Here is a 72,089-nt window from a genome sequence, read left to right as displayed (position 1 = left end):
TAATGTAAGTGTGTCTTGTCATTTTTTGAAAACCTCAATAAAAGGTAATTAAGACCGTTAATTTGATACCTAATTTGACTTGATTTAGTCTAAAGACATATTACTCATTTAGTAGGTGTTAAGTTCAAGTCTCCACTTTCTCTATAAAAGAAATACGATTAATTTGATGATTGAGAATGATCATTCTATGATGCTTTGCTCATTGATTAAGCTAGAATATATATATTTTTATTAGAGTTCTAATATTTTTCTACTGAATATATACATTTCTCAAACATTGTATTTGGATGAGATAAAAACCCTATAAATTTGATATAAAATTTAAGCTTGAGTAAGCTTATAGTGGATGGAAGCAAGGACACTTGTTCTATTATATACTAAGCAAATTCTTTCTTTCTTCGCCCACATGTGCTTTTATGTAGTGCTGAAACGTTAGAGCTTGAAAACAATCCTGCGCGCTCTGTATATATACACACACACACAAGAGTACTGTTAACAACTGTCTCATAAATAATTTTACATCTTTAATGCATTTTTAAAAGTGAATGTCCATTAAATTTAAGGTGTGAATAAGCACAAATGATTGGTTTAATTGAGAGGCTCTACTCAATCTAAAAATTTATATTTATAAATAAAAATTCTAAAAATAATTTTATATTTGTAATTAACATATACATGTGCGTATGAGCGTTTTAGTGTATCACTACCACTATTTTAAGTCAAGATGAATTAATTATAATTACAATCATTTGAATAGTATGTGTGATAATTGTTTTTCTTTTTAAGAAAATAAAAGATAGAGTTTTCATTAAATGGATATAAAATACAATTTTAAAGTATAAAATTTAATACTATTATAATTTTAATAAAAAAATTTAAGATAAACTATTTATAAAAAATATAATAGTAATTATTTTAATTTGAATGACTTGATTATGTTGATAGAGCATTTGATTTGGCCATATGGTGAGAATCACGCTTCATATATGGTGGTAATCTACAATTATTTGATTCCACGATATTTCTACAAACTCGATCTGAATACTATCAAGCATTTATATACTCATGAAGAGAGAATTTGTACTTCTTATCTTATCATTACACTGCTATCCAAATATCAAAACAAAACACCTCTATGATAAAAAAGAAAAAGCAGATCCCACAATGGAGGAAACAACAAATTCTTATAAGAGAGAAGATATCAAATCTTCTCAAAAAAGATAACAAAACTTAGATCTATCAATAAAAATATATTGAAGTCAAACATCAACAAGTTTCAAAAGGATATAGATGTGTAGATTATGGGGAAAAACATTAAAAAAAGTATAAGAAAAAGGAAAAAGAATAACTACTAGTAAAAATATTCATTAATGACCACTCAAAAAACTCATAAGAAAAAAATAAATATTTGTTAGTGAACACTCAAAAAACTCACAAGAAAAAAAAAAAAAAAAAAGAGGGAGAGAGTTTAAAGAAGGATGCGGCTAGATATGTGTGATCTTTGTTAGACTTGGGTGTAGTAAATTAATCTTAATCTTAACACTCAAGCGATATATTCGTAGACAACAGTCCGTAAATCTTAATTAATTGATTAATTCAACCATGGTCAGCTACTCAAAAAGTATATGGCGGCTAACGATCCTGACGTTTGAAACAAATTAATTTTTCTGAACCTTGAGTCGGCCTAACTATCCACCTGCTTCTTCATATACTCATCAGTACTGAGGAGTTTTCACCTATAATAATTCAAATCTTCCATATAATTTAAGTGTCTTCTCCATTTCGAGTTCCTTTGTAGGACTTAAATGAACACAATTCATAATGTACTAAGTCAGACCTCAAGCTTGATATTCTAATTCTGGCATATAAAAATACACGTAGCTTGTGATGATGATATTTGATGCACATATTAATTTTCAAAGTCCAGCTGCTCATGCTGTTGACAAGGCAATGGGAAACGCTTTTGTTCATAGTTAACTAATTTGGTCTGAGAAAAACTTTCTTGTAAACAACGACTGAAAGCATTTTTTTTAGCTCATGAGCATGCGACATATCATTAAGCACCCTCACATTTAATTCTTATAATTGGTGAATGCGTGGGCATAACTTTTAGACACTTTAATTTTATTATATATACTTTTATAAAATTCAATGAGTTAGACTCCGTTTATTTCATAGAAAATATTTTCCTTAAAAATATTTTATGTATTTTTGGGTGTTTGGGAGTATCCAGTAAAATTAGTCAACAGAAAATACTTTCTTGGTGAAAAAAAAAAAGTCATTTTTAAAAAAAATTACTTTTATTTTTTTAAAAAGGAAGTTATTTTCTGTTATATAAACTTTAAAAATTTTATTAAAATGTTAATATATTTATATATATAAAAAATGAATAAATATCTTTAATTTAATATTACAATTAAACAACGAAAAATATTTTTGTCAAAAAAAATATTTTCTATAAAAAATATTTTTTATATACAAGTCATTTTTCTTGAAACAAACGGAACTTTAATAATTATAATCTTTCCTTACAAAGGTCAGGAACCAAAAAATGCTTTCAGATTTATAATAATTTTGAAGTCTATATGCAATAGGTGGGGTTTAAATTTATTATTATGTACACTTAAATAGAGTTTGTTTTCTCAAGAATGAGTACCTGATGAAAATTACTCCATAATTAGTTTGTAATTTATTGTTCAACGTCTCTTTCTTATATACTATTTTTACTTAAATTTAGTTTATCATAGATTTAAAACATACTATATATGATGAGATTGATACACATATTAATTAATTATTTATATCGGTTATAAAAAGCACGTAATTTTAAGGTATATACACAAAACTCACGATCACACAGTGAAGAATAGAGAAGAAGAATAATGTGGGATTTAACGTGATTCGACCATAAAGTCTACGTACACGTCCACGGACAAGACGAAAGAAAAGATTTCACTATAATAATACAATCACTTAGAACTCTCAAATCCTAACCTCAGTGTATTTTTAAATATCTCACAAGTCTGTTGCAAATGATAGAATATTATAATATTTATATTGGTCCATACCTATCGTACCCTTCGCTATCACTACAGATCTAACTTTTTTATCCCAATCGGGTCGCAGCGCAAAACTTTTAAATCCAATCATAATTCAAGTCCATGAAACATATCTAAAATTCTAAGTCACATAAAAATAATAATATCTTTAGTCTATCATCAACAAGGCCTAAGTAATTTTTTTGTTTTAATGGAGATGTGGGTTTGTATCTTTGGATAGTATGATGAATCTGTAAGTGTAATCCATGTATAGTAGATAAATCTTAATCATATTCGGTTTCAATCAATATCAGAAATTAACTTTTCACTGGCCATCTAACTTACATTGCACCCATCATTTTCATTTAGACTTGTATACACATGTTTCGCGCTTCTCGACATGGACTCCCTTATTCGCGTGTTTCAGCCATTCTCTTCAAGGATTGGCTGTTTTCTTTTTTATTTAATTGCCATTAATTCTATATGCAAGAAATTTATAGTACATATAATATAAGCTCACGTTTATATTAAAATAAATTTAATAATTATTAAATTAAATATTTAAATTTATATATATATATATTCTTTATATATGTTAATTTAAATATTTAATTAAATGATTATTAAATTTATTTTATATGAATTCAAGCTTACAGTTACCGTATTTATTATTTTTTTCTTCTTATAAATGTATGTAGACCCGCACATGTACTGTCCAGATTAAATGGTCTGGATATAATTGAAATTGACTCATTAAAATCAAGATAGGCATTGATTAATGTTTCTAAGTTTAATTTGGATTGAAGTTAAGAATTGAGACCCTCATTCTTTCTAGCTCTTAAATCGAATTAAAGGCCATTTATTTATTTATTGACAATTCACTTTTGATGAATTTTCCAATAACTCTCATTTAACTCAAGAAAGTGAACATATTGACTTAGATGAGTGGAAAAACAAATCTTTTAACTCAAATGGACTAAGAAAGATTCACTACACTCAGGATATATTTTACTAAATTTCTTCTAAATAATGAAGTAAAAATACCCAACTAATCAAATTAGCCAATTTGATTCTTCAAAATCCTCCGAAGTCTTCAAATTCTAATCAAAGTATGAAAGGAAAACTTGCTAGGTAAATATCGGTTGAAGACTTATCTTTTTACTTGGAAAAATTACAATTTTAAAATTTTACCAAAATTCCTGAAAAATGAGTTCCAAGAAATATCCTGAAAGGAATAATTTTTACAATTTTGAAATCAAATGATTCTTATTTATTCTTTTTATCTTTTATTTCAAATTGGTGATTAGCTTGCCTTTTGGGAAGGTCAAAGAAGTGTTATTATATAATCTCTTGGGCGAGTACAAGTAGTTGTTTACAGTTGTGAGATTTTACTTTTGTAGATCAAAACAATGCATAATATATATTTATGTTGACAAAGAGTGCTGTTTGGTAAGCCAAATGGTCATTATTTGTTAGAATTAGTTGACAATATTTGAAACTGAGAAGCTGTTTTTGTCAAGCTATTCAAAACTCTGGCCCCCCATCAACTCCATTAGCAGGAAATCAATACTTAAGAGTGATTAAACTTATGGGAAAAAGGCATGCTGCAATGTCATTAAGTTGACTTATGTATCATCATATGGTTTTTAATTTGCTTTATTATATTTTGTACTTAGTTTCATAATGGTGGCATGGAAGATGTTTTCTGTGATGGCCGTTGAACAAATAATACTCGCTCACTTTGAGTAAAATTAGTCCTTTTAACTTGGTGAAATTGGAGTTGTTTTCGGGTTGTGAGATCTTAAATTTGAGCCCCGGCTAAAGCCAATTATATTAAAAGAAAAAATTATCGGTTATCCATGCATGCCTAAGATTGTTGTATGATATCCTTTTTTGAAGAGAAATAGAGAGTTGTTTCTATCACACACACATATATGAATAAGTATTTGACCATTGAATTATTAACTCAAACAGATTTTCTTCAAAAGTCATGAATCATCATATATAGATTCCCTTACAGATCAAAACCCTAATTTGAGTGAGAATTTGTTTGATTAAGCTCTGTTATGGCCCTAGCTACAAGGGAACAAACGAATAAGAGCACCAGAATCTAATAATAATTTCAGCATAATATAAGAAATTGAAGGGGCAAATTACCAGGAGGGCGCAAATAAAAATTTTAAATACCAAAAGGGGGCAAGGTACAAAATATTTACCAAAAGGGGTGAATGCTGATGAGGTGAAGGAGAGAGGGAAGAGGACTCATCTATGACTAGTGTTTAGGGGTCAATGTGCAATTTAAAATTTTTTTATGGACTGAAGTGTAAAAAAAAAAATTAAACAACATGCTGGACGCTATATAAACAACCGACCAACGTCTCGTCAAAAATCTTTGCAATAGTAAAAAAAAATTGTTGTAGCTGGGTGCTACCCATAGTAGTACCTAGCTGCTTAGTCATGTCAGACAGCAGCCAGACGCTATTTATTGTAGCATCCAGCTTGTATGGTCTTCTCCACCAAACGCAGTCCCACACAGTCTCGCAACAGTCCTTTCACATTGTACTGCAGCAGTCAGTTCAAACAGCATTTTGACAGGTGACTATATTTATAATAGCGTCTAATGACACTATATAAATGAAAATTTCAATGCCATTTTAGATAATCGGACCAGTTTATATATGAGAGCAAACTAAAAATATATTTTTCTTTTTGATTAAACCAATCGAACCAATAAGCTCAATAACATAAAATTTTAATCTTATTATTTGCAATAAATTTTTTTGGGTTCACATATATATAAATTAACGATTAACTATATAATAAATATAAATCAATTATAAAATATAACTGATTACTAATCTTTTTTTTTTCCCATAAATGAGAATCAATTGCAATATTTTCAAATTCAAATGTCTCTTAAATCCAGGTACTTGACTTCTGCCAAAATAAATTTACATGTACACATAAAATATTATATTATTTCTCTTCATATTAGTATCTTCAATTGAATATTATCAATTTAAATTTAAATTATCAAAATTTTATGAATAAACAAAAATTTTAATTACAATTACTAACAATATATTGTTTACACATAAAAAATTATCATACATACATATTTTTCCTATTTTTCTAAATCAAATAATATATTCACAATTAAAGTACAGAATATTTTTTTATAATAATATAAATTTACATATTTTAAATATAAGACATATAGCAAAAAAAAAAAATCATTTCAATTTACATTTTTACTAATACAAACTTTTTACCATACTAATAAATTTATTATAAATAAAAAATAATACACATGTAGATTTTATCCTATTTTCCTAAATCTAATAATATATTGAGAATTATACTACATAATAAATTTTTTTTAATAATATCAATTTACCTCATTTATTTTAAATAATCTATAAAAATTTATATTTTTTTCTTATAAAATATGTAATATATTATCTATATTTTACCTAAGCAGTTTTGCCAAAAAATATAATGCATTTAAAAAAAAATTAACCTCCGCATTTTTTTCAACTTTTTATACTGTTAATATTTTTCCATTATATATAAATAAAAAAGTACATTTTATATTAATTTCACCTAATTTTTTTCCCTTAAAAAATTTCTGAATATATATTCAAACTAATATTAATATTTTTTACTTTTTTAACTATTTTATTACCTTCTTTACACATAAAATTATATTCTATAACTAATCATTTTTCTAATTAAATTTTATAATACAATATTTAAATTTTAATAATACAAATTATTAACTACACTATTACAATTATTATATCATATTTTATTTCATTATTAATTTTTAAAATTATTTTATTAGTTATATAAAATTATACTTTATTAGTGTGTGCATATATATATATATATATATATATATATATATATATATACACACACACACACTTTACTTCATGTCATTTAAAAAAATATGCATATACACACACACCCCTTACTGCATATCAATTAAAAAAAATGTATGTAAACACACATACCTTAAAATGTTGGAATGTTGGAGAGAGCTGGTGCATAAGATAAAATGGAGTAGGGTTTATATAGTGTCATTAGACGCTATTATAAATATAATCTACTTGCCAAGATGCTATTTGAACTAACTGCTGCGGCACTGTATGATGTGAAGGGACTGTTGTGGGACTGCACATGGTGGAGAAGACCATACACGCTGGAAGCTACCCTGAGTAGCGTCTAGCTGCTTTCTGACATGATTAGGCAGTTATGCGCAACTATGGGTAGCACCCAGCTGCAACAATTTTTTTTTTTTTTTTACTGTTGTAGCGATTCTGTGCAGAGAATCTCGACGAGATGTTGGTCGCTTGTTTACATAGCGTCCAGTATACTGTTTAATTTTTTTTTTTACACTTCAATCCATAAAAAGATTTTAAATTGTACATTAACCCCTAGACGCTAGTAATAGATGAGTCTCATTTTCTCTCTCCTCCATCTCAATAGCATTCACCCTAAATATTTTGTACCTCGGCCCCTTTTGGTTTTTAAAATTTTTATTTGCCGAAATTGAGGGCCTATCTTTCGCTATATATTCTTGCCAAAGAACAGGCATTTCAATACATAGATTAGGGAGCTCTGAAGCTTCAATCTTCAATTTCTTTTTAAAATATTTTTTGTTCTTTATTCCAAGCGTGGCAGCTTCATCTTCACATAAGACTCCCAGAATCCATATGGGTTACTGATTTGCAGCCATGAGCAAAGAGTATATTTAGCCACCGTACATAGCCAACACGTCACAGTCCCAATGCATAGTCACATATAACTTTAATTCCAGCATATATACCCTAATATCTTCCTACTTGCTAATATTTAATGAAAAGTGACAGACAATTTTTGTACAGCTTAATATATATAAACACTGGCACTGGAAAAAGTAGTGATTTTTCTTCCTGTAAAGCTAAAAAGGAATATCCCTCACCAAGAAGATACGTAGCAGAAAAAGCCCTAAGCAAAAAACCAAGAGAATTTTCAAATTTGATTTAATTGAAGACCATAAATAACGCCAAAAGTATCCTGTGATTAAGGCTAATGGCAAGAAGCAACCCTAGACGTGACAAAAGCCACACGACGGCGGGAATTAATTAAGTGTCGTCACTTGCTTTTAATTTTATTAGACCTTCCAATATTAAATGTTTGTTTATAGAAATGATAATGACACTCACTAACATGATAATTCTGGTAGATTTGTCCTACTGATAGACCTCATCGTCTTGTTTTTATTATAACTTGCATAATAATAATAATAATAATAATAATAATAATAATAATAATAATAATAATAATAATAATAATAATAATAATAATAATAATAATAATAATAATAATAAATATGTTTATGCTGTTTCCAAGCAGGAGAAGATAGCCACCGTCGGAGGAATTTCATTTCCATTCTCAAAAGTGGGATGAGGAGATGATGATAGTTGCTATAATTATGCACTTTCTTTTTGCTCATCAAGCATATATATATAAAATAAAAAAATGGATTTAAATGGTTTTCTATATAAATGCAAATTTTGAAATTAAATATAAATTTTTGTTGAATCTATTATGCAATAAACTTTTTGAATTTAATCCATATGTAAAATCATTAATTTGATATATAAGTATATTTCCTTTCCTATGTATAAAAATAATTAACTATTAGCAATTTTATTAAAAAATAAAAATTTATATTTTAGTTAAAAAAATAGTTTTTGTTATTATAAAGGGAAAAAAAATATTTTGAGTATGAATCTGATGGCCTATCTGTACAGAACCAGGCCCAGGCCCAGGCCCAGGACCAGGACCAAGTCCAAACCATTTGGGTTTTTCAGCAAAGTAATGGCCCACAAACAAGCACTAATTCCTGTGTGCAACAAAATGACTAATATGCGCATGGGGGTTTATCATCAGAATAATTCAAAAATAAAAACTATTTTCAATCTAACGTAAAATATAAATTATTTATAAAGGTGGGTAGGACAATGGAAAACGTTATTTTAATTTGTTTTCTAATGCTTGTGCCTTAGCAACAATCATCATTTTATCTGATATACATATTTTTCATTTTGTAATAAATTTACATCTTGCAGTAATAGAAATTTTTTTGATGCAGTGAAGAATAGTTTTAATTAACTCCGCCTAAGTAGTTTGCGCTTAGCCGGTCCCAAGCCCGGATAAAGGAGGAGGGTTGCGGTAGGTGACAACCAGCGTAAAAATTTCGTCACACCCTATGATATGGATTCAAATGATATAAACGTTGGGGCGTCCTCTACTAACGACGCGCTACATCGGAGCCCGGGTGTAGTGATAAATATGCAAGGGTGTAGGGCGTTCACCGAAAGCGACGCGCCATGCCAGTTCCCGGGTGTGGTGTTAAGTGAGCAAGGGTTCCCACATCATGGACGGGTGTGGGTAAAGAAGTTAGTCCATAGGACAGATAATAGAACAAATAGTGGAACAGAACACAAGATAGACATAGAAAATAATAGAAGATATCATAGAAGGAGACCAATTAGGAAGGAGCAGGATAGGAGGAGGATCAGGGTTGGTACTTGGAATGTTGGATCACTTACAGGAAAATTAATGGAGCTTGTGGATACCTTGGAAAGGAGAAGGGTGAATATTGCTTGCATTCAGGAGACTAAATGGGTAGGAGAGAAAAGTAAGGAAGTGGGTAATTCAGGGTACAAATTGTGGTTTACAGGAAAGGAGAAAAACAAGAACGGAGTGGGTATAATCATAGACAGGACATTGAAAGACGCAGTAGTAGCTGTGAAAAGAGTAGGAGATAGAATTATACTAGTAAAGCTAGTACTTGACGGAGAAACAATAAATATAGTTAGTGCTTATGCCTCACAAATAGGACTAGACAGTGAGAGTAAACAAAGGTTTTGGGAAGATATGGATGATTTAATGCAAAGCATACCGAATGAAGAAAATGTTTTCATTGGTGGAGATTTGAATGGACATATAGGAAGTGATAGGCAAGGTTATGAGAATGTTCATGGAGGTTTTGGTTTTGGCAGTCGAAATGAGGAGGGAAAAAGCATCCTGGATTTTGCTATGGCATACGACCTAATACTAGCAAATACCTACTTTATAAAAAGAGAGTCACATTTAGTGACTTTCAAAAGTGGGCAACATAGAAGCCAAATCGACTTCCTCTTAACCAGGAAGACAAATAGAGCTCTATGCAAGGATTGCAAGGTCATTCCAGAAGAGGCTTTAACAAGTCAACATAGGTTGGTGGTCTTGGATGTCAAGTTTAGGAACAATTCAAGTAAAGTCAGAAGAAATAGTGTAGCTCGAACAAAGTGGTGGGAGTTCAAAGGAGTAAAGCAAGTGAAGTTCAAAAATGAGCTTCTTGAGTCCGAAGTATGGAAGCTAGATATGGAGGCCAATGATATGTGGATACAGATGGCATCAAAGATTAGAGAAGTAGCTAGAAAAGTACTTGGGGAGTCTAAAGGACATGGACCACCCTCAAAAGAGAGATGGTGGTGGAATGAGGAAGTACAAAAGGCAGTGAAGAGAAAAAGGGAATGGTATAAGAAATTACCTAAATGTGATAATAATGAGGCATATGAACAGTACAAGATAGCAAAGAAAGAGGCAAAAAGGCGATTAGCCAAGCAAGAGCACGTGCCTTTGAAAAGTTATATGAGAAACTTGGAACTAAAGAAGGGAGAAAGATATTTATAGATTAGCAAGGAGTAGAGAAAGGAAATGTCAAGATCTCAATCAAGTTAGGTGCATTAAGGATAAAGAAGGAAAAGTGTTGGTGAAAGATGAGGACATTAAAGAAAGATGGAGAAATTATTTTAATGATCTCTTTAATAATAGTCAAAATGGAAATTGCGTGAATATAGATTATAGAACAATAGAAAAGAATGTAAATTATACTAGAAGGATTAGATCTTTAGAAGTAAAGGAAGCACTTAAGAGAATGAAAGTAGGTAAAGCCTGTGGACCCGATGAAATACCAATTGAAGTGTGGAAGTATTTGGGAGATATGGGAGTGGCATGGTTAACTAAATTATTTAATAAGATTCTAAACTCAAAGAAAATGCCTGATGAATGGAGGAAGAGTATTTTAGTACCTATTTTTAAAAATAAGGGAGACATACAGAGTTGTTCAAACTATAGGGGAATTAAACTCATGAGCCATACTATGAAGTTGTGGGAGAGAGTTGCGGAGCATCGACTACGTCATGATACTTCTATCTCTCTCAATCACTTGGGTTTCCTGCCAGCTCGGTCAACTATGGAAGCGATCTTTCTCATTAGAAGCTTGATGGAGAAATATAGAGATGGGAAGAAAGATCTACACATGGTTTTTATTGATTTGGAGAAGGCTTATGATAGTGTTCCAAGAGAGGTCTTATGGAATGCGTTAGAACAAAAGAGGGTATCTATTAGGTACATACAAGTATTGAAAGATATGTATGAAGGAGCAACTACTATTGTGCGCACAGTGGGAGGGGACACAAGAGATTTTCCGATTTCAATTGGATTACACCAAGGATCAGCCATAAGCCCTTACCTTTTTACATTAGTTTTAGATGAACTGACGAAACATATACAAGAGAGTATTCCTTGGTGCATGATGTTTGCGGATGATATTGTTCTGATAGATGAGACACGAGAAGGAGTCAATAGGAAGCTAGAACTTTGGAGAAGTACTCTAGAGTCAAAGGGTTTTAAGTTAAGTAGAACGAAGACAGAATACATACATTGCAAGTTCAGTGAAGGCCAAACTGGTGATAGGAAAGGAGTTAGTTTGAATGGAGTGGCACTGTCCCAAAGTAATCACTTTAAATATCTAGGCTCAGTCCTTCAAGTAGATGGGGGATGTGAGGAGGATGTTAGTCATAGGATTAAAGCCGGATGGTTGAAGTGGAGACGTGCCACGGGAGTTCTATGTGATCGTAAGATTCCCAATAAATTAAAAGGAAAATTTTACCGCATGACCATAATGACCGGCTATGCTATATGGTAGTGAGTGTTGGGCACTGAAAGAGTCGTATGCATCTAAGATAAGAGTTGCAGAGATGAGAATGTTAAGGTGGATGAGTGGCCATACTAGGCTAGATAAAGTCCGTAATGAAAGTATTAGAGAAAAGGTAGGAGTGGTGCCAATTGAAGATAAGTTGAGAGAAGGGAGATTGAGGTGGTTTGGTCATGTGAAGCGTAGACATACGGAGGCTCCAGTTAGACAAGTAGAGCACATTAGGCTAGAGGATAGAAAGAAAAAAAGGGGTAGACCTAAATTGACTTGGAGGAGAGTAGTACAGCATGACTTAGAAACATTACACATTTCTGAGGATTTAACTCAAAATCGTTCAGAGTGGAAAAAGCGAATCCATATAGCCGACCCCAAATTTTTGGGATAAAGGCTTAGTTGAGTTGAGTTGAGTTGAAGAATAGTTTTAATTACTCGTTGTTCAAGAATTTTTGTTTAGGCAAACTAAAAGTCAATTTAAGTGTCTCAAATGAATTGAAAAAGCTAATTGAAGTAATATTTTCAATTAGGTCCACAGACACATTGAAAAAAGCCATTTGAAGTGGCATTTTCAATGACAACAAACTGAAGGGTAAGAAATAAGTCCCCTTTTATTTTTCATCGCTTGATGGAACAAGTTGTTAGAAAATGCTAATTGAAATAACATTTTCTAGCTTTTTTTTTCCCCACACTTAACATATAACTTGCTAGAAAATATCATTTGAATCAACGTTTTCTAGCATGTCTTCTTTTTCTCTCCCCTATTTTTCATGCCTGACAAAGGGACGTATACTAATAAAACGCCATTTCAATTGATATTTTTCAATGCCCCATATCACCTTTTATATAGTTCATTTTTTTCATTATTGTTTTTGTTTTCACATTATTCAAATAAATAACCAAGTAAAAGGAAGATAAAACAATTGGAAAACAGAAAGCCCAATGGTTTCTTCAATTGTGTCTTGTCTATTTACTCCAAAATTTCAGGTCTGCTTTGGTTTTCTACTAGGAGATTTTGTTTCAATTAAATTGAAACTCCGCTTAAATTTAGAACTTTAAATTCAAAATCTGTTACTTATTGTTGCTCAACGAATTTGGTTAGAGAAATCAGCAAAAAAAAAACAAGGATTTGTTTAGCTTCTAAACTAGGTGGTAAAAATTTTAGCATAAAAGATGGAAAAATAGTTTGTGCAGAAGTAAGTTCAATATTCTATAATGTAAAAGCTAGTCCTCCACATCCAAGGCATTGTGTATTATTTTTTCATGGTTGAATAATCACTTTTTGAGATATTATGCTATGTTATTCATGTGCCTTTTGTTGTTGTTATACTTTGGGCGGTTTGGTATAGACTTTCAGGGGGGAGAAAAAAGAAAAGCTTTTTAACAAAAGCAGTATTTTTAAATGCTATTATAAAACCACTTTGAAAAAAAATATTTTATTATTTTGGTATTCTTATGACTAAAAAATGTAAAATTTAATTTTAAATTAATTTTTAATATTCTTTAACTAACATACTTAAGTAATGTTTTCTTCAACAACAATTTAAATAGTAATGCTAAATAGACCTTTAGTTGGGTGCCTATCTTTAACTTTTAGAGAAAGTTTACAATAATTTGTAATTTTAGTCTTGTTTAAATTTGTATATATATTCCGCAATCAGCCTTGTAATTTTTTTCCCGTCAATTAGCCACATAAATAACACTTGCCACCTTAGTTTCATGCATCAAACACTAAAAGCTAATCCTTTGTACTCTAATTTCATTTCATAAGTCATGAATTTTCTATCTTAAATATGTCCATTATAAATGGAAGTGCTTATCTTGGTTTCTTGAATTAAATTGCTTGTCCATTACTTGAATCAAATGGCACAATATCCATAAAAATTTTGTACATCAAATTATATTTTGCCCTTCATGTAAATAAAAATGTTCAAAATCAACCTGAGCAACTCCACAGATGGCCATTTTTAAGTGCACATTCCAACTCTCTCCCAAATGATTCATGAGAACAATAAATGCCAAATTTAGGAAAAAAAATATGGTCAAGTGACAATTGAGTATTGCTAAGGAAAGGTTGTGGGAGGCCACCGTTGAGCCTATAAAAGAGTTCCTTTGGAGGTAGGGTATGTGCTAATAAAGCAATTATTGTTTATTGGACAGACAACACTGAAATGGTCCCTTGCAACACTTTTCATTCTTAGCTCTATATCAGATGTCATATTTTCCATCTCTAGGAACCATCTGTTGATGATTCCCATTGGTCATCTTATCTGTTGTTTGATAACTGACTATTTAAAAAAGATATTATAGAAAATGTACCAAATTATAGAGGAAAGTTCTACTTATTTGTTCTTGCCATGTGTTTCTTAGCTTTGTGGCAAGAATGTATAAATTTGCGTTGTTTTATGGTGTAGTTTGCTTTTGTTGAATAAGACAAGTGATTAAACTTACCTCTTACTAGTATCAGTTGCTTCTTGGTTCCTATTAAGGTCATCCCTCCATATTTTGCAATAGGCACACAAGTATTTCTTTTAAGTGTTACAAATGATAGGTTTCTGTAACTTTTATGGCTGTAAAGACATCTATTGAAAGAAAATGATGAACAAAACAAAGGCAAATATCGTCACTAGAGGCCAAGGTTCCTCATTAGCTGTAGATGCTAAGGAATAAAGCCAATACAACCTATTGCTTATGTACATTGAACATCTCAGTAATTGCATCTAATGTTGAACTATAAAAGGATGCCTCTTGGGAAGAAAATTTTTTTATTACTGCTTAGTTTATAGAGTCCTCACTTTCTTGGTGATAAGAAAAGGAGGCCTTATTGTTACACACTATAGGAAGAAGTGTAAGAATATGAGGGAAAATACTAGCGAGAAAGGAAGTTAAGTAGACACTTTCTCAAGAAACACTAGGAATTGATCCTCTTGCAAGGCGGTAACTCAGTAATTGGAGTACACCTTCCTTAAGCTTTTTCTTCAATAAAGATATGTGAAAAATAGGGTGGATAGCAGAAGAAGAAGGCAAAGCCAGTCTGCATGCCACCTTTCAACCTTTGCACCATTTTGAAAAGGCCATAATACTTAGCAGACAACTTCATAGTCTTCCTTAAGGCCACTGAAGTTTGCTTATAAGGTTGTAACTTCAAATATACCTAATCCCCCATAAAAAATTCCCTTTTAGACCTAACCTTATCTGCTTGTTATTTCATTCTATTTTGAGCTTGTTGCAAATTTTGTTTAAGTAAAATAGTGAGTTGTTACTTGCCATTGCACCTACTTGAGCATCTCCGGTAGGCCCCATAGGCAAAAAATGGGTGAGGAATTTGTTACATAGCAGAGTTCCTAAGACCTAAACCTGTAAAAGAAGAAGAAAGAGAAGGGAAGAAAAATAAAGGAAGAAGTATAATAAAGGGAGAATATCGAGAAAAAAGGGGAGATCGGGGGAGAGAGAAAGAAGTAGAGAGAGAAAGATAAATAGAAAGAGAAGTATTTATTGTATTATTGTATTCTTGACTAATTTCTCAGTTATAGTGCTATTCCTATTTGTACCATATATTCTCCTATACATTCTCATATCTCTTATTCTACTTGTTAGTCATAACATGCCCCATTTCTTAAGATCATTCTTATCCCTATGAATAAGTTAAGAAAACTAACAATACATCATTTTGCATATTAAGAATCCCAAAGCAATTTGGCCAACTCTAATGTGAATTTGCTTGCTAAGATTACTCTGCCCAAACTTCTTTAGTAAGTGATATGATAACAATGGAAATCTCACGAATGTCAATAAGTCATTGAGCGACTAAAACCTCTCTTGAAGAATGAGGTTAAGAGTTAAATTTGCTAGTAACTCATGCATCGTTTCCCATCTACACAACTCCTTAACTCCCTTGCACCTTATCAAAGTTTCATTGAGGAAATTCAATGAACCCACAAGCAAGATTGGACATAGTAAGTCCTCTGAGAGTCATTCCAAAAGTGTCCTACTGCACTCCTAATGAAAAAGAGTGATCCCAAACTTGTCATGCTAATAAAAGCAATTGAAGTAACAATTTTCAAAGTTGAAGTAACAAATTTCCAAAATCCTTGTTATCTTTTAAACTAATTTCCCCATTTACATGAAGTCAAGCACAATCTTGAATGCTTTTGGTGAGACAACACTTAAAGAAACCGATGAGGACTTATTCTCACTTTTTTTTGATAGGCGACTTATTCTCACTTATGTCACTTGTAAACATCCCCATTGCTCTCTTTTTCAAGTGAAAGACAACAACATTTATTGCCATATTAATTCCAACATATAAATCCATCACAATTACACCAATAGCTACAAAATTGCAAGAATGGAACAGAAATTGAATTTTCTGCCTTTATCTCCTCCAGATTTCAAATTTATTCTCCTTAAGTATCATATGACTAAAACTTTCTACAAAATAGGTAATTAGTTTCTTTCTCTCTCTTTTTGATATCTCCCATTCATCTTTTATGAGAATTATGGGATCACAAAAATAGAACTGACAATCATGGTTGATAATGAAAGAATCCTCTTTATAAAGACCACATAAACTCAACCCAAATATACTATTACTAAAATCTCAATAATTTTTTTTTTTTTACATTTTTCTTCTTCATAAAATGCCAGGTCTTCTGCTTTTATTGAAACATTATCAACAATAAGAACACCTTTTTTACTTCTAAAAAATTTAATAAACTTGTGGCCAAGAAAAATACCACCATTGCTAAAGACTTTAACATTCTAAATAGTATTGATGATACCTATCTCATCTTGAATTCCAAACTCAGTCAAAGGTAATTTACATGATCAATTTCTAAATTGTTCCCAAGCTCCAAATCTTCCTCTAAATCTTGAACAATTCTTAGACATTCTCAAAATTCTAATGTTCTTCCACGTATTTATCTCCACCACCATGAAAAGCTACTTTTTCAATAAGAGAGACAATCTCCTCCCTAGCCTCATTGTCCTTGTAACACCCCTATTTACATAGCCTGGTATATTTCACTATTCCGGTGATCGGTGTCGGTCCGGATAACTAAGGGGATTAAAACCAAACTTATGATAACTAGATAAGCCCTGAACACAAATAATTAGTAATTGTCAATTTGTTAAGTATAAATAAGAAAAACAGAACATAAGAAGTTAAATGAGCCGAGAGTCACAGCGATGGGTGACCTTCTTGGGAAGGACTGCGAAGTCGATTTAAACTCAAATTTCGAACCGTAAAATGTGACGCTGCGGTCCTTAGGACTATTGCAAACACAGTGGAAAAGAGAAGATCATGAAAAAGAATTGTTAAGCTAGTCAAATAATTAGGTCAGAGATCCGAAAGAAATATTGAATTATTTACAAACCGGATCGAACCAACGAGGGGCAATTTGGTCAATTGACTCTGAGAGCTGACTCCTGACCTAACTGTCAAATAAAATCAGAGAAAAGAAAATTTCAGAATCAGGAATTAAATTAAAAAACTAATGAAAAAATAAATAGAAAAAAAAAAGAAAATGAAAAAGTGAAAAGAGATAACATCATGCATGATGCCATAAATATTATAATTAAAAATTTATTTAATTTAATTTGTGGTCTTCCTAATACACATAAAAGAAAAGAAAAAAAAAAATCATTTATCTTCATCTCGTTGCCGTCCCTCTCCCTTAGCTCTCTCTCTCTCTCATTTTTCTTTCTTCAAACCACCATGGGAGCTCACCTCAAGCTCTCATAAACCCTAAATTCAGCCACAAATTCCCTAACCCCCTTAAGCAAACCTTGCAAGTGGACGTTGATATGAAGCTTGGATGCCATTAAAACCAAGACAGTGAGGAGAATTGAAGATTAAAATTCTGCACTAAGGTTAGTGATCCAACTTGAATTTTTTTTGTTTGATTCTAGTGTTTGTGATTGAATGAACTTGAAAATAAACTTAAAATGAAATGAAAATAAGTATTGGGGGACAAAGTTAAATTTAGGCCAGCTTGTTAGGGTGTTGGATTTGATAGTGTTTAGTTAAACTAAACATGAATTAGAGCTTAAATAATGTTGAATATGTGATTAGTATAATGATTTGATTAGGAATTAATCAATGGCATGAATTAGGGTTTTGGCATCTAGGGTTTTGAAAGACAAAAATGTGAGAAATTGTTAAATGATGTGTTGGACTTGGTTTGAGGTGAGAAATGGTCATTTGTGACTAATTGGAGTATGTTAGAAGTATTGGAACCAAATACAAATTCAGATTGCTTAGGGTCATGCTGCAGGCAGCAAGACCAAGGTCCCTTTCAGGGACCAAAACTGAAAATTTACAAGTCCAATTGGTGTGAGGCCAATTGGGACTGAAAATAGACAAAAAATGGAACATTTTTCATTAGGAATCATGCCCAAAAAGTGACCAAACCCTAGTGAACAAATTGACCAAATTCAGACTTAGACAATCTGACTTGTACAAAAATGACCATATGAACAGTGTTTGTTTATTTGGCCATAACTTGGGCTAGACAGGTCTAAATGACCTGAAATTTTACCAGTGGAAAGCTGAGATATAGACCTAAAACTTTCATGAAGAACACAAAACAAAATTATGCCTTTAACCAAGTCATTTGGCCACCCAAAATTGGTGACCTAAAACTGCCAAAACTAGTTTGGTGCCCAGAAATCTAGGTTAAGTCCAATCCGGTAGCCATGATTCAAATAGCTATAACTTGAGCTACAAAACTCCAAATGGAGTGATTCAAAAAGGAGAATAAAGTTAAGACATTAAGAGACAATTTCTATGAAGAAAACTTATCCCAATTCTAACAGCAAAATGACCAATAGAACAGTGCAACATAAGATACCAAAACTGAAAATTTACAATTTTGCCTAAAAGACCTAAGTTTTGAGAAAACAACCAAAACCAACAAAATTGGTGACCAAAATGTGGTATGTGAGTATAGTTGGAGTTCCCATACATTTTAAGTATAAGAAAGTCAATATTTTGACTTGAATAATACCATGAATAGTAACCTCAATATGAAATTTGTAAGAATGTAAGTTTAAACTTTAGAATTAGTTATTGGAATTGTTATAAAGTAAAGATACTGAGACACTATAAATTTTGTGTTTCAGCTGAAAAAGACTCGGAAAGTCTGAGAGACTGAGTCAAGGCCTAGGGTAACTCACGTCAGGTTTGTGCACAATAAACCCTATTTCAGCATTTTATCCTTGAAAAATTGATTTAGGACCCATTATGAGTTTAAGCACTTTTGTGTTGCCACTTTGTGGTGAAGTTGTAACTTTGAAAATTGATTTGATTTTTGTATGCAATATTTGAATAAAATGATTGAAATGGATTTCTGATTCACACTTAGCATGACAGTGCCTTATTATTCCTCCTCCATTTATGGGGTTGAGATTGATTATTTTCCTCCCTCTTTGGGTTACCAGTTGAGGTTGTAGATCGGATGAGTACTCATTAGCTAGCTAGCCACATCCCTCATTGATTTTGATTAGTGGGGTTGTAGATTGCTTTGTCGTGGTGTACAACGCGGCATTGATCGGAAATTTTGTGTCATGGCTTAAGTTGTGTATGAATTGGCAACACTGTGTTTATTAAATTATTTGACCCAAAATTTTGCTATAATGAGTTTTGATAATTTGTGAAATATAATTATGCAATATTTAAATTGTGTTTTGTCAATGAATGATTTATGTATTATATTTCAAATTTTTATTGTGCACCACTGAGTATTTTTATACTCAGCGATAGCTTATTTTGCTGTCGCAGATAAGGGCAAGGAGAAAATAATAGAGTGAGCTGCAACTGAGATAGTGGACTTTACTGATCCTTTTTGTACTGGTATTTATTTATACCCTTGTAAATTATTTGATGTAAACATTGTAGTGTTCTATGTATCAACGTAAAGTTGAACAGTTATACAATAAATTATAATAATGTTATTTTGGATTTTCTTTTTGTGAATTTCATACTATATGCATTGTGAATGAAGTTATGAAATATTTTAAGTTGATAAATTTTTGGTTGAATTGTGGAATGAATTGAATTGTGTAAACTTGAGATTATTTGGAGGTTGGGAGTTGTGGAAAATTTATTGGAAGTGTTTTTCTCAGGTATTTGAAGAACTGTTTTCTCAAAATACAGACGGCACTCTACCAAAATTTTTATAAAATTTGAGAAAAAATAAAATGGACAAAAAATTTTACTAATTTTGAAACTTCAATTAAATGTTTTTAACTCCTACTAAAACGCTCACCACTTCCAAAATGTAAGAAAATGGTTTTAAAATCCCTTGTAGTATACTTAATGAATTATCGGTAGGTGAAGTTTGGTAGTTTATTAGGTATTCTACGGGATCATGTTATGCCTTACAGAGGGATAAGGTGTAACAGTCCTCAGTTTTTCTCAATCTTGCCATCACTACAAGAGATCTTAGTTCCATGGGTTTTAGCTTTTGCATCCTGGATTGGTATTCCTAATTCACTAATATTACTTAATGAATCTTTAGATATATAGATGTTGGGTTTTAAAGCTAGAACATATTACCCATTTGCTCTAGAACCAACCTATTAAATTTTTTCCATTTTCAAAATCCCTTCCAGCAATTGGTCTTTACTTTTCATGGATATATCCAAATGTTTAAATGTACCCAAAAGAATATCTTATCATTAAGGTTGTATTTTCAAGGTCTAATGGGAGAAGGGCTAGGGTATGGGTTATGATCTAAATAAAAGGGAAAGATTTATTTCCAAGAAAATTCAGTAAAAGAGTTGAAGGAAAAGAATAGAAACTCATAAATAGATTTGAAATAGACCTAAAACAAAGAATAGATACGAGAAAGAAACACTAATTTCAAGGTTCTTAGTAAAAGGAGATAAATTAAGGAAAAGAGAAAAAAGATATTGCAGAGAATTAAAGAAGGAAGAAAGAAAGATATAGAGAGAAAAAAATTTGGATTTCAAGAAAGGAAGGAAGAAGAAGAAAATTCAAGAAAGAAGGAGAATGAGAAAGCAGAAGGGAGAATGTGAGAGAGAAAAGGAATAAGAAAGAAATTAAAGAAGAAGAAGAATGAAGGGAAGAGAGACTTTGGTGAGAAAGTTTCAAAAAGGACAGAAGAAGCAAAAGAAGAAGAAGAAGAAAAAGAAGAACCAAAGAAGAAATTTGGAATTTGGGAAGGTAGCATTTAATAAAACTTGTTTGCAACTCTAACAATTTCATTTGGAAGCAAAACCCATCCTTGAACAAAGCTCCTCCAGTAACACCCCTACATTCATTAGTTTTATACATTTTACTGTTTCGGTAACCAGTGTCAGTCCGGACAGTCAAGAGGCTTAGAACCATAATTAAGTCATCTAGAAAAGCCATAAACAAAAATTAATAGCCATTACATGAAGGCTAAATGGAAATTAAGAAAACAAGGCATAATGGGTTAAATGAGCCGAGACCACAGTGATGGGTGACCAAACCGGGAAGTGACTGCGACATCAGTCACTGTCCTATTTTCGAGTGAGACCTTATGGCACCCCAGGCCTAAGAATTATTGCAAAACTAAGAGTATTGTGAAAACCACATAAAAGAATTAAGAACCAGCTTAAATAATTGAATTAGGGTTCCGGAAGCAATTAAATATTACTGAAAAAATGGATCATACCGGTAAAGGGCAAAATGGTCATTTCACCCTTAAAGGTGACTTTTGACATATTTGTCCAATAAAATGTAGGAAATTAAAATTATAAAAAAAATAGATTCAAAAGTGAAGAGGTGAGTGAAAGAAAAAGAAAAAGAAATGAAAAAAAAAAACTTAAAGAATTATGACATCATCGATGAGGTAAGCTTGATGTAATAAAATTTATTTATTTAATTATATTCTTTGAAGATAAGTTAAAAAGAGATTAAAACAAATTAAAATTAGAAAAGTTGGTCTTCTTCTTCACCACCCCAAGCCGTCCCTCTCCTCTTTCTCTCTTCTCTCTCTCATTTCCTCCATAGCTAAACATTTTCAAGCTTTCAAAGCTTGAATCCACCCATAAATCCCATAAATTTCTTAAGTAAATCTTGTTCTTGGATCTTGGAAAAAATATTGAGAGCAAAAAGGAAGAGAAAACTAGAAGAATTGGAGCTTTGGAAAAACTTCACAAGAGGTAAGCTAATTTAATCTCATCCTTTAGTGAAATTGATTAAATTGAATAGAGAATTAATTGATTTATGTGGAGAAAAGTGACAAAAAAAAAACATGTTATGGGACTTAGTGGAATCTGGCCAGCCTAGGAAGCAATTAAAATTGATGGACATTGATTGAATTAAAGGTGTAGGCTAGCTCAATTGAATAGGTAGAGATGATTTATGCAATTGAATTTCATGAATTATGGTAAATGCATAATTAGGGTTCTTGACCTAATTTAGACTTAAATTGGTCAATTGATGTGATTTGGAGTGTGATTGAATGATTGAAATTGAAATTGAGTTGTGAATGGTAATGACCAATTCTGGACAGCCTGACCATGGCCCACTCAAATGGCCATAATTGAAATTTTGTTGCTCTAATTGGAGATGAAAATTAAGACTCAAAGCAACAATTTTCATGTGGAAACCTTACCCTAAAACTAACCATAAGTTAGTGAAAAGTTGAGTTGTATCTGGATTAGGTGCCCTGCCACTGTACAGAATTGATCATATGAACAACACTTGTTCAAATGGTCATAACTTAGTGTAGGAAGGTCCAAATGACCTGATTTTTATACCAATGGAAAGGTTAGACATAGGAGCACATTTTTCATGAAGAACTCAGAACTCAGTTTGGCCTCTAACCAAATCATATTGCTAGCAAAATTTTGGTCACCAAAATTGCCAGAATCCTAAATTGCCCAAAAAATCTGGAAATGACCAATCTGGCTAGTTATGGTAAACAATGCCATAACTTGAGCTAAAAAACTCCAATTGGAGTGATTTAGAAAGGGAATTAAACTAGACACATTAAGGAACAACTTTGATGAAGAGAGTTTAGCCAAATTTTCACTGTAGAAGGTCCAATGGAACAGTAGATCCAAGTGACACAAAACTGAAATTTTGGAATTTCACTTAGGGAGTTTGGAATTTCAATTGACAATCAATGCCAACACAATTGTAGCCCAAAATGTGGTATCTGGGTGGAATTAGGACTAGTATACTTATTAAGTATAAAAAAGGCAACATTTTACCCAATTGATTAAATGAATAGTAACCTCCATAACCAAGAATATAAAGAGCTCTACTTATAAGACCTTGTAAGTCACTTTAAAATGCAAAATGCAATTACTAGAATTATGGTTAGACATAATTTGGATAAATATTGAAACACCTTAATTTTGTATTTTAATAGAAGAAGAGAGCAGAAAAGATAAGGATAATGTGAGTCAATGCAGAGAGGCGACTCATTAGAGGTTTGTGCATAATAATTTTTCATGTCTTGTTTATTACTGGAAAATTCACTTGAATATGTTTTGGAAACAATTTGTGCTTATTAATGCTTGAAAAATGTTGTCTTGCCTATTTTTTAAATGGAAATTTGAAATAAAAATTTATTAGTGCTTTGTATGAAATGTTTGAAAACTATGATTTTGAATTTGGTTTTGGCTTCACACTTGGCATGACATTATAACTATATTCCTCCTCCATTTATGGGGTTGAGATAGACTATGTTCCTCCCTCTCTCGCTTGCCAGTTTGAGGTTGAGATTGGATGAGTATTCATATAGCTAACTAGCCACCTCCCTCATTGATTTCGATTAGTGGGGTTGAGATTGCTTTGTCGTGGTGTACCACACGGTATTGATTGGAAATTTTGTATCATGACCTAAATTGTGTATTGATTGGCAACACTGTTATTTATAAATTATTTTAATAAAATGGTATTGTAACAGTTGACAGCAATTTCATGAAATGAGATTGTGAAAGGATTTAAAAATGTGTTTATCGATGTATACTTTTTATGTTCAGCTATTTTAAAATTTTATTATGCACCACTGAGTGTTTGCTCAGCGATAGCTTTTTATTGCTGTCGCAGATAGGGGAAAGGATAAAGTAGCAGAGTGAGCTACTACAGTAATATGGGAGCACCGTTTGAGGATTTTTGTACTGGTATATTAGTTATACTCTTATCATTTGATGTGATATAAATATTTATGTTCATATGTATCTTTTGTACTAGTTGAGCAGTTGTATAGTATAATTTGTAATAATATCATTTTTGTTTTTTTTTTTTTATAAAATTAAGACTTTTGTGTTTATATTGGATACATTAAATAAAATTGATGTTTATTTTAAATTGTATTGAATTGAGAATTGATGGATATTGAAAATGTATTGAGATTGTGTTGAATTGGGGAGTATTGAAGTTGAGATTGAAAAATTAGTATTGGAAGTGCTTTCTTTCCAGGTTTTGAAGAACTATTTTCTTAAAATACAGCCGGTACTCTGTCGAAATTTTTATAAAATTTGCAAAAAATCAAATTTACCAAAATATTTGCTTATGACATAAACTCCAACTAAAGGCTTTTTAATAATGTTTTAACATCACTTTTCACTTTAAAATGAATTGAATTTGTTTAAAATCCTTTGTAGTGTATTTAATGAGTTATCGGTGGGCGAAGTTCGATAATTCATTAGGTATTCTACGGAATCATGTTGTGCCTTACGGAGGGGTAAGGTATGACATCTCCCCTATTTTATTCTCACTTGTCCTAGATGGGACTTCACGATGTCTAGTCTCCATCTTTAGAGGGAGATTTTAAGTTATTTGGATAAGCCAATAGTTAAAACATACATGCATTTTTTAAGAAGAGGTCAAAGTAAGGGAGTTTGTTTATGAAATAATGCACCACAATGTTTGGAGAGAAAGTCCACAAAAATGAAATGGTGTAGTTTACTTAAAAGAAAAACCTTCCCGATTTTTAAGTCTAGATGCTTGAATAGTGTATAAGCATTGTTCTAGATTAGTAACAATAATTTACTATTCCTCTAGTTTATGATTTCTTTTCGTATTCATCTAGAAGCTTTTAAATCCCTCCATTATTGTGTATATAAAGACCTTTAGCTAGTCAATGAAACTTATCTTTCACATTTCTCAAATTTTTTGTTAGCATTTGTTCACATATGTTCATGGAATGACAAAAAAGGGTTGAAAATAAGGGAAACTAAAATAGAAGATTTAAGTTGGCGTATATTATTGATAACGCTCATTATATTTAATTTAAATTATTAGGTGCAAAATAAAAAATAAAAATTTATATTCCTCCATCAATTAGATAACATATAATACAAGCACCCCCACCCTCTAAGAATGAAAAGAAAAAATAATAGCCTTAATCCTATACCTATTTATATAACATTGAAATTTTCAATTATGGGCATACATCCCAATATTATCTTCTGTATGAATCTTGAACATGTATATGAAGCCCCATTCGGAATATGATGGTTTTAATGCATGAGCTGAATTTGATGTAATTTATACACAAAACGAATGAATTTAAATTTTGAAGTAGATGATTCTCTTTCAAAATTGACAACAACCCATGATTTACTTACTTCATTGGATTTTGCTCCTGAAAAGTGAAAAAGCATGAAAAATCATTTATATCTTTAATTCCATAAAGAGGAAGTCCTTTATGGGTTAAATGAGTACTTAAATCAAACCTGACTTGATGCCCACTAGATCCTTGATCCTATTATGCTTCTATGCTGATTCACAAAATTCATGAGCAGTTATTGGGATTTGGCAATATGTTGAATGTAACTATTCAGGGGTCTCATTTATTCTCCTGTATTGTTTATTATGTCTATCCATGTCTATAAGAACCTAGTCAATTCAGCAAACTTAGGAAAAACGCACACACACACACACACACACATAGAGAGAGAGAGAGAGAGAGAGAGAGAGAGAGAGAGAGAGAGAGAGAGAGAAAGAAGAAAAGAAAATTCAATTTCCATGACCGTCTCTATAGCATCCTTTTGGAAAATAGGAGAAAATCGTTGTTGCAATACTCATTGAATAGAAGGGTGCAAACAACTAGTGGAAAGTTGAAACTTCATGCAATTAGTGTTTTTTTTGTTCCCCCAATTGCTATAATTTGTGTCAAAACTAATAAAAAGATTGTTATGTTGTGAAAAATAGACCAAAAGGAATACATGAAATAATTATAAAATTTTTTCATTTAGACTTCATTTATTTCATGAAAAATATTTCCAAGAAAACATTATTCATATTTTTTAGCATTTGGATTGATTAAAAAAATTTGTTAATACTTATTAAAATACTTGTAAGTGCTTGACATAAATGCGTATTTATTAGTCTATCAGCCACCACAATCAACAACAATAACAGTTGTTTATTATTTTTACATATTTTTTTCCATATTCAATAATAAATTAGTAAAAATTGAAAATATTTTTATAGTATTATAAATTCAAAGAAAATTAATATTTTCCAATAAATTCCAAATAATAGAAAATAATTTTTATTTATTTTTCAGCATTTTAACTAAACAATAGAAGATAATTTATTTTCTCAAGTAATATTTTCCTTGCAAAGCATTTTCTGTAGGAAAAGTTATTTTCAAAAAATAAAGTCTTATATTTTCAACCACAAAAACTAATGGACCTTTATTCAAGAAATTTCATCTATATTCATTCCATACTAATGCAACAATGTCTTTAATCCTAAAATAAAGGAGAACTCCTAATGCAATATCAATAAAGGAGAATATTCAGTGGTAGCTATAATACATTCAAAATTATGGACTTCAAAAGGCAAAAATAGAAGTTTTAATAAAAACCATTTTTTCTCATTATTAATTTGGCCCCTTATTTACCCTTCAACATTTACAGCCACCTTCATGTCATAAAATAACATGAGCATCACGAAGAAATTTATATAATACATACTCTCAAGAGTTGTTCAAACTCACATGCCATAAATTAACTTGACAGTCATACACATGCATCGAAAATCAAATATTTCAACTTAAAAAAAGAAAGAAAGAAGAAGAAGCAGAAGAAGAAGAAGCATAAGAAGCAATCAATAGAAAAAATGGTTTGAAATGCACAAAGATACAAATTAATTTCTATAAGTTAGAATATAATGAATGAACACACTTTGCATAATGGATAAGACACGATTAATTCTTAAAATAAACTTCGATTGCTTGCTTGCACAGGGTAAAAATAAGTGAATTTATTTAATTCAAGTTATGTACACAAAATAAATGAGAATCAAAGGCAAAGAAAGACATAAATGACCTAGTTACAGTATATAAGGCAAGACAAGAGAAAATGAATCGTCAAAAAAGGGCAATATCAAGGATGCCATAATCAAACTGGTGAAGCCAATAAGACCAAATAATAGAATCCTAAGAACTTTTGTATGGTATGGAAAGGATATAAGGTCATTGGGATGAATCTTCTTGGTTTCTTAGAATGAATTTTATGAAATGTTGCAGCTAAGAGGAATAAGTTGCATTACTTCATAAGCAAGACTTTCCCAACCTCATGTTAAATCGTAAGTCATGAAGAAGCTAGCCTATTAATATGAAAAATCATAAATTATAATAGAAATAAACCTTAAGTTTTATAGAGGCATGAATGTTTTATAGTCATTTAAGGTCATTTCGTTTAGAGAAAAATTACAATATTTTAAAAAGGGAAAATATCAAATAAGACTGTCTATATCAAATGTCTATTTTCATTACTCTTTGTTGTATATGTTGCATCAATATTTATGTTAATTATGAGAAATAAATATTTTTATTAAATTAAATATTCATATTGAATACAAAGTTGACAACAACAAATATTAAAATAACTAATTTGAAATTTTACAAACTATACAATTATAAATATCATTCATATATATGATATTACTCTGTCAATATTTTAAATAAAGTGAAATCATAAAGCAAATTTTATTTAAGATGCCAATTGTTAGTATACTAACCATAATGCTTGGTGTACGCCCAATAACCAAAGTTCACTCTTTTTAAAACCATTTATAAATTTTAGTATGCATCATTTTTAGTATACAATCAAAAAATTATATAAGTTTTCTCTTTTAAATAAATTTCTTAACTTCCATATGCAATGACAAATATTATAGCTTTTATTTCTTATTTTAATGAGTTTTTATAATATAGTAGGAATTATTTAAAAGAACAATAGAGATATATAACTTATATACATTATTAAAATAGTTATAATAATAGAAATAACCAATTAAAATTATTTTATTTCTTTTTCCAATAACTTTTGTCATGTTATAAAACTCCATATGTTTATACTATGATGATAAAAGAGATACATGTATAACTTAATACAAGTAATTCTTCATATAAATAATATTAGAACTAAGAATTCTTACAAACAATTAGCATTTGACAATAAGTGATAGTATTCACATCCCACTCAATACTATAATAATGACAGTCAATCAAGGATAATTATAAAAATATTTAGTCAAAGTTATCATTTTCCTATAATGAATGTTCTAACATGTCCTGGTTTTATTTATAGTAAATTTAAAAATTCTTGATTATATGGTGAATTCTTATTCAAACAATAATAAAAGATTTAAAATCTTAAAACTTATATATAAAATGAAAACAAAAACAAACAAGCCAAATAAACTAATATAAATAATTATTCATAAAAATAATATTAGAACAAAGAATTCTTACAAACAATCAGCATTTGACAACAAATGATAGTATTAACATCCCACTCAATAATATAACAATGACAATCAATTAATCAATGATAACTATAAGAACATTTTGTCAAAATTGTCATTTTCCTATAATGAATGTTCTAATATGTCATGATTTTATTTATGGTACAATTTAAAAACTCTTGATTATATGGTAAATTCTTGTTCAAATAGCAATGAAAGATTTAAAATCTTAAAACTTATATATAAAATGAGAACACAAACAAACAAGCCAAAACCAAAAATAAAATTTTACAAAACAAAAACAAATCTAATAGTAAGCAAATGCATATATCTTAATAGAGTTGCCTAGTAACAAGAAAGAATGTATTAAAATAACATATTTAGAATCACAAAAATGTCACCTAAGTAGGCATTGCTTTGGCAAGTTCCATAGGTATGTTTCTTACACTAGAGAAGACATTCAATTGACTAATGAAGGAGCCTTAAAGAACATTACAAAAAAAAAAAAAAAATCCAAATTTTGAAGTACAAGATTTTCAAGCCTGCACCCTTTTACTTTCCACTACAAGAAATATGCATATTTACCAATGAGAACAACATTATCATCATTGGAATAATATATAGAAACAACATTAAAATATCACTTGATAAGTAACCTATTACTACATAGCTTATGAATTATATGCATAGAAACGTTAATAAGTTTATAAAAATAAATATGTACGTTTCAGACTTTGTCAACTAACTATAGTTTTTCATATATATATATATTGTCATGCTCTTCATCTCTCTATTACAAATGAAAACTTCAAGAATATGACATGTAAAAGGGAAAATTCCATTAAATTGAGGCACCAATAATATGCTTGATTTATTATTTATTCTTAAAAAATAAAACTCCATTTTGAAAATGGTAAACCATATAATAATACAAACTTAGAGCAAATGGTATAAAGGAATAATTAACTGTAACTAGGAACTAGTAATGATATAAAAAGTGAATTTTTTTCTAACATCTGGACCATGTGAATAAAATTTGGCCTGACAACACAATAAAAATTTTCATTCATGAATATATAAAATAAAAATGGAATGACAAACAAGACTTGGAATATCAAAATTTAAAATTTGCAAAGAGGTTTTTCCAATGCATAGAATGATCTATTGAATGACCCCATTCAATTACTAGCTAGGTCCAACAATAATCAACTAAAACAGCCATTAGAGATTTGTAAATGAACTATTCACAGCCTGTGTGCTATGCTGTCATTATCATTATGTAGTAGCATGTTCTTGTAATGATGTCATCTAGAGATATTTTCCTTAAATCTAATTAATTAATCATTGAACATGAGCCACTTAAATATACTTACTTTTTCATATTTTTTTATATGTAGACAAAATTAATTAGCTTAAAATATCACACATCCAAATTGTTAAACACATGATGTGATCACTTTTCTTTTAACCATGAAATGAATAAACAAATCAACCACATTTTACTATACCATAATTAAAATTGACAAGCACATACAATCATTCATCATAAAATATGGAACTTACTTATTTGAGAGTCCTCTTAAAAGTGGGAATGTTCTTGATAACTTATCTAGTTGAGTCAAGCCTTGATCAAATGTCGTAGGAATAAGAAACAAAAACATGAAAACTATAGCAGCCGATAACATTACTATCTTACATATCCAAAGCTATCTGTATGGTATAAAGAGGTTTGACCAATGAACATCATGTGATTTTAGGCCTAATTCTGTCACCCATAACATGGGATTTGAATATTGAAACATTTGTGTGCAACCATAGCAGTATAGTAAGTCTTTAAAAAAACAAAAGTAGTAGCACACTCCTATATTAAACAAAATAAAGCTTTAGTTACCATGCAACCATTTTTATGCAAAATAGCAAAAATTGAGAATAAATACTAGCTATCTAACTTCTATATTATTATGGTTGCTTTGTGGGCAGGTTTTATGAGCACCATCAAAGCAAGAGGAGTATTAAACAAGTTGCAATTACTATGGCAATAGATCATGTTGCAAATTGGGCTATTAGAGAATCAAGGGATCCAATTGCAGCATTATCATTTTAAAGCAATCAAAGGGTTCTCTCTTAATGAGCCTTCAATTAATTCTTCATTATAGGTTTCTCTAATAAAGGCAGGAATGTGAATAAAAGGAAAGTCAAAGGAACTTGAGGCTAATTTCCAAGTCCATCGTCTTGTGATAAGATCTTATTATAAGGAGCTTAATAATTTAGTATCAAAGCCAAATGTCATGGGTGAGCCAACAGGTTTGGAAGAAAAGCTCAATACTTTCTTACAATATTAGGAAGTTGGATTCAATGATTTAGCACCACAACTCTCAGAATTGGTTCAGACAAAACTTTGACTAACAAACTAATGAGCGGGTGGACGAGCGTATCATGCCCAGATATGCCAAACTTGATTACCCTTCATTCAATGGTTCCAATGATCCATTGGCTTGGCTTAATCATTGTGAATAATTCTTCCATAACCAGTATACTACAAAGGAAGATAAGGTCAGCTTAGTCGCCTTTCACATGAATGGTGAGGTGCAACTATAGTATAAGTATTACAGGGTCAAACAGGAGGAAACTAGGCCAACATGAAGCATTTAATGACTATTGTAATGTAACACCCACTATTTCTTGACGTTGGAATTTCTGTCATGAATGGAATATTCTAGCAAATTCGAAGTTTCCATCAATAAGCAAATGGTGGTAGAAGCCAACATGGAAGCATTTAATGAATATTGTAATGTAACACTCACTATTTCTTGACATTGGAATTTCTGTAATAAATGGAATATTCTAGCAAATTTGAAGTTTCCATCAATATGCAAATGGTGGTAGAAGTGTATATGTATGTATAATGTGTTCAAAATGTATTTAAAAATAAAAATGTTTTAAATATTTTCATCCCTAAAAGTTTTTAAGTGTTCTTTAGATAGAAGGAACTTTGGCAGCCAAAGCATGGACTTTCGATAGCCAAAGTCTCTTTTTACTATTCAAATCCCTTTTGAAAAGAATGGACTCCAGTAGCTGAAACTATGACTTCTAATAGGCGAAAGTCCCTCGATAATAAGGGTGTAAAAGGCTAACAACTTGTCTTTTTGTCCAAAAGTAACTTGAACACTCACTTCTCTCTCTCTCTCTCTCTCTCTCTCTCTCTCTCTCTCTCTCTCTCTCTCTCTCTCTCTCTCTCTCTCACTTTCTATACTTTTGAGGTTTTTTAGGAGATTTTCTTAACATTTTCAAATTTTGAAGCTAGATTCTTCCATTTAAAAGCTTAAGGGAGTGGATTAAAGCTTTAGGTCTTTAGTTCTCTCACTTCTAAGCTCTGAGAAAAGTGGTAACTTTCTTTTCTTCTTTATCTAATAGAAAGATCCAAGCATATCAATGAGGAAGTTTGTTTTTATAACTTCAATTTCATGTAAAGTAGTGTTTAAGATGAGATTTTGAGAAGTTTATGCATGTTGGGTTTAGGGTTTTGTGATTTCATGTTGAAATTGCATGTTGTATTATTAGCTTAGTTATGTTAAAGTGTTATGGGCCTTAGATGGCTAGTTTCCCTTAATGGATTTAACGGAATCCTTGTTTATATCATGTTAATTTTGGGGAAAACCTAGGTTTTGTGTTATTGGATGTTGTATGTTGGTTTTAAGTGTAATTTCAAGTTGTTTTTAGGCTTTAAAGACATGTTTATATGTTTGGTTTGAGTTTTGAAACCTTAAAGTGAGTTTGGGTTTTGATGGGAGAAGAATTCTGTAGTTTTTTAACTTGAAAATTGTAGAAATTCTTAGGTTTGGTTGCCAAAAGCCATAGTTTCAACAATCGAAGCATGCAGTTTCTCAGGAAAATTTAGAAAATTTCCAGGTTCGATAGCTGAAGTCCAAAACTTCAATAGTTGAAGTCTAAGACTTCAACAGCCGCAGTCAGTACTAGACTAAAAGGCCATCCAAAGCCTAAGATTTCAGCAATCAAAGTCTAAAATTTCAGTAATCGAAGTGGGCTCTACCAGGCCTATTCTCTCTTCTCCTTCAAGGTTCTAAAACATGATTTTATGGTTCCTAAGGGCCTAGAATAAGATGTTTGTTATGTGTATAGAGTTTTAAAGCTTTGAATAACTCCTTAGGTTCCAACATTTATCAGATTGGACTTAAGGGATTCAAAAGGTTAAGGATTCAAGGATAGCTTCCGTTTGAGTTAGGTGGTTGATAGGCTGCAAGAGGTGAGTAATTCTAACCCTAATAAATGTAAATTCTTTAAGTATGATTCATGATCATCCATATGCATCATTTCATTATTTACTATGGTGTATATATCGAGAACACAAATATGATGTATTTTTGCATAATTATTATTGATGCATGATGGAATTTGGATGACCCACTGGTTCTCCCTATGTTGTGTATATGTTATATTTATGATGTAATCATGCATGATCTGTGGTGATAAGACCAAGTGAGGCCTAATAAGTTCCTAGCGCACTACTTTTAAGCGAAAGTCCTAAAGAGCCTCTGTATAAGCCGGACACATTAGATATAATAACTGAAAGTCCTGAGGAGCCTCTGTATAAGCTAGGCACATTGGATCTGGGGAATCATTGATGACAAGTGCATCTTATGTGGAATATTTATGATGTGAAAACTCATTTGGATGATGCATTGCATATGTATGAAATGAGTGATATATTTAATTGATGTTTGTTAGTTTACTCACTGAGCTTATGTAAACCCACCCCTTTACCCTAACCCTAAGTGTAGGAGTGTACGAGTAAAAGAGTTCTTTGAAGCTTGAGTAGCAGGTGTAGCTATAAAGTGGTTATATGTATGTTTTATTTTTAGTGGATGTGTAATATGTAAAGAAATAATTACTGTGCTGGTATTCAAGTTTATGATAGATGTTTTTTTTCTTAAGTATAAGTAATGCAATCATTTATGTTTAAAATCTAAGCTAACTCCTCATGTGAGTATGTACATGTGAACTAATTACACTTTAGTGATTTTATATATGTAAAGGTTGAAATTCTGAACCGATTCTATGTTTTTTATGAGCAAGAAAACTAAAGTGTAATGGTTTCGAAGAGATGCAGGGATATATTCATGTTTGACAATTTTTTTTTAGCTTGTTATGAGTTTTGACAGCCTTAAATGACCTAATCCCTAGTTTCGATAACAGCCCTTCGGTTGAGTAGTTATAAAGTTGGTATCAGAGCTATAGGTTAGATGAGTGGACTTATATGCTAATAAAGGGATAGGATAAGTATTAAAAGAAAGTATGTTCACTAGCACAATTAGGAAAATACCTGTCTAATAGGGTTGAGTCCCTATTTGTTACATGATGTATGTTATTTGTATGTTATGTTTGATTACATGATGAGTGTTCATGTGGCTTCTTGATTGCTTTACCTTGAAATGTAAGAAGGCAAAAGAATGATATAAGGCTTCTGTTACTGATAAGGTCGACAGTATGACTTGGTCTCAGTTTGTGGCAAAATTTGCCAGTTGAGCCTTCCCAAAAAGCTTTAGGGCATTAAAGGTGGTAGAGTTTAAGCAGTTATAATAGACAGCTAGTATGGGTGTGAATGAGTATATAGACAAGTTGGTGGATCTTCTGCAGTATGTAGGGTAGAGTATGATACTAACATAAAGAAGGCTAAGAGGTTCAACCAAAAGTTACACTCTAGATACTTTTCATTGAATTTGGTTGCTGAAACCCATAGCTTCCATTCGATAATAGATGCAGCAAGGAAGATGGAAGCTAGGGCTATCATTGAAGGAGTCTAAATCTAAAATGTACCAAGGCTGAATAGTCTGCCATTCCAAAGGCTATAGATGTTGGGAGGTTCAGTCACATAACCAAGGCTATTTCTACATCTAAGACTAAGAAGGAAAAAAGAGGGAAGTTTGGCAAGAAACAAAAGAAGAATATGTTCTAGAACAGAATTATAGAACAGAATTAAGTCAGGCCTCAGGATGGAAAGCATATCCAATTCAGTTTAGATACTTCTGGTTGTGTTAAATGTGGAAAACCTCATTAAGGACCTTACAGGTTTGGGACCTCTGAGTGCCACAGATGTGGTCAAGAAGGATGCATATCAAGGGAGTGTCCCAATATGGAAAGGGTAGCTTCTCAACAAGCAGGGTCAAGCATTGTGGCCTAACTGATAATGAGACAGACTTCTATGGGCCCCTTATTAAGAAAGGGACAAGGTAGATGACGAGGTTTTTCATCCTCCACAGTAGGTTCACAAGGGAGGAGTTTAATAGCACTGGCTCAAATCTTTACCATGACATAATAGAAAGCCAATACCTTCAACACTGTGGTGTCAGGTAATACTAGCATAGAAAGTTTCAATGTGTATGCTTTGATTGATTTGTGTGCATCACACTCTTTTGATACAGTCCTAAGATTAGGATTGGTAGTCTCAAGTTTAGAATGTATGTTACTTATTAGTGGACCCAAGTGTGACCCTTCGATAACATGAATGATTTGTTATACTTGTCCAATGATGTTTGAGGACAGATGTTTTCCAGCTAACCTAATGGTTCTAGAGTTGACAAATTTTGATGTTATTCTAAGAATGGATCGTCTTTCAGCCAACTATGCTACTTTGGACTATAGAAGCAAGATAGTAAAGTTTAGAGGATAGGATGGGTTAGTTTTAGTATTCTAATGAGATAAGGTAGCACCTGTAATATAACACCTCTTACCCGTCTATAGTGTAGGCAAGCAAGGGATGCCACACAGTGTGTCGGAGCATCTTAACTTATCCCATTATATTATTGATTATCACATTTAATTTTATTTAAATTCAGATTGATTTATTTTACCGGAGAAACTAACGAAGTTTCCTCTAATTTATTAATATTTGACGTATTACACTCTTCATTTGTTTAAAACAATTTCATATCAATTCATGTACTCATCACCATTCTCAAGTTCAATTTAAAATCCCAATCAACATTACTCAATTTCAAGCCATCAATTTCATTCAGATGTTCATCCATTCATAGTCAATTTATACATGAAATTCTCAAATTTCATTAATTTACATCACTATACAATTTATTACAAAAGGTTATAATTTACATCATGTACAATTGTAATTCCATAAATTCATAATTTACATTATAACATTTAATGAATATTCACAATACACTAAAAATAACTAACATGGCCTAGTGGGCCCTACCAAATGCACTGCATGGATAAGGTGATGCTGTCTGACACTGATGTAGAACCAAAATCTCAAACTCCCAGTTCAATATCCACTGGGCTTTCTCCTTATCTCCAGAACCTAAGCAATGGAAAATTCAATGCGCTAAGCATTTCTGCTTAGTGGTGCAATAATATAATGAAAATATAATATACAAATAAAAGTAATAATTTCCAAATTGTAATACTTATAAGGAGAATGTATACTAAATAAGTTATGGATTAGTTGAAGGCTAATTAAAATTTATAGCATCAACTCTTCCTAGCATTTTATAGGTTGATCCTATACTGATCTTAAATATCATTTTAAATTTTATTGAACTTTGGGAATATTTATTTTATTGCAATCTTTCTTTTCCTCCTTTGTCTTATTACTCAATTCCTATACTTTGTTTTAATATATTTTTAATCTCATTAATACTTTTCACTGCTCAAGTAACCTATAACCAACTGACTGGACTGGATAAATGGGTAAACTGGCACTGGGTATCAAGTACCTAGGGCCATTATACTATCGATCACAAAGTGTCTCTACGTGTACAACAGAACAGCTAATGAGCCGTAATAATCATTGAGCACAAGGCCAAGTATATCAAGCATAGCAGAATGGCCATAGGCCATAATATCATAGAATGGCACGAAATGCCATAAATCACAGAATGGCATAATGCCATATGCGGTACTGCTAACAGAACCCTATTGGCATGCCAATCTATCCAAACCAATCACACTAGGCCTACTAGAGCATATTACAAATTTAAATGTGAAGTTCTTTGCAATTGAAGTTCAATAGTTACTATTTACCTCACTAGTCAATCAAAATGTTTACTTTTTCATAGGCAATAGGTATGTTGGTTCTAATAGCACTAACATACCATATTTTGCATTCCATAAATGTTGGCATGTGTTGCCAAATCCATTTTAAAGCTTATTACATGTTATTTCAATTTTTCAGATTTCATGCCTTGAGTTTACTGTTCCATTAGTCATTACTACAATAATAATTTGGCTAAAATCTCTTCAACAAAGTTGTTCCTTATTGTGTCTTCTTTAATTCCCTTTTTGAATCACTTCATTTGGAGTTTTCTAGCTCAAGTTATGCTTAAAAGACTATTCTTGACTCAATGGTTACTTATGCAAATTTCTAGATTTTGTATGCTATCTTGACCTAGTTAAATGACCTAATTCCCTTGATTTCTGGGTTTTGGTCAAAATACCAATATTGTAGGTCTATGTCTTATTGAAATTTTGGCACTAATATCATGTCATTTGGAGTTCTGTGGACCAAGTTATGGTCTCTTTACCAAAACTGGTCAGTTTGCCTTTGTTCAGCAATTCTGGGCAATTTCAACTCTGGACAGTTTTGGTATCCCTACTTAGGCAAGCAATTTGACTTAGTTAATGGCATTTATGGGATTTAGTGTCTTCACAAGAGTTGTAGCCCTATGTCCAAGCTTTCCAATGGTATAAATTTCAGGTTATTTGGACCTGTCTACAGTAAGATATGACAAAATGAAGGAGCACTGTTCATTTGGTCAATTTTCTGGGTTCACTAAATGGCAATCCGGATTAGGGCAAACTTTTAGTCACTTTTTAGGCAGAATTTGGACATGAATTCTGCATGGAAAATGGCACATTTTAGGTCTAGTTTTACCTCCAATTGGCCTCATACCAATTGGGGTCACACATATTCACTTATGGCTCAAAATACACACTGATTTCAATAATTACTCAACCTATAAGGAAATTACACTTCCAATTTCATTCTCCAACTCTCAAACTCCACATTAACATTCATGGAACTTCTAATATCACCAATTCATTTCAACACAATCAATTTCCAGCAATGTTATCAAGTCTCCAATAATTAATGCAAAATCCCTTGTTCAATGGTCAAATTCAACAATTCCCATTTAATCAATTTCTAGCACAAGTATTTCCATCAATCAATACATAGCCTACATTCACTTATTCATCAATATCACAATTCACCATTTAAATTCATGAAATTATCAAGCTCCCATATTCTTCAAGGCTATCGAATTGAAGTAATTTCACAAAGTCTCCATAATTATCATCAAACCCTAATTCACATTGTCAACCTCAATATACACATGCAATTAATTTGCTAGTACATGTAACTACTTAATCAACTTCACTAATCATCATTTACATGTAAGAATCAATCAAATTCCCATAGTTTCCATGGCTGTCGAAATGATGGTTCCAAGTCTCTCATTAATTCCCTTCAATTTCTCATCAAATCAACTCCATTTAACCTTAATTCAAGAATTAACAAAGAAAGGTGGGAAGATTAAGCACTAACCTTTTTGTTCCATTTCTTCAGCTTGTTAAAACCTTGAAATTTCCCCTTCCTTTTGCTGCCTATAGTCTTCTCGTGGTGTGAGGATCAAATTTTGTGAAGTGAGCTTATAGTTTTAGGTTGAAAATGATGGGATTTCTAAGCTTGCATGTCACACATCCATGGAGATTTTGGAAGAAGCATTTCGACCATTTGAGAGAAAATTAAAGAAGATGAAGTTGTGAGTTAGTGGATGGCTTGTCCTCTTATGCTTTTATACCCCACTAACATTATTTAATTAGTGTAATAATCAAAGTTTTAATTATTCCAAATTATACCTCTCATTTTTCCTTAATTGCATTTCATATATAATTTCATTTTTTATGGGATTTTTAAAATTTAATATTACTCATTTGTAATGGACATTTAGGTCAAAAGTCAACTCTAGGTGCCAAATGACCAAAATTCTCCTCTTCGGGTTACAGTCAAACTTTTTCAGTAATACCAATTTAATTCCTGATCTGACAGTTCCTTTAATATTCGTTTTCATCTGTACCGATTCACTAAATTTTTTTTTTGACATTTTCAATGTCATTTATACCTCAATAGACTTTTAATTATGTCCCAAAAATTATTTTTAGGGGTTCCCCATGCTCCTGGCATTGTTAACTGTCTACGCAGTGACTTCCCGGTGTGGTCACCCATCGCTAGAACCGCAACTCATTTAACCAAGTTATATTTCATTTCTTTTATTTTTGCTTAATTTTTCTTGCATTTTCTTATCATTTATTCCATCATTTATGTCTCCTTACTATCATTTAAATGTAGTTCCAGACATTCTGACTGTCCGGACCAACATTAGTCACCGGAACAGTCGAATGTACAGACTAGCTAAAGTGAGGGTGTTACATGTAAAATGTATGATCTTAGCCATGCAAACTAGAAAAATGTTCCAAAAAGGTTGTAAAGGGTTTATATCACATGTTAAAGAAGTTGTAAAAAACAGAGGTGAACCAAAATCAGTTCTTGTATTAAGAGAATTTCCAAATGTGTTTCCAGAAGAGTTACCTGGATTGCCACCTAAGAGGGACATAGATTTTGAAAATGATCTAGTGCCTGGTAGTAAACCCATACCTACTCTCCTTAGAGGATGGCTCCTGTAGAGCTAAACACGTTAAAGGAACAACTGTAGGATTTAGTGGATAAGGGTTTTATTAGACCGAGTACCTCTCCTTAGGGTGCTCCTATTCTATTTATGAAAAAGAAAGATGGATCCTTAAGGCTATGCATTGTCTACAAACAGTTGAATAGAGTGACCATGAAGAATAAGTACCCTTTGCCCTATATTGATGACCTATTTGATCAACTAGCAAGAGCTAATTGTTTCTCTAAAATAGACTTAAGGTTCGGATATCACTAGTTGAGGATCAAGGAGATAGAAATTTCGAAGACTGCTTTTCAAACCAAGTATAGGCATTATGAGTTTCTTGTGATGTCGTTCAAGTTAACCATGCCTTAGCTGTGTTTATAGATCTCATGAATAGGGTATTTAGACCTTATATGGATCTCTTTGTGATTGTAATATTCGCTATTTTTCGATGTCAAAATATCTATCCTTAACGAAATATTCTTGATGAAAATTAAAACTTTAATGTCAAAAGAGTGGCAGTAAGATGTGAAAATATATTTATATATGTGTATTTGAAGTATTCAAAATGCTTTTAAAAGTAAAAATATTTTAAAGGTTATCCCTAAAAGTTTCAAATGATTATTTTGGGCAGAAGGAACTTCGACAGCTAAAGGATAGACTTTCTATAACTGAAGTCCTTTTTATGATTCAAATGCCCATTTGGACAGAATAGACTTTGACAGCCGAAAGCATGGCTTTTGACAGTAAAAAGTCCCTCGACTCTCAAGGGTATAAAAGGGATCAAGGCCCGTGTTTCTATCTAAAACACTTAGGTTTTCTCTTCTTTTCTCTCTTTTAACTATTGGAGCATACAAGGAGCTATTTGAAGAGATTTTCTTAGGTTTTTCAAGATCTAGAGGTGGATTCATCCATTTAGAAGTTTAAGAGAGTAGATTCAAACTTTGGGGCTTTGATTCTCTCACCTCCAATCTCTAAGAAAAAAGGTAACATTCTTTTCTTCTTGATCTAATAGGTAGATCTAAGAAAGTTGTTAAGGCATTAGGTTTCTATATCTTTAATTTCAGGAAAAGTTGTTTTTAAGATGAGTTTTAGGAAATTTATGCATATTAGGTTTAGGGTTTTTTGATTTATGCTAATATTATATGTTTTTATTATTAGTTTAGCCATGTTTAAGTGTTATGAGCCTTACATGGCTAGTTTCCCTTGATGGATTTGAAGAAATCCATGAATATGCTATGTTGGGTTTGGGAAAAACTTAGGATTTAATTTTTTTTATTAATGTAAGTGGGTATTAAACATGTTTTCAAGTTATTTTAGGCCCAAGAGATGTGTTTATGTATTTGGTTTAAGTTTTAGAACTTTGGACTGTGTTTGGGTGTTAAAAGGAGAAGGAATCTACAGTTTTTCGACTTTGAAATTCTGGAAATCCCCAAGTTTGTTTGTTGAAAACCAAAAGTTTAGCAGCTGAAGTATGCAATTTCTTGGAAAATCTAGAAATTTTCTAAGTTTGGCATTCGAAGTCCTAGTCTTTGGTAGCCATAGTGGTTACTGTCCAAAATGGGCACTAGAAGTTCCAAGGTTCGATAACCAAAGCTCAAGACCCCAGCAGCCAAATTTGGTTCTGCCCACTTTATTTCTCCTTAGATTCTAAGGTTCCAAACCTAATTTTTATGGTTCCTAAAGGCCTAGAATAAGATGTTTATTATGTGTATAGAGTTTTAGAGTTTTATATAACTCTCTAGGGTCTGATTTTATAGGATCGGGCTTGAGGGACTTGGGAAGTTAAGGATTTGAGGATAGCTATCGTTTGAGTTAGGTAGTTGATAGGCTACAAAAGGTGAGTGATTCTAACCTTAATAAATGTAAACTTTTTATTTTAATTTATGATCATCATCATGCATCATGTCATATTTATTTAGGATGTATGTATTTAGAATATGAAGATGTTGCAAAATTGTATAACTATTGTTAATGCATTAATGGATGATGAATGACCCACTGACTCCTCCCATGTTTATGTCTATATTATGTTATGTATGTTATGGATCCATAAGTAAATCCCATGGGGAGATCTTTGAGATGCCCCATGAGGGGAGATCCCTACGATGCCCGTGTGTATGACACATGTCATGTTTTAAGTGAAAGTCCTAAGGAGCCTCTGTATGACCTGGACATATTGGATTTGGGGAGTTATTGGTGACAAGTCCATCCTAAGCAAATGTTTATAATGTGAAAACCCATTTGGATGATGCATTGCATATGTATGAAATGAATGATATAATTAATGTTGGTTAGTTTGCTCACTGAGCTTATTTAAGCTTACCCCTTTCCCCTAACCCCCAGATACAGGTTCACAGGATTAGAAGAGTTCTTTGAAGAGAGGTCATCAGAGATAGTTTTAGTGCTCTTCTTTATGTATGATGTATGGATAGATGGACACATAATTTGTGAATGGATAGTACTATGCTAGTAATTATGAAAAAATTAGAGTTATGTAATATTTTAAGTATGAATAATGATTTTTATGTTTATGTTAACTCTTTTGGAAGTATACATGCAAAACCATTATGCTTTAACATTTTATGTATGTTAAGGTTCAAATTTTGAACCAAATTTATGTTATAAATGTCTAAGATGACTAAAGTGTAATGGTTTGGCGTATACTTAGATGGTGAGATATAGGAATATGTGTATGTTTTATAGGTTTTAGGCTTGTTACTATTTTTGGCAGCCTTAAGTTGACCCAATCCCCAGTACTAGTAATAACCCCTAGTTTAGGTTGTTACAAAGTTGGTATTAGAGCTTTAGGTTATATGAGTGAACCTAGATGCTAGTAAATGTCTAAAAGAGAGGTGAAAGTAAGTATGTTGACTAGCACAATTAGGAAAATACATGTCTAAAAGGGTTGAGTCTCTATATGATTACATATTGTACATTATATGGATGCTATGTCTAATGACATGTTGTATGTTCATGTGACTCCACATGAAGTTTTTATGTGCTCAACACTTCTTATTTGCTTTCAGAAATGCGAAGTTTAAGACAGACCGCTAGGTTGACTGGTGCTCCACCCGAGAATGAGGGTATTAGAGCACTACTCACCAACCCGGTTATTAGAGAGAATGTAAGCAAAAGTGGGAGGGGAAATCTTTAAAAGGTCCTAGAAGGTCCTTTAAAGTTAGTAGGGAGACTGCATATGCAGCTAGAATGTCTGTAGATACACAAAGGAGTTCTCATGGTTTCTCCCAATAACATGACAATCTTGAATCTGTAAGCATGGGAAGAGAGGGAGAAGATAGTTTTATGGAAGGAGGAGATGAGTCAAAGTTTATATCTCCTCTACAGCCAGAACTGGAGTATGGGTTTGGGTATCAATATCACCAGCAAGGAAGTTTTGAAAACCCTTGGTTTACGGGCTATCTCCAATATCCTCCTTTCATACCCTACGCACCTTACTTCCCACCGTTCAACCCATATCTCATGTACTCTCCACAACAGCACCCCTACAGTTCTTTAACCACCATGGGAACTTAAAATCCCATGGTGGGAGTTATAAAAGAACAAGTACCACCACAACCCCTTGTAGCCCTTACAGTTCCTACACAAGAGACCAGAACAAGTACTAGAGGTAGAGCAAAGATGACTGACTACTTAAAGTTGGATGCTCCCAAGTATAAGAAAGGAGATGATTCTTTTGAGTATATTAAGTCAGTCAAAATGATAGCCAATGAATTAGATGCTAGTGACAGTAAGGCCATTTAGATGGCTGGCTTTACCTTGAAATATAGTGAAAGATTGGTATAAGTGCTATGTTGTTGACAGGTCAACAGTATGACTTGGTCTCAGTTTGTAGCAAAGTTTACCAATTGGGCTTTCCTAGAAAGCTCTAAGGAACTGAAGGTAGTGGAGTTTGAATAGCTAAGATAGATTGTTGATATGAGTGTTGACAACTATACATATAAGTTTGTTAATCTTCTGCAGTATGTGGAGTAGGTGTATGATACTGATAGGAAGAAACCGAAAAGGTACACTTAAAGGTTGCACTCCAAATACTCCTTATTGATTTTGGTTACAGAAACCCACAGTTTCCATTCTATAGTGGATACTGTAAGAAAGAAGTCTAAAGCTGAAAAGTACAAAAGCTGAGCAATATGCACTTCTTAAGGCTATAGATGCAGGGAGGTTCAGTCACTTAACCAAGACTTTTTCCTCATTCGAAACTAAGAAAGATAAAGGAGAAAAGTTTGGTAAGAAGCAAAAGAAGAATACGTTACGGAGTATAATTAAGTCAGGCCTTGGGGTAAGAAGCGGATTTAGTTAGGGATTAGATACCTCTGGTTATGTCAGATGTGGGAGGTCTCATCAAGGAGTTTATAGGTTTGGAACCTCTCAATGCTACAGGTGTGGCGAGGAGAGGCATATGTCTAGGGAGTGTTTTAACATGAAAATGATGGCTTTCCAACAAATCGGGTCAGGCAGTGTGGCTCAATCGATAGCGAGATAGACTTCTATGGGTTCCTCATGTTTGCTAGTTTTTCAACCCCGCAAGTGCACGGATCGCTAACAAGTAATAAAGTAGTAAGTGAAGTATTATCCTACGAGAAATTCATTTAGCAAGTATCAAGCTACACAATAATTCTGACTGTTTAGGCTACCGGATATGTATGAAAAGTGAATTAAATCTATTTTGGATGCTGAAAATAACTTTAAACAAAACTATCTATTGAAGCAATTCCAGAATTAATATTTCACACTGTAATCTTATTATTGGTTTTAATCTTGTCTATTCATTGGATTGATGATCATCACTTTGATGAAAATTAATCCTAAGATATCCTAGGTCCTCTCTCAAGGCACCTAAGGTGTATTTCAATTAGAGCTAAACCCTACTTTCATTGGTGATTAGTCCTAAAAACACCCTTTAAGATCTTTGATTAATTGTGGAACTCCACAAAGGTCATCAGCTTATCTCTAGGTCAGATTTCCTAGTTTTAAAATCTTGATTTTCTAATATTAATCTTTACCTTTTAGTCTTTCAATTAATATTTGTAATCAATACTAGGTGGGTACCAACACATAGCATGCATTAAGATCACAAGAAATTATATCAAAGAACAAAACTCAAATCTAATAAATAAAACTCAATATTCATTCATAATAATAATTACGAGTGTTACTCTACCAATTCCAAAATAAAGAAATTACTCACTCATGGTGAGTTTAACAAACATAATAGAAATAAAATAAAAGAACATGGAATATTTGCTTAAAGAAATAAAATAAAAGAGCCGAAGAGAATCTGCAGCTTTGATCTTGTGGAACTTCAGCTGAGGGTTCTTCCTTGATGCTGATGCACTATTCTTCTTGATGGCTGTATGAAAATAGTGTAGGTGATATTGTCTGTCTTTGGATCCTCTCCTTTCTACTTTCTGCTGCTTCTATTTATATTCAGTGCCTAGGATTAGGTTTTCAGAGTCTCCACAGCATTAGAAGTCTCTTCTCTCTATTAAAAACTAGAATAGGAGCTAAATCAGGAAATTGGTTGTCAACTAATACATGGCCTATGTGTCACTACACGGCCCAGAGCCATGTAATTCACTGAAGCTTCAAAGCCTACATCTCATTTTGGCATAGGAGATTACATGAGGTATTGCTAGTTACATGAGTCTAAGTACACGACCCCTGTTCTTTTGCTCTTCAGAGAATTCTTCAATTTGGGCCAGGCAGAGACTTACATGGGTCTTCATGGTTTACACAGGTTGTGGTACATAGCCCGTGTACTTCGTTTCTTCCTCGTCTCTTTTAGTTTTCTTCTGGTAGTATGTTACAAGGGTCTGTGGCTTTGCTTACACGACCCGTGTAAAGTGTATTAGCAACACTTCTCTTTCCTTTGGTCTTTCCAAGCTTTCTTTTGTAGTCCTATACCTTGGAACTTCATCCAAACACTTGAAATGATGCAGAAAACATGGAATTTAGAGCTTGACAATGAAATTTACAAAAGTTGATGAAATTAACAATTATGCATGGGATTACTTATTTAAATGCTATGAAATAATATACAAATGCGCTTAAAAATATCTATATAATACAAGTGTATCAAATACCCCCAAACTTAAACTTTTTCTTGTCCTCAAGCAAATCAAAACCTTGTTTTAGAAAACATTTTAGGGAATAACTTAGGAACACAACCAACAATTCGATAAGCACATAATTGAACTCCTCCAATCCTTCATACCAATTACCCTCCTTCAAGGCATAGGGGTTCCAATAGCTTCCTGCTTAGATTTGAGAAACACTTATTCTCCCAAATTTGCCTCTATTATGGACAATTGAGATAAAGTGCTTAATTCCAGCTTCATAGGCATATCTCAATTCCCTATCTCCACTAATGTAGCACATATTTTCAAAAGATCAAAAAGTCTTTAGAGAGGCTGTATTGGGGTTAAGGAGAGATGATTTGGCTACCAATGAAGGGTCTTAAGGAATGCAAATATGAGAGCAGCTTTTATGCACAAGGTTCTAAGTATACTAAGTTTATTTTACTGATTTTACGTGGGAGGAGGGGGGTTCCTCATGGTACTAAACATGCTTATTTTGGGACTCTTTAACCCCCCTTTTTTTTATCTCTCCTTTCCCCAAAACTCATTGCTTTTTTTTTGGGTTGGAAAACGTAAGTTTTTCCTTGATTTCAATTGCACACTTGCACTCTTCTTGATTTCAATCACACCTGTTTTCCATGTCTTCTTTTTACACTTGATATACTTATACTTTGCACACTAGGCTTCCTCAAAAAGGGTAAGGTGAGTGTTTGGGCTAGTGCTAGGTAAACATTTGTGGGTAGGCAAGGAAAATTATACAGGTAAAGTATAGGCTCAAATTGGCTGCAAGGGATATATACACATTTTGACTAGGGTTATTGAGGCTTAATGAGGCTATGTCAAAGAATGCCTTAATCATCTCTTTATCAAGTATATGCTAGGATTTCGCCTCGATAGGTCCAAGAGATATGTTCTAGAGCAGGTGAGGCATTTTTAGATTTGTCTGCATTTTAGAAAAATTTCTTCTATCTTTACAAGTTTAATGTGACAAATTAATAGTTATGAAGGGGTTTAACTAGTTTAGCTCCACTAAGGTGGTTAAGTTTTTCACAGACAACAAATTAAAGCCTTTTTGCCTATCCAGATACAGTCATTCCTCAATCCCATGAAGTCCAATTATTAGTTTATTAATATTTGTGGTTATAATTCTAAGTTTCAAAAGTTCAAGGTTCAAAATTTTCAAAATTTTCTGGAATTTTAATACACAAGTATAATATAGATATAATTAAGCAATGTTATGTAGTCCATAAAATGTATCTATACCCCCAAACTCAAATCTGACATTGTCCTCGATGTTAACACAATATGCAAAATTAAAGTATAGCACACAAAATTATTAAAAAGCATATTATATATTAAGGATTGAAATTTTGGACAAAAAGCAAGTAAAAGAGACCTATGAGTGCAGCTTAGGACTAAGGTATACGAATTTTTACATTAGAGAACCTATCTTATAGTCCTAACTCTAAAAAGTCTCTGATGGTGACGATGGTCCATCTTCATCAAGCCTCTCAATAATTATATCCAGCTTGTTATGGGCTTCCTAGAGGCTATCTTCGAGTGCTTGCATTCTGTTGTTGAGGGTAGTCTCCATGTGCTGAAGGTACGTAATGATTCGGTTTGTCGGTGGTGGCGTGTAGGGAGGCACTCGAGTGGGAGACTCGTGATGGAGTGGCTCTTGGGCTTCCCCTTGGGCCTGTGAAGGTTCATCAAGATCTTCTCGTGCTTCTTCCCTCCTAGGTATCAATCAAGTAACAGGTGTTACCGACCTTCTTACATATCCCCATGGATATGCAGATTGTAACACCCTCCCGGTAGCAACTCCGTACATTCTACTGTTTCGGTGACCAGTGTCGGTCCGGACAGCTAGAACGTCCGAAAAAATATTTAAACTAAAGTGAGGAACCATAATTAACTCAAATATTAATAAGAAAAATTTAGCAAAAATTTTAGAAATAAAATACAACCAAGTTAAATGAGCCGGTGCCCTAGTGATGGGTAACCTAGTGAGAAGTTGCGGTTCTCGCAACTAGGAGCCCTAGACCCGGGGAAAAATTCATAAAATAATTTTTGGGACTCCAGAGAAGGGTCACTGAGGTTCCTATGGCATTAGAATGCCAAGAAAATATTTAGAAAAATTTTTCAATCGGTACAGACAATTTTGGCCCGTTAAGCCAAACAGAGGGCATTTTGGTCATTTCGTCTTCAGATATGATTTTTGGCCGACTTGTCCAGTTAAGTAAATAATTATTATGACATAAAATGTGAATAAATATTACTAAAAATTGAATTGAAAATGAGTAGAAAAGAAAAGAAAAAAAAAATGAATTAAATGGGAATTTATGACATCACATGATGTCATTAGTGTGCCTTCACCCAATTACACGGTGACACATGGCATAAACTAACTTAAAAGAGGTCAAATGGGCTGGAAAATGAAGAAAATCAGACTTTTCTTTCTTTCTTCTTCCTCTTGCCGTGAACCATTCCACCATAACCACCATTAATAAACTTCTAAACCTCCATTTCCCTAACTTTCTTCCACCAAAAGCCCTAGTTCTCTTCACAAAAAATTCACCCCACACCTTGAGGAAGCTTTGGGCAGCAAAATTTTGAAGAAAAATTAAAGTTTTGGTTGGCTTGGATTAGCTCCCTAAGAGGTTAGTGACCTAAACCTTGAATTTCATTTTAATTTCATGTTTAAGAACTATAAATATGTGTAAATGACAAAGAAATTTGATGAAACACCATTGGTATGCTAACCCTAAATTTTGGCAGCCATGGTTAAGGTAATATGGTGATGATTTTTGGGGAGTTAACATGCTAGTATGGCTGCCCTTAATGTGTATCTTATAAGTGAATTAATAAATGCAATGATAATGCATGGTTTTGAAATGTTGAGTTAGGGTTTGGGTTGCAGAATGAGACTTTGATCTTGTGATGATGGGAGTAGGTTTTAATGGTCAATTAGTGACCATTTGGTTTGGTTTGAATAAAAAATGAAGTGAATTGGGTTGTGGGATTTGAGGTTGGATTGGTTGCCTTATGTGACCTGCAGGTTTGGATGTGAGTCCAGCCTGTTTGGACTGCCATAACTTAAATTCTAGAGGTTCAATTGGTGTTTGGTCAATTGGATATGAAACTAGACATAAAATGGCACAACTTTGGTGAAGAAACCATGCCCATAAAACCAAACCAAGTGGACCAAAAACTTGCTCAAATCCGGGTGACCTGTAGGCTGTTTCTGCAGAATGACCAAATGAACAGACTGTTCATTTGTCCATAACTCAATGTAGAAAGGTCCAATTGACCTGAAATTTTACCAGTAATAAGCTGAGATATAGACCAACAACTTTCATGAAGAAACCTACCCCAAATTATGACCAGAACCTATCCAACAATTAAGTTGCAGTCACTGTTCACTGCACTATAGATATGGTCAGCCCTGAAAATTTTCAATCTGGCCAGTTGTGGTTTTTGGACCATGACTTGGGCTAAAAAACTCAAAATGGAGTGATTCAAAAAAGGAAATTCAACTAGACAAAATAAGGAACAACTTTCATGTTGATCATTTTTCCAAATTCCCACTGCAACAGTAACTAATGGAACAGTAAAGCCAAAGCTTGAAAACTGAAAATTCTGTCCAATTCACTTTAAGCTTAGAGATGGTATTGGCAACCAATACCAACAAGTTTAAAATGCAAAATGTGGTATGTTGATGATATTTAAACTAATTTACCTATTGTCAATGCAAAAGTCAATATTTTAGTTGACTAATGAAATGAATAGTAATCATAAAAAATTCAATTTCAAAGAATTACATAAATGAAAGTGTTAAATGCCCTAGTAGGCCTAATGTGATTGGTTTGGATAGGTTGACATGCCAATAGGGTTCTGTTAGCAGTACTGCATATGGCTTCATGCCATTCTGTATTTCATGGCTTTCTATGCCATTCTGTGACATAATAGCCTTTGGCTATGATATTGAGTTGTTATGCTCGGGTTTAATCCCCGATAATTATTACAGCTTATTAGTCGCTCATTGCACACCGGAGACACAATGTGACCGATGGTGTGATGGTTCGAGGTACTTAGTACCCGGTTTACCCGTTTATCCGATCCACCAACTAGTATAGGTTACTCGGGCAGTATTAATAAATCTTACCAAACTTCAATTGAATAATATTGCAATAAACATTTGAGACTTAGTTCACCCAAAAATGTAAACATACATTCTGTACACATGTTTTTATTTTATTTTATTTTATTTTATATTGTCACCACTAAGCAGAATTGCTTAGCGCATCGCTTTTGCCACGCGCAGGTACTGAAGACATAGTCGGGAGTCAGCGGGCCTCATCTGAGGTGAGCCTTCATATCTGCACTCAGAGTTCAGAGTCACCTCACATTGCAGTGCATTTGGTAGGACATTAGGCCATTTTGATATTTTGATATTTTGTATTTTGTAACCTTCTATAATGTATATTATAAATTCATGTAATCAAGCTTTTGATTTAAGTATCTATGAAATATGTTCAGTAATAAATTGAGCATTTTTCATTGAGTTGATTGTGTTTTGAATTGAATTGAATTTTTGAGATACTGAAGTGAATTGAGAAATTGTTGAGAATATATTGGAGGTTGATTGAGAATAATGTGATGATATTATTGGAAGTGTTTTTAACAGTTGGAAGAACTGTTTTCCAATTTATAAGCACTCTGCGGATTTTTATAAAATTTGCGGAAAAATTTAGATTTATCAAAAATTATAAATAAATGAATTAAAAGGATTAATTGAAATTGAAACATGAATTGGTGTTAGGACACCTTGAGTGGCATAATTTGCTCGGCTACACTGTAGACAGGTAAGGGGTGTCACATTTAGTGGTATCAGAGCATCGGTTTAGGCATTTCTGGGTCTAGATAGAGTACATACCATTGCATTGCATTTGTAAGTGTTGAGGTGATGCTGATGCAGATCTGTTTGTTTTCTTATTTTCAATAGGATATGGATCCTGCTTCGCAAAGAGCAGTTGATGAAGAGGTGGAGAGTCATGCTCCACCAAGGGCTGAGTCTGGGGGCAGGGGAGAATCTGCTCCACCAGCAGCTGAGGCACCTACTCAACCTCAGTTTGCTCTATTCCAGCAAATGGGAGCAATTCCACCACCACAACCACAGCCACAACCTCCACCAGCCCCACAGAAGTCCCATTTGGAGAAATTGCGAAAACATGGGGCTGTAGACTTCTTTGGAAAGAGGGAGGATGATCCCATGGCTGCAAAAAATTGGTTGGACAGAACCATCAGAGTATTGAAATGACTAAAGCGCACCCGGCGAGAACACGGTGGGTCTTTGTGTCCCTATTTTAGGATGATGCATATCAGTGGTGGGACACAGTAACCAGTGAGGTGCAACCTGAACGGATCACCTGGGAATTCTTCCTCACAGAGTTTATGAAGAAATATATTAGTAAAGTGTATTTAAAAGAGCGAAGAAGGGAATTCATCAGTTTGAGACGAGCGATTGTCGATGGTGAGTATGAGCGTGAGTTTGTTAGACTGAGCCAGTATGGGAGGGAGATAGTCCCTACCGAGGCAGAGAGGTGCAGACGGTTTGAGGAAGGGCTCAATGACAGCATCAAAGTCATGATCATAGCACTGGAGATCACGGATTTTTCTAAACTGGTGGATGCTGCATCAAAAGTGGAAAGGGTCAGAATCAATGAACAAAATAGAAGGGAAAGACAGCAGAAGAGGGGTCCGGGTCAGTCCAGTACATTTTCTGCTCCCAGTAAGAAGAGTAAGGGTCCTCTGCTCGAGTTCAGACCACCACGAGTCGTGGTCGGTCTCGAGGCCTGCACCTCGATTCACACCTAGGAGAGGCCAACCCACACCATCAATGGGCAGCTCTCCAGGGACGGTGTTTAGGGGACCAGGCCCACATCTTACACTGTCGATCATCGGAAGTGGCATAAAGGAGTGTTGGGAGTGACCGGTGCATGCTTACGGTGTGGATCGACAGAACACCAGATCAAGAATTGTCCTAAGAGGACTAATACTGTTGCTCCAACACAAACCGTGCACCTACTCTGCACCACAAAGAGGTAGGAAGCTTTGTAAACTCGAGGCATTTGGTCCATCACCGAGGCCTACATCCGAGTCAACTGAGAGGCCAAACACTAGAATACCAGCCAGGGCTTATGCCATCAGAGCTCAAGAGGAGCAAGATGCCCCGGATGTCATCAGGGGTACGTTTTCCCTCTACAACACTTCTGTACATGCATTGGTGGATCCAGGATCCACTTATTCCTACATTTGCATCAAACTACCCATAGAGAGGAGTTCCGGTGAGGAGAGTGATCAAGACATTACGGTCACAAATCCACTGAGGCCACGATGTGATAGTGAATAAGGTGTATAAAGGTACCCCGATGAGGATACAGGAGAAAGAATTCTCGGCAGACCTAATTGAATTGCCCTTCCACGAGTTTGACGTGATTTTGGGAATGGACTGATTGTCACGTTATCAGGCAATAGTTGATTGTAAATTGAAGAGAATTTCTCTGAAAACTTCTGAGGGTAATGAGATCACTGTTGTGGGTGAAAGGACAGATTTCCTGTCCAATGTTATCTCAGCTACAGTTGCAAGAAGAATGATGAGAAAAGGCTGTGAAGCTTACCTAGCACACGTGGTTGATACTAGGCAAGCTAAGCCAAACCTGAATGATATACCCACAGTAAGAGACTTCCCAGATGTATTTCCTGAAGAGTTGCAGTTTACCACGAGAAAGGAAGTCGAGTTTGCTATTGAGGTAATCTTTGATACACCCATTTCCATTGCTCCTTATAGGATGGCACCCACTGAATTGAGGGAGTTGAAAACTCAGTTGCAAGAGTTGCTTGATAAGGGGTTCATACGCCCCAGTGTGTCACCATGGGGAGCTCCGGTGCTGTTTGTGAAGAAAAAGTTTGGAACTTTGAGATTGTGTATTGATTACCGGCAGTTGAATAAAGTAATTGTGAAGAATAAATATCCATTACCCAGAATTGACGATCTGTTTGATCAGTTGAAGGGAGTCGGCGTATTTTCAAAAATTGACCTCAGATCAGGGTATCATCAGTTGAGGGTAAAGGATGTAGATGTGTCAAAAACTGCATTCAGAACCCGGTATGAGCACTATGAATTTCTAGTGATGCCGTTTGGGTTAACAAATGCACTAGCAGCATTTATTGACCTTATGAACCGTATCTTCCATCCATACTTAGATCGGTTTGTAGTGGTATTTATTGATGATATTCTGGTGTATTCCAAGACCAGGGAAGAACATGATGAACATTTGAGGATTGTTCTGCAAACCCTGCGAGAAAAGAAGCTGTATGCTAAGTTGTCCAAGTGTGACTTTTGGATGAGTGAAATCTCTTTGCTTGGACACATAGTATCAGCAGAGGGGATTAGAGTGGATCCCAAAAAGATAGAAGCAGTGATGGAATGGAAGCCTCCTAGAAACACAACTGAGGTCAGAAGTTTTTTGGGGCTAGCTGGGTATTACAGAAGATTTGTGAAGGGATTTTCATTTAATAGCTGCTCCAATGACCAAGTTGTTACACAAGAATGTCATATTTAACTGGAATGACAAATGTCAGGCTAGTTTTGAGAGGTTAAAGGCTATGTTGACAGAGGCACCAGTGTTAACACAGCCAGTGTCGGGAAAGGACTTTGTGGTCTACAGTGATGCCTCACATAATGGGCTAGGGTGTGTATTGATGCAAGAGGGGAAAGTGGTCGCCTATGCTTCCAGGCAGTTAAGGCCACATGAACAGAACTACCCTACTCATGACCTAGAGTTAGCAGCGATTATCTTCGCACTGAAGATATGGAGGTATTATTTATATGGTGAAAAATGCTACATCTATACAGACCACAAGAGTCTAAAATATTTGCCAACCCAGAAGGAGCTCAATCTTAGACAGAGGCGATGGATTGAGTTCCTAAAGGACTATGATTGTGTGATAGATTATCATCCTGGGAAGGCAAATGTAGTTGCTGATGCTTTGAGCAGGAAGTCCATCACAGCTTTAAGATCACTCAATGCCTGTCTGTCCTTAGCTCAAGATGGAGCTATTTTGGCTGAGTTGTAAGTAAGGCCAACCCTACTATAGCAAATACAAGATGGGCAGAAGGCAGATGAAAAAATAATGGCAATTATGGCTAAAATTCCTGAGGGGAAGGAAACTGAATATGAGGTGAAAGCAGATGGGTGTTTATACTATAGAGGAAGAGTGTGTGTACCAGATGATGGGGAACTGAAGACTAGTATTTTGAAAGAAGCACAAACGAGTGTTTATGCTATGCACTCGGGGAGCACAAAAATGTATAATGATTTGAAGCCTCATTATTGGTGGCCTGGTATGAAGAGGGATATAGCTGACTATGTGACTAAATGCTTGACATGTCAGCAAGTTAAGGCAGAACATCAAGTTCCATCGGGTTTATTCTGACCTATAAACATACCTGAATGGAAATGGGACCGGGTCACTATGGATTTTGTTAGTGGTCTACCTCTCACCCAAAGGAAGCATGATGCAGTGTGGGTGATAGTGGACAGATTGACGAAGTCAGCACATTTTCTGCAGTTAGGACTGACTACTCACTGGAGAAGCTAGCAGAATTGTATATCAATGAGATAGTTAGGCTGCATGGAATCTCACTTTCCATCATATCTGACCGAGACCCAAGGTTTACATCGAGATTTTGGAAAAAGTTGCAAGAAGCCTTGGGCACACAACTGCGCTTTAGCATGGCTTTCCATCCTCAGACAGATGGGCAATCAGAAAGAGTAATCCAGGTAAACAACTGAAACCAATTGAACTAATGGAAATATTGAACTGCAATGATAATAATAACATGAAATATATGTCAGATCCTGGAGGATATGTTAAAGAGTTGTGTCATTGAGTTTGAGGGGAGTTGGGATAGATATCTCCCACTGGCAGAATTCGCATACAACAATAGCTACCAAGCTAGCATTCAAATGGCTCCGTATGAAGCACTGTATGGGAGGAAATGTAGAACCCCAGTGTGTTGGACTGAATTGGGCGAAGATAAGCTGGTAGGACCAGACCTGGTGAAACAGACTGAGGAAAAAGTGAAAATAATCAAAGCTAACCTGAAGATTGCCTCCGATAGACAGAAGTCTTATGCCGACCTGAAGAGAAAAGAGATAGAGTATGCAGTTGGTGATAAAGTGTTTCTCAAAGTCTCACCATGGAAGAAAATATTGAGGTTCGGAAGAAAAGATAAGTTGAGCCCTAGGTTTATTGGCCCATATGAAGTCATTGAACGTGTGGGACCAGTAGCCTACAGGCTAGCTTTACCACCAGAGCTGGACAAGATCCACAATGTGTTCCACGTGTCCATGCTCAGAAGATACCGCTCAGATCCTTCACATGTCATCTCCATGGAAGAAATTGAAGTACAACCGGATTTGACATATGAAGAGGAACCTATACGGATCCTAGCTCGAGAAGTGAAGGAACTGAGAAATAAACAAATTCCACTGGTGAAAGTGCTTTGGAGGCACCACAACATTGAAGAGGCAACTTGGGAAAGTGAAGAGACGATAAGGCAATAGTTCCCTCAACTGTTTGCATCAGGTAAATTTTGAGGACGAAATTTAAATTAGAGGGGAAGAGTTGTAACACCCTCCCGGTAGCAACTCTGTACATTCTCTTTATTCGGTGACCGATGTCGGTAGAACGCTAGAACGTTCAGAAAAATATTTAAACTAAAGTGAGGAACCATAATTAACTCAAATATTAATAAGAAAAATTTAGCAAAAATTTTAGAAATAAAATACAACCAAGTTAAATGAGTCGGTGCTCTAGCGATGGGTAACCTAGTGAGAAGTTGTGATTCTCGCAACTAAGAGCCCTAGACCTGGGGAAAAATTCATAAAATAATTTTTGGGACTCCAGAGAAGGGTCATTGGGGTTCCTATGGCATTAGAATGCCAAGAAAATAATTAGAAAAATTTTTCAATCGGTACAGACAATTTTAGCACGTTAAGCCAAACGAAGGGCATTTTGGTCATTTCGTCTTCAGAGATGATTTTTGGCCGACTTGTCCAGTTAATTAAATAATTATTATGAAATAAAATGTGAATAAATATTACTAAAAATTGAATTGAAAATGAGTAGAAAAGAAAAGAAAAAAAATGAATTAAATGGGAATTTATGACATCACATGATGTCATTAGTGTGCCTTCACCCAATTACATGGTGACACATGGCGTAAACTAACTTAAAAGAGATCAAATGGGCTGGAAAATGAAGAAAATCAGACTTTTCTTTCTTTCTTCTTCCTCTTTCCGTGAACCATTCCACCATAACCACCATTAGCAAACTTCTAAACCTCCATTTCCCTAGCTTTCTTCCACTAAAAGCCCTAGTTGTCTTCACAAAAAATTCACCCCACACCTTGAAGAAGCTTTGGGTAGCAAAATTTTGAAGAAAAATTAAAGTTTTGGTTGGCTTGGATTAGCTCCCTAAGAGGTTAGTGACCTAAACCTTGAATTTCATTTTAATTTCATGTTTAGGAACTATAAATATGTGTAAATGACAAAGAAATTTGATGAAACACCATTGGTATGCTAACCCTAAATTTTGGCAGCCATGGTTAAGGTAATATGGTGATGATTTTTGGGGAGTTAACATGCTAGTATGGCTGCCCTTAATGTGTATCTTATAAGTGAATTGATAAATGCAATGATAATGCATGGTTTTGAAATGTTGAGTTAGGGTTTGGGTTGAAGAATGAGACTTTGATCTTGTGATGATGGGAGTAGGTTTTAATGGTCAATTAGTGACCATTTGGTTTGGTTTGAATAAAAAATGAAGTGAATTGGGTTGTGGGATTTGAGGTTGGAGTGGCTGCCTTATGTGACCTGTAGGTTTGGATGTGAGTCCAGCCTGTTTGGACTGCCATAACTTAAATTGTAGAGGTTCAATTGGTGTTCGGCCAATTGAACATGAAACTAGACATAAAATGGCACAACTTTGGTGAAGAAACCATGCCCATAAAACCAAACCAAGTGGACCAAAAACTTGCTCAAATTTAGGTGACCTGCAGGCTGTTTCTGCAGAATGACCAAATGAATAGTGATTGTTCATTTGGCCATAACTCAATGTAGAAAGGTCCAATTGACCTGAAATTTTACCCGAAATAAGCTGAGATATAGACCAACAACTTTCATGAAGAAACCTACCCCAAATTATGACCAAAACCTATCCAACAATTGAGTTGCAATCACTGTTCACTGCACTGTAGATATGGTCAGCCCTGAAAATTTTCAATCCAGCCAGTTGTGGTTTTTGGACCATAACTTGAGCTACAAAACTCAAAATGGAGTGATTCAAAAAAGGAAATTCAACTAGACAAAATAAGGAACAACTTTCATGTTGATCATTTTTCCAAATTCCCACTGCAACAGTAACTAATGGAACAGTAAACCAAAGCTTGAAAACTGAAAATTCTATCCAATTCACTTTAAGCTTAGAGATGGTATTGGCAACCAATACCAACAAGTTTAAAATGCAAAATGTGGTATGTTGATGATATTTAAACTAATTTACCTATTGTCAATGTAAAAGTCAACATTTTGGTTGACCAATGAAATGAATAGTAATCATAAAAAATTCAATTTCAAAGAATTACATAAATGAAAGTGTTAAATGTCCTAGTAGGCCTAATGTGATTGGTGTGGATAGGTTGGCATGCCAATAGGGTTCTGTTAGCAGTACTGCATATGGCTTCATGCCATTCTGTATTTCATGGCTTTCCATGCCATTCTGTGACATAATAGCCTTTGGCTATGATATTAAGTTGTTATGCTCGGGTTTAATCCCCGATAATTATTACAGCTTATTAGTTGTTCTGTTGCACACCGGGAGACACAATGTGACCGATGGTGTGATGGTCCGAGGTACTTAGTACATAGTACCAGTTTGCCCATTTATCCAGTCCAGTCAACTAGTATAGGTTACTCGGGCAGTATTAATAAATCTTACCAAACTTCAATTGAATAATATTGCAATAAACATTTAAGACTTAGTTCACCCAAAAATGTAAACATACATTCTGTACACATGTTTTTATTTTATTTTATTTTATTTTATTTTATATTGTCACCATTAAGTAGAATTGCTTAGCGTGTCGCTTTTGCCACGCGCAGGTACTGGAGACATAGCTGGGGAGTCCAGCAGGCCTCATACAGGGTGAGCCTTCATATCTGCACTCAGAGTTCAGAGTCACCTCACATCGCAGTGCATTTGGAAGGACATTAGGCCATTTTGATATTTTGATATTTTGTATTTTGTAACCTTTTGTAATGTATATTATAAATTCATGTAATCAAGCTTTTGATGTAAGTATCTATGAAATATGTTCAGTAATAAATTGAGCATTTTTCATTGAGTTGATTGTGTTTTGAATTGAATTGAATTTTTGAGATACTGAAGTGAATTGAGAAATTGTTGAGAATATATTGGAGGTTGATTGAGAATAATGTGATGATATTATTGGAAGTGTTTTTAATAGGTTCAGAATAACTATTTTTCCAATTTATAGCCTGCACTCTGTCGGATTTTCTATAAAATTTGCGGAAAAATTTAGATTTATCAAAAATTATAAATAAATGAATTAAAAAGGATTAATTGAAATTGAAACATGAATTGGTGTTCCGACACACTAAGTGGCATAACTTGCTCGGCTACACTGTAGACGGGTAAGGGGTGTCACACAGATGGTCTGGTCAATCTTGGAGGTGCCTAGAACGGAACGCAGCCTATGATGACCTAGAATGAATCCGAAGTGGAGCACGATGGCTGTGATGAGGCCCCTAAGCACTATATGCCCTGTCGGCTGGTGAGATAGGCGGCGAAAGTGGTTGCACAGGAAGAATATCGTGCTACAACGCTGCCCGGTGACCATACACCAAAGGAAGAAGAGTTCATTGGCATTCACCATGCCTAAGCTATCACCGCAGCCCATGATGGTGTGGGCAGCTAACTTGTGCATGTACTACAAAGCAGAGCTGGTGATACCCGTAGATTTTGACTTGTTGGAGTTGTAAACTTCCATGTTCGGGGTAATGGAATGCCAGAAGTTAACACTATTATAGACCATCTAGTTTTGTGAGATCTCCTAATGCCCGGTGCTGTCGAATCTAACAATGGCATTGAACTCGTCTATGTTCATTGCCCTATCGACACCAAAGAGCCAAAACTTAATCTTGCCCCTATCCTCCCTGTCAGTGGGCCATAGGGTGGCCTTTAAACTCCTAAGGAACTCCAGTGTGATGTCCCGGTATGTTGGGAATTAGAGTTGGGTGAATTTGGTCCACCTAATGCTGTCAAGGAGCCCATTGATTTCGTCTTGCAGCCCTATTTGCTCCAACAGCCCAAAGTCCATGTACTTCATGGAGATTATTCTTCGGTTGTTAAGTCGGATCCATAGATCTCTGTGGGCATTATCGTAGAATCTCCAAGCGATGGAGAATTCTAGTTGTACTGGCTATTGAGGTTATTGTGGTTAGGGTTGTGGGGTGGCTTCTGGTGGTGGGGCGGCTGCTGTTCTTAGGCGCCGAGGTGATAGTTGAGGAGGTGAGGGTTAGGAGTTGCCTCCTTGCCTTGAGGAAGAGCCCATTCTTCTTGCTGGTCTCTTGGCAGGTGCCATTAGTGATTTGGGAAAGGAAAAGGCTAGGGTTTTATGAGGGAAGAGGAGATTTGAAGGGAAGGAAGCTTGGAGAGGAAGAGTTTTTGAGTGGGAGGGAGTTTAATGGGAGTTATGCAAATTTAAAGGGTCATTGTGACCCTTCGTTTCACACTTTTAGCACCTTAGGTATCACGTTTGCGACATGATACATGGGGCATATATCACTACACAGGTCCTGACCATCAGACTAGTGAAACTTCCTACAATTAATTTCCCTTTTCTGCAACGTTACACGGTCCATGTAAATTTGTTTGGGGACTCATGTAACTTCCTGCCACTAAGTTACTTTGCTAACCATGTTACACGGTCCATGTAGTTTAGTTTTGGGACCCGTGTAACTTCCTATTTGAAAGCATCATTGCTAGCTAAGTTACATGACCTGTGTAAATTGGATTTTGGACTCGTGTAACTCTCTATCTTCCTCAAACTTGAAATTTCCCTCTCCATTTCCAAAGCACGCTCCGTGTAACATTACACGGGGTTAAGCTGTGTAATTTTCTAGAGCTTATATGGGTGTAGTTCAGTGGTTCCAGAAGGTTACACGGGGCGTGTAAAGCTTATACACGACCCGTGTAATTTTCTGGCTTTCGAATTCTCTATGTATTAAAATTTCATGCTACTACCATGAATGAAATAAATGTAAAAATTAGGACAGAGCTACTTCCCCTATTTTATACAGTCTCCTCTTACGTAGTTTTGACTTATCGTCTCCTCTTCTCTCTTGTTTTTGATTCCTTGCTTTTCCAGAATTGAGATTTGGGGTACCTACAAAATGCAACATGAACAAACATAAAACAAAAATAAGAGCAAAAATATAAAGAAAATTTAGAAATTTTTGGGTTACCTCCCAAAGGGCGCTTGTTTATAGTCTTCAGCTGGACTATTCCCTCATTGTTCATAGTCTGTCTGGAGGGTTGACGAAGGTGCAGTTGGCTCCCTTCACTATGGGTTCTCCCTGAAAGTATGGCTTTAGCCTTTGCCCATTCACTTTGAATTCTCCAGAGGTTTCACTCCAAATCTCTGTAGCTCCATGCAGGAAGACTTGTATAACCTTAAAGGGTCTGGACCATTCACTCTCAGCTTCCCTGGAAAAAGTTTTAACCTAGAGTTGAAGAGTAGGACAAGGTCTCCTTCTTTTATTTCTTTTCTTCTTATGCGTCTGTCGTGCCATCTTTTGGTTTTATCCTTGAAGATTTAGGCATTCTCATACGCATCTTGCCTAATTTCATCTAACTTATTGAGCTATAGGAGTTTTTTTTTGCCAGCAGCTTTGAGGTCAAAATTCAGGGTTTGAATTGCCAGTAAGCTCTGTGTTCAAGCTCGACAAGGAGGTGGCATGATTTCCCATAAACCAGTCGAAAGGGTATTGTGCCAATTAGAGTTTTATATGCAGTGCATTTTGCCCACAGTGTATCATTTAACTTCACAGATGAGTCCTTCCTTGAGCGGTTTACTATTTTCTCTAGGATCCATTTTAGCTCCCTGTTTGAAATTTCTACTTGACCACTGGTTTGAGGATGATAAGGTGTGGCCACCTTATGAGTCACTCCATACTTCTTCAATAGTGTTTCAAATTATTGGTTGTAGAAGTGACTTCCTCCATCGCTGATTATTACTCGTGGTGTGCCAACTCTTGTGAAGATATTCTTCTTAAGGAACTTTGTGACCACTCTGGCATTGTTGGTTGGCATGGCTATTGCTTCTACCCATTTTGACACATAATCAACACCAACTAGAATATACTTATTTCCAAAGGAGGAGGGGAATAGGCTCATGAAGTCTATCCCCCACACATCAAATAGCTCTACCTCAAGTACACCGTGCAGTGGCTTTTCATTCCTTCTAGAAATATTACCTTTTCTTTAGCATAGATCACAAGCTAGCATGAAGGATCTCTCATCCTTAAACAGATTAGGCAAATAGAACCCTGCTTGCAAAATCTTGGCTGTTATTTTTGCATCGTCTTATCAGCCAGTCATTACATCTCTTATACAACAGAGGTTCCTCCTATGTGTAGTATTGCACATCATGCAGGAATTTCTTCCTTTGCTGATAACACATATTGGGAGGCAAAACCCTGCATACAAGAAAATTAACAAAGTCAGCATACCATAGAGCTTGGGAGAATGCTAGTAATTGTTCTTAAGGAAATGAATCATCAATTGGCAAATCCTCAATGTCCCCTATGTCTTCCAATTTTAGTCTGGAGAGGTGGTCAGCTACTACATTTTCATATCCCTTTTTGTCCTTGATTTCAAGGTTAAATTCTTGCAGGAGTAAAATCCATCGAATCAGCCTTGGTTTTGCTTCCTTCTTGTTCAAAAGGTACTGGATGGCAGCATGGTCTGTCAATACAATGACTTTCGATCCAGTTAGGTAGGATCTGAATTTGTCAATTGCAAACACTACTGCTAGAAATTCCTTTTTTGTGGTAGCATAGTTGATTTATGCATCGTCAAGCATCTTGCTGGCGTAATAAATGGCATGGAGCTTTTTATCCTTTCTTTGCCCAAGTACTACTCCAACTGCATAGTTACTTGCATCACACATCACCTCAAATGGTAGCTCTCAATCTGGTGGCTGCATTACTGGTGCTGAAATTAAGGCTTCTTTGATCCTGTTAAAGGAGGCAAAGCAATTTTAATCTAAATTAAAGGGAACATCTTGACTTAACAAGTTGATAAGTGGCTTAGCTATTTTGGAGAAGTCCTTAATGAATCTTCTGTAGAAGCCCACATGTCCCAAAAAGCTTTGTACTTCTTTGACTGATGTTGGTGGTGGCATCTTTCAATGATTTCAATTTTTGCTTTGCCAACTTCAATTCCCCTTTCTGATATCAAATGTCCAAGAACTATGCCTTCCTTTACCATGAAATGGCATTTTTCCCAATTTAGGACCAGGTTTGATTCTTCACATCTTTGCAACATTTTGGATAAGTTAACTAAGCAATCATCAAAAGTAGTTCCATAGACAGAAAAATCATCCATAAAAACTTCCATAATATTTTCAATATAACCGGAAAAAATAGCCATCATGCATCTTTGAAAAGTGATAGGGGCATTAAAAAGACCAAAAGGCATTCTTTTATATGCAAAGGTTCTATAGGGGCATGTGAATGTGGTATTTTCTTGGTCTTTTAGGTGAATAGGAATTTAGAAAAATCCTGAATACCCATCTAGATAACAAAAGTAGGAACGTTTCACTAGCCTTTCTATCATTTAGTCTATGAGAGGGAGAGGAAAATGGTCTTTTTTTGGTGGCATTATTCAATTTCCTATAATCTATGCATATTCGCCAACCAGTGACTACCTTGGTAGGGATCAGTTCATTGTTTGCATTCTGGATGACAGTTGTTCCATCCTTTTTAGGCACTATATGTACTGGACTAACCCATTTACTATTAGAAATTGGGTATATAATACCAGCATCTAATAGTTTCAGAATCTCTTTCTTAACTACTTCTTTCATGTTTAGGTTAAGCCTCCTTTGATGCATAATAGTGAGTTTACTATTTTCTTCCATAGTTATCCTATGCATGCAAATGGAAGGATTAATTCCCTTCAGGTCTTCTATTTTATACCCTATAGCTTTGCTATGGTTCTTAAGTACCCTTAACAATTTTTCCTCTTTTATTTTGGATAAGCTAGCATTGATAATAACAGGATATTTAGAATTTGAGTCTAAAAATGCATACCTTAGCATGGAGAGAAGAGGTTTCAATTCTACCTGTTTGATGTTTTTTTCGGCTTTCCTCTGGGTTGTTCTTCCTCTAACTCTTCCACCTTAAAAACTTGAACCAATGGTAGGGGTGGATCTGCTGTCAAGGATTGTACACAAGCTGTAATTTCTGTGTTCTCATTCTCTGCTATGTGGTTGTGCACAATGCATGCTTCAAGAGGATCTTCAGGATATTCTTTGTGGAATTCCTCCTCAACTTGCTTGTCAATTATATCAACTTTGAAGCATTCGTCAGGTTCAAGTTTGTGCTTCATTGCACTGAACAGGTTGAATTCCACCTCTTCATCTCCTACCTTGAGAGTTAACCACCTATTTTTAACATCTATGATAGCTCCAGTGGTTGACAAGAAAGGTCTTCCTAAGATGATAGGGATTTGGACATCCTCTTCCATCTCCAAGACAACAAAATCAATAGGGATGAAGAATTTGCCCACCTTGATAGGGATGTTCTCTAGGATGCCTATAGGATATTTAACAGATCAATCAGCTACTTGTAATGAAATTGTTGTGGGCTTCAGTTCTCCGACCTCTAGCTTTTGACATATTGATAGAGGCATTAGACTTACACTTACCCCAAGATTGCAGAGGGCCTTGTCTATTTTCATATTGCTGATGAGACAAGGTATGGAGAAGCTTCCTGGATCCTTCAGCTTTGGAGACAGTTTGTTTTACAGTATGGCACTACATTCCTCTGTGGGATCAACAGTCTCATAGTCTTCTAGCCTTCTTTTCTTTTATAAAATTTCCTTAAGAAATTTAGTATAGGATGGCATCTGAGAAAGTGCTTCAGTGAAGGGAATGTTGATGTAGAGTTTCTGTAAAACTTTTAAAAACTTTCCAAACTGAATGTCCAATTTGGCTTTCTGGAATCTCTAAGGAAAAGGTAGAGGAGACTGATATGGCTCTAGTAGTTTTTTTTTTTTTTTCTTTCTTGTTTCCTCTTCCTGGTCCTTTTGGCTTCTTCCTCTTTCTCCTCCGCTTAGCTTTCAGATTTATCAGAGGTTTTCTCAATTGGCTCTTCTTCTGACTGTTATAGCACTCTTCCACTTCTTAATGTAACTACCTTACAATGCTCCTTTGGGTTCATCTCTTGTTGACTAGGCAATTTATCAGCAGCCTTGCTTAAAGAACTTGCCTGCTTAGTAATTTGATTTTCAAGCATCTTATTGTGGGTGGCAAGTTGGTCCATCCTAGAAGCTAGTTGTTTGATCATTTCATTCTGCTGTTGCTGGGCTGCTAGGAAGCCTTCCATTATGGATTCCATAGTCGACTTTGGTTCAGGCTATTGGTTCTGAGGAGGTGGCTGTGGCTATGTAGGATTTTATCCCCTATTCTGAAATCCTGGGGGTGCTAGTGGTCTGTATCCTTGTTGTTTGTTCATTGGCTGATTCTGTGAATTGGACCATGAGAAATTAGAGTGGTTGCTCCATCCAGGTTATACGTATTTGAATATGGAATGTTAAGCTGCATCTGGTTACAGTTTCCTTCGTTATTCACATAGTTCATCTATTTTGTAGAGAGTTCATTGAAGTTGTTATATTCTGAATTCATATATCCTTCTCCACTGCTATCATAGTGTTGGTTGTTCATTCCTATAGCATTGGCTTGCATTTTATTAAGCCTTCTTATGAGTTAGTCAAATTGAGCATTTATCATGCTTAGGGCATCCACTTCCAGGATCCTTGCATTTATCATGTATTCCCCCTTTCATTTGACCACTCGTAGTTGTGATACGCGACCCTTTCTAGAAGTTTAAGTGCTTGGTCCACTGCTTTCTGGTTAGATCATCTAGAGCCATGTCGGTTTTAATTCAAAATTATTAACATCCACTGTGGGTCTTGTAACACTTTGTTGGAATCCTTGTATAGATAGAGCTCTGCAATCCTTCAAGAGTCTTGGCCTGTTGTTGTTGTTGTCGGCCATGATTGGAGTTTCTGGATTTTCTTCATTTTGTTCTTGGTGTCTTCTTTCTCACCTAATTACTCTCAGAGTTCTATCTATATCGGGATCCAAGTCCAAAACTTCTTCTTCTAGCTTTACTCTGGTTATGCACTAGACCAAATGCCTGAGAGAAAATAAAAGAAATAAAACAAATTAAATAAAACTAAATAATAAATACAAATGCCTAAATCAGCTAAATTGCCTATTGCTTAATATTACTAAAGCTAAAATTCCTCGGTAATGGGGCCAAAAACTTGTTTGCTGGTTTTTTAACCCTGTAAGTACACGGATCGTTAACAAGTAATAAAGTAGTGAGTGAAGTATCGTCGCACGAGGAATTTAGTTAGCAAGTACTAAGCTATACAACAATTCTGACTGTTTAGGCTACCGAATATGTATGAACAGTGAATTAAATCTATTTTGGATGCTGAAAATAACTTTAAACAAAACTATCTATTGAAGCAATTTTAGAATTAAGATTTAACACTGTAATCTTATTATGGGTTTTAATATTGTCTATTCATTGGATTGAGGATCATCACTTTAATGGAAATTAATTTTAAGATATCCTAGGTTCTCTCTCAAGGAACCTAAGGTGTGTTTCAATTAGAGCTAAACCCTACTTTTGTTGGTGATTAGTCCTAAAAAAAACCTTTTAAGATCTTTGATTAATTATAGAACTCTGCAAAAGTCATAAGCCTATCTCTAGGTCAGATTTCCTAGGTTCAAAATCTCAATTTTCTAATATTAATCTTCACCTTTCAGTCTTTCAATTAATATCTGCAATCAATAATAGGTGGGTACCAACACATAGCATATATTAAGATCACAACAAATTAAATCAAAGAACAAAACTCAAATCCGATAAATAAAACTCAATATTCATCTATAATAATAATTACAAGTGTTACTCTCTCAATTCCAGAATAAAGAAATTACTCACTCATGGTGAGTTTAACAAATATAATAGAAATAAAATAAAAGAACATGAAATATCCACTTAAAGAAATAGAACAAAAGAACAGAAGAGAATCTGCAGTTTTGATCTTGTGGAACTTCAGCTGAGGGTTCCTCCTTGATGCTGATGCACTATTCTTCTCGACAGTTGTATGAAAATAGTGAAGGTGATATTGTTCGGCTTTGGATCCCCCCCCTTTTCTGCTTTCTACTGCTTCTATTTATATTTAGTGCCTAGGGTTAGGTTTTCAAAGTCCCCACAACATTAGAAGTCTCTTCTCTCTGTTAAAAACTGGAGCTGGAGCTAAATCAGGAAATTGGCTATTGGCTGATACATGGCCCATGTGTCACTACACGGCCCAGGGCCATGTAATTCATTGGAGCTTCGAAGGTTGCATCTCATATTAACACAGGAGATTACACAGGGTATTGCTAATTACACAAGTCCAAGTACACGACCCGTGTTCTTTTTCTCTTTAGAGAATTCTTCAATCCGGGCCAGGCAGAGACTTACACGAGTCTTCATGGTTTACATGGGTTGTGGTACACTGCCTATGTACTCCGTTTCTTCCTTGGCTCTTTTAGTTTTCTCCTAGCAGTATGTTACACAGATCTGTGGCTTTGCTTACATGACCCGTGTAAAGTGTATCAGCAACACTTCTCTTTCCTTTAGTCTTTCCAAGCTTTATTTTGCACTCCTATGCCTTGGAACTTCATCCAAACACCTGAAATGATGCAAAAAATATAGAATTTAGAGCTTGATAATGGAATTTATAAAAGTTAATGAAATTAATGATTATGCACGAGATTACTTTTCTAAATGCTGTGAAATAATATACAAATGTTCTTAAAAACATATATATAATACAAGTGTATCACCTCAATAGGAAGGGGATAGGATAGAGGATGAGGTCCTTCTTCCTCTATAACAGGCTCATAAGGGAGGGGTTCGACGGCACCAACATAGATCTTTACAATAACACAATAAGAAGCTAATACCTCCAACAATGTGGTGTTAGGTAACCTTTGTATTAGAAGTTTTAATGTGCATGTTTTGATTGATCATGGTGCATCTCATTCTTTTGTTAACCTCAAAGCAATTCTAAGATTGGGTTTAATAGTTTCGAGTCTATAATGTCCATTACTTGTTAATGGGCCTAAGGGTGATCCTTTAGTGACGAAGATGATTTGTTATGCCTATCCAATGATGGTGGAGGATAAATGCTTTCCAGCTAATTTAGTGGTCCTAAAATTGATGGATTTTAATGTCATTCTAAGGATGGATTAGCTCTCAGCCAATTATGCCACCTTAGACTATAGGAACAAAGTAGTGAGTTTTAGAAGATAGGATGGGTCAGAGGTAATTTTTCAAGGAGATCAGATATCATCAATGAAAAAGATGATCTTTGTAATGCAAGCAAAAAAGATGCTATGAAATGGATATAGAGGGTTTCTAGCCCATGTTAAAGAGGTTATGGAGAACAAAAGTGGACCAGGATCAGTTCTTATGGTAAGAGAGCTTCCAGATATGTTTCCAAAGGAACTACCTGGTTTACTACCTAAGAGGGAGATAGATTTTGAAATTGATCTAGTGCGTAGTACTAGACCAATATCTATTCCTCCTTACAAGATGGCTCTTATAGAGTTGAATGAGTTAAAAGAACAGCTGTAGGAATTAGCAGATAAGGGATTATTCCAACCAAGTACCTCTCCTTAGGGGTGCTCTAGTATTGTTTGTAAAGAAGAAGGATGGATCCTTGAGGTTCTGCATTGACTATAGGAAGTCAAACAAGGTCACTATGAAGAATAAGTACCCTTTGCCCCGTATTTAATAACTTGTTTGATCAGCTAGCCAGAGCTAATTGTTTTTCAGAGATAGATTTGAGGTCCGAATATCACCAGTTGAGGATTAAAGAGACAGACATTCTGAAGATTGCCTTTTAAAATAGATACGAGCATTATGAGTTTTTGTGATGTCATTTGGGTTAACAAATGCCCTAGCTGCATTCATGGATCTTATGAACAAGGTGTTCAGGCTTTATCTGGATCATTTTGTGATTGTCTTTATTGATGACATACTAGAGTACTCCATAAGTCCTGAAGAGCATGCTTAGCAACTAAGAATGGCTCTTGAAATGTTGAGGGAGCATTAGTTCTATGCTAAGTTCTCTAAGTGTGAGTTCTGGCTAAAAAGTATATCCTTCCTAGGGCATATAGTGTCAGAAAATGGAATTGAAGTGAATCCTAAAAAGATTGAAGTAGTAGCAGATTAGCCGAGACCAACTACAATGACTGAGATCAAGAGTTTCCTAGGTTTGGCAGGCTATTATAGGAGATTTATACCTAATTTTTCTAAGACAGTTGCTCCAATAACTAGGTTAACTTAAAAGAATAAGAAATTAAAATGTGAGGAGAGCTTTCAGAAGCTTAAAGAGTGTCTAATTTCAGCACCAATATTAGCTCTGCCTACAGACAATAAAAATTTAACTGTTTACTATGATGCCTTTAGAGTGGGTTTGTGATGTGTTCTTATGCATGTCGACACCATATTTTGGCCGATCCCCGAAATCAACAGACTTTGAAATCGATCCCCAGCACTAAGTCTCTAGGTCGCTCACTTCATTACCGATCTCTCTTCAAAGAGACCAAACCAACACCAAGTCTCCAGGTCGCTTAATTCATTACCGATCTCCCAAACCAATTATCGAGTCACCTCGCCAGCCGATCACATTTCCGATCTCCCATCAAATGAAATCCAACCGACATTAAGTCTTCATACCATCCAGTCTTATTTTCGACCTTCATTTTATAAATATGTTGGATAATCATTAAATAAAGTTAAGGTTTCAATCCGGTCCGATCTCCGTTGTGGATAATTGTTTAATAAAATTAAGGTTTTAATCCAGCTTAATGTTACTTCCGATCTTAAGTGTTCAAATCAGGTTTCCAATTTTAATAATCTTGAGTCCCGTTCGATGTTTGTTCTTCCAACCTCTTATACTTAGATTAATAATCACTTTTAAGTTTGATGTTCTAATTCGTTTAGACTGTCAGGTGCTTGTACAATTTAGATACTTTCCGATCACATCTAGTCATTGAACAAAAGAGAGAATTTCATTTCATTTCAAAATAAAATACAAGTCATTCGGCTGGAGGATCACCCCCAGCCTGTTCTACATTTCTCTCACCCTCTCTATCGCCCTCAGCTTCCTCCTCGCTCTCCTCTTCGTCTTAGGGAGCTAGGTCCACCATCCAGGAAAAGTCCTCCTCAGGATAATGCTTGTTGAGCTTGGCCAAAAGGTCCCCGTGGGCGTTCACATAAGCAAGCCTCCTAAATCCGCCTCTTCTTCTTTCGCTCTAAGTTCTTGATGAGGCGGCGACATCGATGCTTTCGGAGTGCCCGAGCTTCTTCAAGAACATGAGACTGCTCGGCCAATTTATCCTCATAGAATTTCATCTGCCCCTCAATTTCAGCTATATATTCCCGGCCGGATGAAAGTTGAGCTCGGGCAGAAGCAGCTTCCTGACCCACCTTCTGGATCTCCTGCTTCAAATGATGAGCCTTTTCCCTGATAATATGCTGGTTCACTAAGCTCTCCACGCTCAAGCTCATTGTCTGGGTCAGGAGATCGTCGATGTTGCCTGGGGTCAGCCTGTTCCAATCCTCTTGGAGGCAGATGGAAGCTCCCAGAACCTTTGCCAAGCTCAGATTCTCCCGTACAGTCCGGTTCTTCTCCAGGGAGTGAATCAAGACTTGAGCGCCGCGGGAAAGGGTCTGTGAAGTAGGTTGGGAAGGACCCCCTTCCACACTCGAAGCAACTGGTGGAGGTGGTGGTGGCTCTTCTTGTCTAGGTGGAGACCGAACCACTTCTATTTCAGGGATCGGCGGTCCCGAGAGTCGGGACGAGCCTCCTTGCATCTCCCCTGGATCGTGCCTTGGCGTCTGTGAGGCCTCGGCATGCTTCATTTCTCCTAGAGACCTCTCTCTTTCGCTTTCGGCTCTCTTTGGAAACCTCGCCTCTCGCCATAACTGCACAAAGAAAAAGTCAGTGAGTTCGCTAAGGCCCAGAGATCAGAGATGTAGAAAATACCGAGGCAGAGGTCAGAGAGCTGAAGCCTGCGCTCTTCACTGGTAACCAGCCGCATCATCCAATGATGTAGTTCGACCATCACCGCATCTAAGCAGGAGAACTTCTGAGTGGCTGCCTGATCCTTCAGCTCCATTATCATGGCGCCCTCATCCCGACTCAAAGCGATGTGCTTCGGAAGAGGCGGGACCAGATATTGCCAGCTTCAGGGGAAACCTTTGAAATCTTTCGAAATCTTGCTCCTTAACATAAAGAAGCGATTTTTCCAGTTCTTCAGTGAGGAGGGCAGATCGGTAAAGAGCCCACAGTGTGGTTTCGCCTGAAAGAACCAATACTCATTGTCCTTTCGACGAGTGAGCCTATGTAGCTCAGCGAACACCTTCGCTGTAGGGATGTGTCCCTTAGCTCGGCAGAGCCCTCTGAAAGCTATCAGGATCTGCCATGAGTTCGGATGTACTTGGGCCACTGAGACATGGTGAAATTTTAAGACGTCTCTGAAGAAGTCATCAAGAGGAAACCGCAGCCCGGCTTTTAATTGCTCTTCGTATATCATGATCATATCATTTTCTTCGAAGAAATGATAGGCTCGGAAATCGCCATGGCATCTGATAAGCTTGTATGAGTCGGTCTGAAGATTGTATTCTTGGCTAATTGTCTACAGATCAGTTTCTTGAAGGATGGATGGCAGCTCATCGACGGGAAGGCTCTCTCTCCCTGAGGAATGCGCTCGTCTTGAGGGTGCCGCTTGACCACGGACTGAAACGGAGGTTGTAGGAGGTTCAGATCGCCCACTTGGTTCGACCACTTCAACCTCATCTAACGACCACGAGACATGAACAGAAGGGGGGCTCGCTACTCTCTGACCCTCGGCGCCGCTCATTTTCAAAGAAAAGAGAAAATTTAACTAAAAGAAAGATCAAAACCCTTACTGGAGTATGATCGGTGTTGGAAGAACTTGAAAAAATGAGAGAATTTTGGAATCGCTCGTGAGATGCTGAAAATGACATAAGGGAGCAACTGGCTGACCCATCCCCTATTTATACCCATCTGAGCATTTAATGCTCATAGTATCCCAAGCGGCGCATCGGTTAGTGGGATTTGCCAATTTTTCTGACATGTCGCAAGAACATTCCAGAAACTCCATAAATAAATAAGGGGAGATCGGCTAGTTAAAGATCGGCGAATTAAGGTAGATGTTCAGAATTACAAATCGGCTAAGGGCTATTCAGTTGGGAATCGGATCGGATAAACACATTAGAGATCGGAAAATAATCAATGCAATAATAGTAAAATGATAATTGTCAAAATAAAATTTCATTTCCAAAAGGTCAGATTACATCATGTCCGATCTCTAGAGATCGGATTACATTAAAGGTCAGATTACATCATGTGGGCGATCTCTAGAGATCGAATTACATTAAAGGTCAGATTACATCATTTGGGTGATCTCTAGAGATCGGCGGTACATCCTACCTAATAAAGACCTATGTCAAAACCTAGTCTCGTGGCTGAATCAAAAGAAATGTTTGATCAGGAAACCATCCATCGACATCGGATAGATGTACAGCTCAGATGGGGTGACTATGACTCTTATGAGGATGGGAGAGGTCATCGTCAATGTTATCGCTCAGAACCGAGCCGCTGTCGGGACACCCGATGTGGTGAGGAGCCAAGTGAACTTCGAAGGGCAGCCACCAATGATAAGAGGGAAATTAGCAGTCTTCTTGCCCAAAATTGGTTCGCCGATTATATCGATCGACTGACTCGAGATGGACATGATCAATATTCTCGATCTGGATCGGTAAATTAGTCTGGTTCTCTCACTGTCATCAGAGGTAGCCATTATGATTTTTTGATCACCGAGGTCATAAATTTTCAGTCGATAAACAAAGTGAACAGTCGGAAAAAGATCAAAAGCAGCTACCATGGCCGGGATTGTTGCCAGAGCGGCTAGAACAGGAAAAGTGAGAAGCGAAAAGAGGAGAAAATGAAATGCGAAAAGGATATCCCGCT

The 72,089-nt window shown here is 34.7% G+C and overlaps 1 pseudogene; it reads right to left on the bottom strand.

Moving 5' to 3' along the window:
* Positions 1-25,536: 25,536 nt before the first annotated feature.
* LOC110641557 (CSC1-like protein RXW8) lies at positions 25,537-64,354 on the bottom strand (annotated as a pseudogene).
* Positions 64,355-72,089: the final 7,735 nt, after the last annotated feature.

Source organism: Hevea brasiliensis, chromosome 2 (assembly GCF_030052815.1).
Source record: "Hevea brasiliensis isolate MT/VB/25A 57/8 chromosome 2, ASM3005281v1, whole genome shotgun sequence".
Classification (NCBI taxonomy): Eukaryota; Viridiplantae; Streptophyta; class Magnoliopsida; order Malpighiales; family Euphorbiaceae; genus Hevea; species Hevea brasiliensis.
Note: the sequence above shows the minus strand (reverse complement) of the source record. Positions and strands in the feature narration are given on the sequence as shown.